Here is a 72,089-nt window from a genome sequence, read left to right as displayed (position 1 = left end):
GAGAGCCTACACCAACTCATGGCTATGAAATGCAAATCCAACCAAGAACCATGCTTCAATGCTTAAGCTTTCCATCTTCTCCACCTTCATTAATATGCTATCATGTATGCTAGAAAGAAGAGTGATGATAAGAGAGGAACTAATTCTTTCTCCTATGAAATATTTCTTCTTCCTCTTCCCTACCCTCATTCCCCACTATCTCTCCTCCACCTTCGAAGGTGTTTGAGGCCTTGGGACTGAGGCTTGGGATAGTTAATTCTTTTTGCAAATTTTATGTTATTCTCCTGATGCATGAAGATTTTCATCTTCATTGCATCACTTAGGTCACAAGGAACACAAAGATTATATTGCACCAAGTCTTTCTTTATGGGAGAAACTATAATACAAATGCTATTGGAGGGGGGACCGGCTCCACATAAATCCGGTCCTCAACTGTTGTCATGTTCTCTAAACTCTCTCTCTTGCAAAAGTATTGTTCATGTCAAGTTAACTAAATGCTATGCTTATGTTGCTACCATCAATTAAGTTCATCCTTTATGCTCACAAAGTAATTGCACAAAGTACTATCTCTAATTTTTGCTACTCTCAAAGTTCATAGGCCATTTCCATTACATGTCTAGTCTACCCATTAGAACTACTCCACGTATCTTAAAGAAATTTCCATCAGTAATATGAGCTGAAGCATTGGCCAAGAGCCAAAAGGAGGTATAAAGTCATCAAGGGGGATAAAAAAACATCAAAATGTAGAGACAAAAAAAGATTCAAAAGTTAGCCAATGCATATCAAACTAGTAGCTAGCAAGCACAACAATCGGTCGTCAAATATCCAACAAGCAAATACAAATTGAGAAGTAACACATTCCACATGATATCCAAACCCTAATATATTGGGGATATACTAGCAACATCAAAATTGCAATTAGATTGGGATCTTTCACAGTAAACTAAATTGAGAATAGCTCAAAACTACCAGAGATATATCATTAACAAATTAATATCCTTGTAAGAAGGACCATTAGAATTGTATCAATGTTATGGAATTGGACTATGAACATTGAGAATAACGGAATTTAGAGAATAGGAATTAGTATTTTTATGAGAATACTTTGAAAAAATAAAGAGAGAACTTGATTAGAGGTAGCAACATAACCATTATACTTAATGAGCTTAGCATGAACGATACTTTGCAAGAGAGATAATTAGATAACTTGACAACAGTTGAGGACCGGATTTATGTGGACCCGGTCCCATCTCCAAAAGGCTTTTGTATTATTGCTTCTCCCATAAAGAGAGACTTGGTACAATACAAGCTGTGTTCCTTAAAACCTAGACGGTGCAATGAAGATAGAGAGCTTCATGCACCACAATTATGCCCGTTGTAATGGAAATGGCCTATGAATTTTGAGATTAGCGGAATTAAGAAGTGAAAAGGTGTGAAAATGTGACAAAGATTTGTATGGGTTGAAGCAATCTCCTTGTGCTTGGTATAAGAAGGTTGACACTCATTTGGTCAAATGAGGCTTTCGTAATAACAGTCCAACAGAAATCACATTGTATGTGAAGCATGAGCGTGATGCACTTCTCATTGTGGTTCTTTATATAGATGATTTGTTGATCACTGGACCAAATGAGAGACATATTACTGAATTTAAGGCTGATTTGAATGCTACTTTTAATATGAAAGATTCGAGGCTGTTGCATCATTACTTGGGTATACAATTTAAGCAGTGTGATGGTGTCAAAAAAGTTACATAGAAACTTTGCTATTGAGGCGGTCCAGGGCGGGCAACAAGAAGAGCAACCTCTAGACACCCTTCAAGGCTCCCGTGCTGCTCAATGGGGCTGGGGCACAACACAACACAAACCAAAACAACAAACCCACAGCCAAATCCCAACTACACAAGGGGCACCACCTAGTTTAAGAGCGAACTAGGACGCAAAAGAGGAGAATTGTTAGAGCAACCCACAAACAAGCAAGGAATTTACACTAACCCTAACACCAATGGAACACTCTCACAAACACGAGAGAGAGAGAGAGAGAGAGAGAGAGAGAGATAGTGCTCGGGCTGCTTTGAAACGTATCGACAATGATCAAGCAAACACAACTATATATTTAAGAAAGAGAGAGAAAGGGGGAGGGGGTGCTTGTTGCATTAATACCTTCTTACAAATCTGTCATGACAAATCAAAGTGAGATTAGTATTTGTTCAACATAGCTTGCGTAAATTTCACCACAACACATCATAAGAAAAGCCATCCCAATCACTGTCTTAAGGCCAGGGGAGTCCTCTCCACCCTGTCACCCTCTTACAGTATGTGGGATTTATGGCTAGATTGATGACAACACCAGAGACAAGCTATCAAGAACTTAACAAAAAAACACCAAGACACTTACGCATCATTGTTGTCCATTACTTCACGTTGGAAGGGAGACAAAGTATCCAAGCTTAGTCCAAATCCACCCTCCTTGATTCAACAAATGTTGGGCTTACACTAGTAGGAGAAATGATAGATTTCCTACTCTCAATTGAATGATCACTCTCTCTCTTACAATGGCATAGAGTTCCCTTGCTAATCCCCTATTACAACACATGCACATGCATAAGACAATGAGCTTCCACTCAAGAGCTCCTTCTAGAGAGGTTGAGCTTGGCTTCTCAAGCTATAGCATAGTGCTCTTTCTTCTCCCGCCTTTTTTGTGCTACCTACACCCTCCTTTTATAGCAATTTTGAAGGCTAGGGTTACTCCTCTAACCATGGTTGGGTTAGATTTTCAGCAATTTATCTAATTTCTTTTGCTTGGAATTTTCAAGAAGTTGGTGGGGAAAGAGAGAGGAGAGAAATGGAGGTGATAGGACTTTTCATAGTGGGTTAGTGTTAGTAGAGTTAGTATTTATTTACAAATGGAATTGGATATTTACAATGGGAGTATCCATGTAGGATACAAATAAGGAAGAAAAACTCTTAAGAGGTAAGAAAAGGTGGATTTCTTACAAGGTTGATGGTCCAAGTGTCTTGAGTAGGGTCAATTTTGACGCTTGTTGACGGTCCACTAGCTTTGACGGTACATTTTTTCTCCACTCTTGACCTTCCTTGAGAGACAAGGTAATTGAAGCTGAGTAATCAACCACCATGATGCTGTCTTTTAAGAGAAGAGGCTGAATTTTGTGGTTTTTTTGATAGATATGGGTAAATTGGAGGAGGAAAAATGAGACTAGGTGGTCAATTTTGGAATGGAATTGTGTGTGGGAGGTATGAGTTCACCATGGTTTCTCTTATTCTTCAAGGTTGAGGAGAAGGTGAGTAGGGTGCAGAGAGGAGGGGTGAGAGAGGTGGGGATGATGAGTGGAGAAGTGTGTGTGAAAGAGGAAAATGATAAAGTGGAAGAGAGAGTGTGGCTGCATAACATGGGAAAATTGGGGTCCACTAATAAAATCATAGCTCACAGCTCGTAGCTCAAAAAAATATGAAAAACTTTGAGGCAAAAGCTCAGCCCACGAGCTACAACTTTTGTTTGTATCACCTTTTCAAATTCGGAGAGCAAGTGAACTTTAAAAATTCAGCAAAACCGACCGTTTTTTTCCACTGCACAAGGTCCTTGTGGGGTCCTTCTTTGGCTGATTCTTTTGAATAGCTCCAAGAGTGAGCCCTCCATAGTGCATGTATGCATGCCACCTACCCTTGACCTTATTTGATAGGTCTATAATTGAAGATATTGTTGAGATCATGATATAAGTGAATAGTACAACTAAGAAAATCAAATATTGAGGGGTCTAAAAAATATGTACATGTCAAATATAAATAATATAGATGGAAAATATAAAGGGGTCAAAAGAAATCTCTCTCATTATGAGGCTACCATAAAAAGATAAATATTTTTGGTGTTCTAATTTTTTAGAAAAAAAACAAAATAGATGTAGGAAGGGAAAAATCACAATAGTGAAAAAATATACACATAAATAAAACTAGTTTTTTTGGATTTTTGTTGGGGTGGAGTTACACCAAATATAAGAGAAGCTTACATGAAAATATTTCTATATGGAATAAAGAGTATGAAAAATGGTAAGAAAAAATTGTGGTAATGGTGAGGCAATGTACAGAGCATAAATAACACACACCTAGGTAGAAATATTTAAATAAATATCAAAATAATTATGAAAAAATCTTTTATTTAGGCCCTATATACAAAGGAATATTTACATACGCATGGGCCATAATATACTTATACTTTTTATTTATTTTTGGCTCAACTAGCCCAATGCCTAGCTAATTGAGGGTTTTTTATTTCAGTAAGGAGATATGGGAAAAGTCCTGTGACTCACGCACGCCTATGTACAGTGAAATGGTAGGGATAGCCACAGTGTTTGGGTGATTTTGGTAGGGTGAGGTAGCTCACTGTGGCAATTACAAAGAGATGAAAAACGGCTATCACTATATATGTTTGGACTTGAGGATTGCAAACCTATTGCCACTCCCATGGAAACAGGTTTGAAATTTAGTCTTCATGATGCTGGTGATCCTGCAGATGTCACTCTTTACAAAACTGCTATTGGATGCCTCATTTATGTATGCAACACGAGGCCGGATATTCAGCTTGCAGTCTCACTGGTCAGCAAATTTATGCATATCCCAGGGTCTAAGCATTGGCAGGATGTCAAGAGGAGTTTTCACTATTTGAGTGGCACTTTACATTTTGGCTTGTTTTATCCCAAGGAGGGATCATTGCCGCCACGATTACATGCTTTTCCGGACTCAAATTGGGGCTTGACACGCGAGTGTCCACAAATGGTTTTTGTTTCATGCTTGGCAGTTCATGTATATCATGGTTGAGCAAGAAGCAAGCTATTGTGGCCACTTCTAGTTGTGAGGCTCAGTACAGGGCAGTCTTCACAACTACGATTGAGTGTGTATCGATCAAACGCCTTATGGCTGATTTGGGTGTTGGACAGGACACTGCCAACATTATCTACACTGACAGTCAAAGTGCATTGGTAGTTGCGAGGAACCTAGTTTTTCATGCTCGTACAAAGCACATTGAGGTGCATTACCACTATGTCAAAGAGAAGCTCTGAGCATGAGAGATCAACTTGGCTTATGTGCCAACACAAGACAATCTTACAGATCTTTTCACAAGGGCATTTTCTCGTGAGAAGCTTGAAGCTTTTTGCAAAGCTTTGGGATTACTCCCCTTCGTGGATTGATCAATTCCTCAGGGCATGGCACTTCCCTTTACTCATGTACCAAATGTCATTCACCGCATCACTCCAGGGGAGATTTGTTACCATATACATGTGGTAATGATGTGTGCAAACACACTTAGGACCGTCGGGGCATTTTTTCCCTATTTAGGAGGTTTTTCCCCCCGTGCATTGTATATACGCCCATTCATTCTAGGGCTATCTATCTTTCCATTGCACACTAAGTAATACACTCTCTGTTGTGTGCCTTGAGCTTCCTTCATCTTCTCCAAACTGTGTGTTTTTTCCTGCAACCCTAATTCCAACCTCTTGTCGATCATGGTGACAGTCGGTTTTCAAAACCGCTGCCGCAAGAACCAACCCCAATCAGGAAGGAGCGTAATACAAGGAAACGATATAAAAAAAATGTTTTTAGCATGCACCACCACCCTTCCATGCTTGCAGGCGGTGGGCCGTCCCTCAGTTTTGCCACAATCCTCCATTATCACGGCGAGAGGACAACTTCTCTTTCTCCTGTTTGGCTCCAAAAACATCCTCTCTCTCTCTCTCTCTCTCTCTCTCTCTCTCTCTCCAAGCCCAATGGGCGCATAAAAACAAACTTTCTCTCTCGAGGGCCACCATGCTTGGGGGACAAGAAGTCTCCCTCTCTCTCTCTTTCATTATTCACACACCCTCTCGCCCATACTCTCTTTTACTCCCTCTCGCCGGCCATCATGCCACACTCCCTCTCTCCCCATCACTCTCTCTCACAATCACTCTCTCTCTCTCTCTCTCTCTCTCTCTCTCTCTCTCTTTCTCTCTCACACTCTCTCTCTCTCTCCTTCTCTCTCTCTCCCTCCCTCGTTCAGTCTCTCTCTCACCACCCCTTGATCTCCCCTAGCTCGCTCGTCTCCTCCTCGACTGCCATATAGCGAGAACCTTTCCGCCCTCTCTCTCTCTCTCTATGCAGACACACATACACTCACTCACACACACACTCACACACCTGCCCCTTATCCCCACCCACAGCCTCACATTTTCTCTCCCTGGACTGCCTCTCTCTCATCCCCTCTTGCTCGTTGACTCTCATTCTCTCCCCCGTTTCTATAATGCGGACCAACCAGCGAGAATCTTCCTCTCTCTCCCTATGTACCCACACCCACACACATACACTCACTCACACACACTCACACACCCTCTCTTTCCCCAACTCCCTCACCTTCTCCCTCCCCTCGCTCGCTCACGCTCACTCTCTCCCTCGTCTCTGTAACGTGGACCAACCAACGAGAAGTTTCTCCTCTCTCTCTCTCTCTCTCTCTCTCTCTATACACACACACACACACCCACACACCCTCAACCCCTCACCATTTTCCCCCCTCACGCACGCCATCACCATCTTCTCCCCTCACCCCCCCCCCCCCCCCCCCCCCCCCCCCCCCCCGTTCTCTGTATGCCTGCACGTAAGCAACACAAAAATTATATAATATTCCTTATGCTATCGTTCACACACACACACACTCTTATTGACACTCACACACACACACCTACATATACTTGCACAGCCCTCACATACATACCTCACACGCACTCACAACACCCACACCCTCACACAATTACAAATAACACACACACACATTTACACACTCACAAACATACACACTTATATATATACAAGCACACACGGCTACACACAGTCACATATTCAAACAATACATGCACACCATATGCACCCACAAAAAAAAGTCAAAAACGAAGGGATTCGACATCGACGCCCAACACCAAAGAGGAAGGACAGCCAAATCATGTGGTAGAAACATCAAATCAAGAAGTGGTGTCAAAGGCATGCCTCGGCCAGGTCCCAAAAAACTGGCGAACACACTACATCGACGCACCAACGAAGTCTGTCATTCATCGGCACCTTGTCCACGATGCATCTCAGTAGTAACATTAGTAGCTTATTATTAGTTTCCAATTTCAAGCCAAAAATCTTGTATAAGAACCCATTGTAAATTGCCATCTCTCTCTAGGTGATGGTCACAAAGGCCCACCTAAGAGATATCATTTTTAAAATTTTCCTAAGACAAAGAAAGGGTCAACCATCTAGGACCCAACTCCTTGCTTTGTCTCTCCTGATTAGGGCCCTAACCTAATCTGATTATCCTAAAATAGTGCAGCCTGCACCTATAAAAGGGCACTGAGAGGTCACTATCAGAGAGAGTATTTGGTAGCATTTTGGGACGAGAGTTTGGGAGAGCACTCTGGGAGAGTGGATGTAGCATTTGAGGTAGCACTTTGGGAAGTTAGCACTATGAAAAGGAAGTCATGTCTACACACTGATGCCAAGGGTTGCCACACACAGAAGAGCGAAATCTCCATGCATATGAAATTCTCCCTAGAGAACGCACTATAGGCCCTCCATCTCGCTCTAGCTCTCTCTCTCTCTCTCTCTCTCTCTCTCTCTCTCTCTATCACCATGCTCGCCATCTCGCTGAAGTTAAGGTTTATGTAAATATTGCATTGAATCAAGTTTCCCTCACATCCCGAGGGGTTTTATCACCTACGTTTCTCTCTCTCTTTCTCTCTCTCTCTCTCTCTCTCTCTCTCTCTCTGAGTGAAGTGTTTGTGCTATTTTAAATCACTGTTGTTCGTGTCCTAGCCACTCGAAGCTAGGTGGTGTCCCCTGTGCACTCCCCATGGCCAGCTCGGCGTGCATATGCTCCTGGTGTTTGAGGCCGTTGGGGTCCATGTCGTGCTTTGTGCTCATCATTTGGTTCCCCCACTAAGGAGGGCTTCTCAAAAACCTCCAGTTGACAATGCTGAAGAAAACGCACATCGTTGACCATGGATGAATGTCTGCATGAATTCTCCAAATGGAGAACGGAGTAGAAGGAGATTGAAGAAACACTGACCGCCTTCATTGAAATAATACTGCCAGGCTGTAGCGTCGTCAGTATCCAAGAGGTAAGCTCCCTATCTTGTGTTGCTCGTGCTAACTGCAAATTAAAAGCATCAGGTGTGGGAAGGCTACAAAATGCCATCACTGTTGTGGACCAAAGCACACGATCAATGAATGCCAGTAATGAAGGTAACAAAGAGGCAGAAATCATCTACATCGACGTCAACCGCGAGGAGGTCATCTACATCAAGGGAGGAAAAAGATCGGTAAGGCCTCTCTTTCCTAAGGAATCTGCAAGTAAAGGTATAGCCTCTACTCCTAAGTGGCCAAAAGGGGCTGCTCAAGCCAAAGGAAAGAAAGGGCTAGGCCAATCATTAAACACATGACCCCAAAGGAAGAAGCACCTGGGCACACGAGTGATTCAAGTTTGGGAAGCAGAGTTGTGCCTAGGTTGCCAAAACGGAGATCATCCGAGGCAAAGTGACGGAAGATCGCCTATCGATTCGCACGGCACATGCGAGTGCTGCCAGACCATTTCGACAACCCCAAAGCAGAAGTGGTAAGAAGTTTCTCATGCCCTAGGGAGGAGTGGTTTGGCTACTGTCCTCGCTACTTTGGAGGGCGGATAGAGGGTCTTTCTTCTCTCTCTATATAGCTTATCCTAAAGAAACTGCTCACCACGGGTGAGACCTAGTGGGCTGGACTCTCTCTCTCTCTATGTGTGTGTGTGTGTGTGTGTCTGCAGTCTACGTGCTCTCTCTCTCTCTCTCTCTCTCTTGCTCTTTCTCTTGCAAGAAGAAGGAAAATTACAGCAGGAACTTGTAGAGGGACCTTGTGGAGAATTGTCATAAGTGTGGAGACTAAAGGTCCAGGAGATTGGGATGGAGATGTTGCAACAGGAGATTGGCCAACAGGTTGTGTCTGAGTAGCAACCTCCACTCGACTGTCACCTTTTGTGGAATGTCGATTTCAGCAGTTTGGGAGAGCACGTTCCGCACCAACAACAACCTCCACACAATTGCCATGTTGGATGGCCGACCATTGCTTGTGGTGTCGGATGTTTTGAAGAGAGGATTGTGCACAACGAGCCACCTCCAAGTACACTGCAAGGTTCTGAGTACTTTCAGCAGCATGCGCAATACAATCCACTTCATGATGACATGACTCACAATTACCACAGGGATGACTCAGTCACAATTCGCCATGAAGGTAACCATCGGATGCGATAATATTGGTCTATGATGAAAAGAGAGAGCCGTAGGAGACAACGAGAAAGTGATGCATCAGGCTCAAGGTCAACAGAAGATGTGAATCAGGTTTGCATGAAAGTCTCAAAATGCTGGCAGGAAGCAACAAAAGGCATGACTTGCGATGCTAAGAAAACCGCCTTTCAATGTCTTCTAGGACTGCCAGCTTTAAGACGTTTGTATCATGCATCTAAGAAGTCAATACTATCCAATATTCAAGGCACAACTACTAAAGTCAAAGCATCCATGTCTGAAGAGGAGCTAAAGATAGCTGTCTGCATGATGTTGGTGAATAGTGAAGGACATCGATCAAGGTCTATTTGCAACTCCAAGATGGCCAAATTTACTAGATTGCATCGGCAAAACTTTGCGACAGCCAATTCAAGGTTAAAATAGGCTGAGGTTGGTGCATTCCTTTGCAATTATGTAGTCGACAAGTACCTCAAAGTTCCACCATCACACAAGCGACAAAAGACCTTGTTTTTTCCTTTTGTTGGCAGTCAGAGACAAGAGTGTCGCCAAACAAAAAAAATGTGTGTAGAAAACGGTTGGGCAGAAAATCTTACATAAAGCATCCAATACATTTGCTTGATGATTCACAGCTATGCTCCTAAAGTTTCATAGATATGAACTTTGGATGTAGAGACAAGTCATAGAGTTCCTTTCAAGGGTAGTCATGGAAGTACCATGATAGTACAAAAGGATCTTTAGGTACTCTGGATCTTTGTGTTGGAATTAGGGTTGTAGAGAAACACACACAGCTTGGAGAAGATGAAGGAGCTCAAGGCACACAATAGAGAGTGTGTTACTTAGTGTGCAGTGGAAAGATAGATAGCCCTAGAGTGATGAGCGTATATACAATGCACGGGGGAAAAAACCTCCTAAAGAGGGAAAAATGCCCCAACAGTCCTAGTGTGTTCACACACATCACTACCACATGTATATGGTAGCAAATGCCCCCTGGAGTGATGTGGTGAACAAGAGCTGGCACATGAGTAAAGGGAAGTGCCATGCCTTGAGGACAGGATCAGTCCACAAAGGGGAGTAAGCCCAAAGCTTTGTGGAAAGTTTCAAGCTTCTCACGAGACAATGCCTTTGTGAAAAGATCAGCAAGGTTGTCCTGTGTTGGCACATAAGCCAATCTGATCTCTCTTGCTGAGAGCCTCTCCCTGACATAGTGGTAATGCACCTCAATGTGCTTTGTGCGAGCATAAAAAACTGGGTTCCTCGCAACTGCCAATGCACTCTGACTGTCAGTGTGGATAGTGTTGGCAGTGTCTTGTCCAACACCCAAATCAGCCATAAGGCGTCTGAGCCATACACACTCAACCGTAGCTGTGAAGACTGCCCTGTACTCAGCCTCACAACTCGAAGTGGCCATAGTAGGTTGCTTCTTGCTCAACCATGATATACATGAATTGCCAAGCATGAAACAAAAACCACTTGTGGACACTCGCGTGTCAAAACAACCAGCCCAATCTAAGTCCGAAAAAGCAAGTAAGTCTGGCGGAAATGATCCACCCTTGGGATAAAACAAGACAGAATGTAAAGTGCCACTAAGGTAGCAAAAACTCCTCTTGACAGCCTACCAATGCTTAGACCTTGGGCTATGCATAAATCTGTTGACCTGTGAGACTGCAAACTGCATATCTAGCCTCGTGTTGCATACATAAATGAGGCAGCCAACAGCAGTTTGGTAAAGAGTGACATCAGCAGGATCGCCAACATCATGTAGAATCAACTTCAAACCTGTTTCCATGGGAGTGGCAATAGGTTTGCAATCCTCAAGTCCAAACTTACATAGCAATGTCTCTATGTAACTTTTCTGACACAAGGCAATACCACCATCACACTGCTTAAATTGTATACCCAAATAATGATGCAACAGCCCCAAATCTTTCATCTTGAAGGTAGCATTCAAATCAGCCTTAAATTAAAAAATATGTCTCTCATTTGGTCCAGTGATCAGCAAATCATCAACATAAAGAACCACAATGAGAAATACATCACCCTCACGCTTTACATACAATGTGCTTTCTGTTAGACTGTTATGAACGCCTTGTTTGACCAAATCAGTGTCAGCTTTCTCATACCAAGCACGAGGAGATTGCTTCAACCCATACAAAGCCTTGTTACATTTGCACACTTTGTCCTCTTGTCCTTTTATGACAAAACCGCGAGGCTGCGTTACATAAACTTCCTCAAATATGTCACCATTGAACAAAGTAGTAACAATGTCTGATTGATGTACATCCCAACCAAAATGAGCTACCAATGCACATAGAAAACGCACAGTAGTCATACGACAAGTGGGAGCAAAAGTCTCTTCATAATCTATGCCTTTTTGCTGTGCATAACCCTTTGCAACAAGTCGAGCCTTATGGCGATCAATTTCACCATCCGGCTTGCATTTCAACTTGTAAACCCACTTTGTACCAATGGCCTTTTTGCCAGGAGGAAAATCACATAAAGTCCATGTGTCATTTTCTATAAGTGCATCATATTTTGATTGCATGGCAGCCATCCAATTTTTGAATTCTGTCCTTCATCAAAAGTTAGAGGCTCCTCAACATCATGTAAGCTAGACACAACCAAAGCATAACAATCTGATGCATAAGATGCATGGCAAAAGCCTGAACGAGTACGACTAGAAAAAGGTGCATCCAATTTACTATCATGCAAAGTGTGCACCAGCCATTTTGGCATACCTCTAGCCTGCTCATTTTCAGCCCTTTCCTCATCAAGTACATCATCTACATCTGCATCAGTAATAGGCTGATCTAAAAAAATTTCAGAAACCCCCATAGGCTGTACATTTGCCTCATTGGAACTTACATTCGTATTTCCACCACTGAAAAGAGGCAACAAAGTGTCATAAATGTCCTGTGAGCTTACATTACTGTTTCTAGTACATGATAGCAAGGGCTGAACAGAATCATCCACAAACACTACATCTCGAGAAACCAGAATACGTTTTGTTTGCGGATGATACAACCTGTAACCTTTGCTTTCAACACTATAACCAACAAGAATACATTTGACAGCCTTATCATCCAATTTTCTGCGTGGCACTTGTGGCACCAAAGCATATGCCAAACAGCCAAAAACACGCATGTGCTCAATAGAAGGCTTTCTATCATGCCATGCTTCATATGGAGTAAAAGACTGGAAAGCTTTCGTAGGACACATGTTTAGTACATAAGTGGCACACATGATGGCCTCAAGCCAAAAAGAATGCGGTAAAGCTTGACTTTTGACCATACATTGTGCCATTTCCGTCAGTGACTTTTTTTTCCTCTCAACAATACCATTTTGCTGAGGTGTATAAGGCATTGTACATTGGTGTTTTATCCCACGACTAGCCAGAAATGCATTAAATTCATGAGACATATACTCCCCCCCTCGATCGGAACGGAGGGTGCCCATAGTACATTTTGAGACATTTTCAGCCATAGCCAGAAATTGTTTGAAGCACATAAAAACTTCGGACTTCGCTTTAAGCAGAAATACCCATGCATGCTTGGAGTAATCATCAATGAAAGTCACAAAGTACAGGTAATTGCCAAGGACGGAGTTTACATGGGCCCACAAACATCACTATGCACAAGTTGCAACCTGCATGTGGCCCGAACTGAACCATCCTTTGGAATTTTAGAACGCTGCATCTTACCCAAAATACAGCCTTCACAAACATGTTTGACAAGTGCTTCAAGAGGCGGCAAAGAAGCAACCATATTAGATTTCTGCAAACGCAGCAAACTGGCAAAAGTCAGATGACCAAAATGTGCATGCCAAAGTTTTGCATCTGAAATAGCCCTTGAATCTGCAACAGCATTTGCAAAATTTTGTCCACACTTGTCATACAAAGTGAGCTTATACAGCCCACGGCACAAAAGACAAGATGCAACAATTTCATCACCAAAACTGAGATCATGAACTGTATATCTGTCATCCACAAATTTGACTACCAGTCCAAGTCTAGCAAGTGCGGATACATACAAGAGATTCTTCTTGATCCCAGGTACATAAAGTGCATCAACAAGTGTGAAGGAATTGCCATTAGCAGCAGTGAGCAAAATCTTTCCAACTCCCTGAACTGGATAAGAGGTGTTGTTGGCACAAGTGACTAGATTCCCATGAGGGACAAACTCGAGAGAGGTAAACAATTCACGATGTGAGGTAATGTGCTTTGTAGCACCACTGTCGAAATACCACACATGTGAATCTGTAGCAACTGACAAGCATGCATCATGGATAGCATGTAAGTGCACTCTGCGCTAAAATCCCATTCTGCATCAACATCAGCAACACAGTCTCCTTTCACAGAAGACTCAACAATGGCTGCATTTGTAATGAAACCAGCACTTGCAGTGGAACCACCCTCTTTCTTCTTAGCCTCTTTGGCCTTCAACTTAGGACACGACTTGATCAAGTGATCATTGTCTTTACAATAATGGCAATGCATCTTCTTTTTGCCCTTATCACCAGAATTTCGAGAAGAATTGCTGCCAGCAAAAGCATTAGGAGCAAAATTTTTGCCACTCGTAGCAGAACCATAAGAAGTGGCTGCGTTGTTGCTACCACCCTTTCTTTGAGAAAGAATAAAAGCATGTTCAACTGGACCCTGTCTAGTCCTGTTTTTTCTAGAAAGTGACTCTTGCAACAGCAATGTGCATAATGCATCAAAATTGACAACTTCTGGATTTCCTTGGGTCATAAGTCTCCAAGTACTAGCAAAAGTCTGGTAAGAATCTGGGAAGGCATCAAGAACAGTCTACAGAAGGGAACTTTCTGAAATAACTTCACCTGCAGAAATAAGTTGCTCATTGATATCCTTGACACTAGCAAGGAAAGTGTCCATATCATCTTCCTCATGCATAATCTTTGACTCCAGCTCTTTACGCAGCAAAGCAATTTTAGCCTCATTGCGGCTTGCATAAAGACCTGCTAGAATATCCCAAGCCTGTTTTGCAGATTTTGTTGAACGGATGTGAGGAACAATGGTGTGCTTTATAGACAACGCAATCAATGCATGAGCCTGCGCATCCTTAACACTAGGTTGGTAATGGGACACTTTTATGTCCTAGGACACTTTTATGTCCTGTTAAGTGACCATTTTCCTTGAATTATGTCAAGAGTTTCAAAATGGATTTTAAGGTGCTATCTATCTAGAAAGTTGTCTCATGAGATGAAAAAAATTCAACATTTTTTTGGAATATCAATTCCATCTTTAACCTTGTCCTTGCAAAACATTTCACAACCTAAACTGTGTGAAAAAACGGGTCCTGTTTTTGGCTTTTTTCAATTTTTTGCAACTATACCACTCTAGAATTCATGTTTGTGAGGTCTATAATGCTAGAGAACTATATTTAGTAGTCCTCAACATGTCATGATGCTTCTAGGGATAAATAAATGTTAAAGTTGTAAGTTATGACCAAATTACAAAAATTATCAAATCCTGTTTTTTAGCCAATTTTAGCTCTTCTATGATTTTTTTGGTGGCTTTCATGATATCCAAATGCAGTTTTGATTTTCTATGTCGCATATTGTAACATAAAGCTAATATTCCTTGAGTTTTGGGGCACCTAATACCCTATTTTGCATAGTAGACGATGATGGTTGATTTTTTCAATTATAGAAGAAAACGAAACATTCTAGTATATCAAGTATAGCTTTTTCAATATTGTTAGTTTCTTGTGACAAGTACATACATTTTGTAGGTAGTAACCATATCTAGTCATAAGGATCAAATTTGGCTAGATATTGAATAGTTTCTATGGGATTCTACAACTCATAATGTTGAACCCAGTTTTTTCATGTTTGTTGTATTTAGCACTTCATCTTTGTCCCCAAGATTTCTCTTGGTGAGAGATGTATTATTCTTTTGACATGCTCCATGGCTCCTTATGAACCTAAAGGACAATAGGGAACTAAGAAAACATGCATATATTATTTGTATTGAGCGTGGCTATAGAAACTTTGATGATAGGTTTGCAGAATGGTAAAAATTCAACTCTTTTGTACCTATTTCTTTTGGCAAAACAAACAATAGTGAGTGAGAAGCAGTCATATGTTCTGATCACCAACCCATTGAATTTAACTAAGGAATTTATCTCAAGTCCTACAAAAATCCCTAATCTTATTTTTATGCAACAAAATGTAAGAAATGTCTGTTTTGATGAAAATGTACTAGTCCATCAACTTTGGAGGCTTGGTGTGACCAAAAGATGAGAAATTTTACAAGTTTCTTATTTTTTCCATGTGTAGTAGGCCTTGAACTATAACCTCATGAAAGGATTTTACAAAATGAGTGGATCTACTATGGTTTTGGAGGTTTTTTCAAAACCCTGAAAGGACACTTTTATGTCCTGTTAGGTTACCAACCTAGTGTTAACATCCCAACGAGCTTGTTCTGTCCTAGGAAAAACAATTACTCTAACAGCTGCAATCCTTGCAGCAAGACCTGCAACATCCTCAATATCACCTACATCCTCAGAACCAGGACGTACATCAATGCCCTGCACAATGTTCCAGACACCCTTTGACACAAGAACAAGTTGCATCATATAAGCCCACATAGGGTAGTTGTCCCCATCCAACCTGTCCTCGGCAGCAAACATCTTGAACACATCTGTGTTGTTGTTGTTAGCCATGGTAAATGCTGCACCTGATGTGAAAACGGCCCGAAAATAGGAGAAACGAAGCGGGAAAAAATTGTTCTATATAGAACAAATCGTAGAAGACTATAAGGCACCTTTTATGCAAAATACGGCACTGACAAAAATTCTACACAAAATGACAAAATAGCTTGTCCAGTAGTGCCCGTAGTGGAAATGGGGGCCGAAATGAGCCCAAATCAAAATTCTGAGCAGACCGAGCTCTTCAACCCCTCCCAAAATATTTGTCGACCTGTGAACGCTTGCCAAAGCTCACTGAAATTGGAGAAAGTGAGCAGGCGTATACTGGAGCAGCTGGCGACTAAGCCCGGGAGGACATGACCTGCTCTAATACCAATTGTTGGAATTAGGGTTGCAGAGAAACACACACAGCTTGGAGAAGATGAAGGAAGCTCAATAGAGAGTGTGTTACTTAGTGTGCAATGGAAAGATAGATAGCCCTAGAGTGATGGGCTTATATACAATGCACAGGGGAAAAAACCTCCTAAAGAGGGAAAAAATGTCCCGGCGTTCCTAGTGTGTTCACACGCATCACTACCACATGTATATGGTAACACTTTGAAAGAGTTTAGAATACCTCGCAAAGGTAGTCTTGAAAGTACCATGCGAGTCTAAATGGGTCCTCTAGGTACGTTGGAGGTAGAAAACGTTTGTAGAGTTCCTTTCAAAGGTAGTCATGGAAGTACCATGACAATAAAGAGGCTCTTTAGGTACTCTGGACCTATGAAAGAGTCAAGAATACCTTGAAAAGGTAGTCTTGAAAGTACCATAGAGTTCTTTTCAAAGGTAGTTATTTACCATGAGAGTGAAGAGGCTCTCTAGGAACTTTGGAGGCAGAGAAAATTCACATAGTTCCTTTCAAAGGTAGTCATGGAAGTACCATGATAGTATAAAGGCTCTTTAGGTACTCTAAATCTTTGAAAGAGTCTAGAATACCTCGCAAAGGTAGTCTTGAAAGTACCATGCGAGTTTAAATGGGCTCTCTAGGTACTTTGGAGGTAGAAAAAGAACATAGAGCTCCTTTCAAAGGTAGTCATGGAAGTACCATGACAGTAAAGAGGCTCTTTAGGTACTCTGGATCTCTGAAAGAGTCTAGAATACCTCACAATGGTAGTATTGAAAGTACCATAGAGTTCATTTCAAAGGTAGTCATGGAAGTACCATGATAATAAAGAGGTGCTCTAGGTACTTTGGAGGTAGAAAAAATCATTGAATACCTCATAGACCTTTTACTTTGAAAAACGTCTGAGCCTCTGATGGGTTTTATTTTGTCTTGCATAGGGTGAGCTTTACATGTGGTTCCAAATGTAATATCCACACATCAAGACCTCACTCAGATGTTTTGAGGGATTGAAACCTTGGTTTGTTCATAAGTTGAAGGACCGTTACACGTGCTGCTGTATTGCTCATATTCAGATGATATATCTCAAGGAAGCATTCAACCACATGAGACACACTAAGATAGGCATGCACGGCGATGGGTGTGGCTGCATGTGTGCTATATGCTTGCCAAAAGAGGATCCAAGTAAGTGTGAAGTTGCCACAAACACATACACTAGTCTAAGGACATTGATTGAAAGTGTGTTATGTGAAAAGCCAATGGACTCCGCATTTCATATGTTTCCTTGCTTGAAGGGAGAATGTCCTCAATGTGGCTCGAAGAGATAAATGCTTTGTCCAAACAAAACACTTGGAAGTGCAACCCAAATTTTTGTTAAGGTGTTTGAAGATGTTGCATCAACCCATTCTCAAGGCAAGAAGCACAAGGATCTTCTGGTGAAGGAAATGGGATGCAAGGATTTCACAACTTTTCTTCAAAAGCATCTGACCACTTACATCCGACACAATTTTATTGCTCAGTGGCAATCTCAGCAGTTCAAAGATTGCATTCATAGGTTTCGTAGAGATGTAGTGGTCTCTGTCATTGAATTTGCGGAAAATAACTCATTTAAGGAGCAAAATGAAATCCAGTCAATGCATTGGTACTCTTCACAAGTCACCATCTTGGTGCACATTACAGAGACGAGAAAGACCAAGTGTTAAAATATACACATTTTTACATTTCTGATGGCAAAGATCATGACACGCTCTTTGTGCAACATTGCTTGCAACTGCATAGTGTTTGGCTTCAAAATCAGGGATTCAACTTCTTAAAGCGGCACTGGGTGTGGTCAGATGGATGTGCTGCTCAATTCAAGTCATCTAGACCGTTCTTCTTCGTGTCAAGGTACGCCATGTTTTATTTCACCTCTGATGAAAAGTTTCCAGAAATGTGTTTCTGCCCAGCATTGAAGGTGGGTCATTGTTTTAGGTACTATGGTTTGACTGGTATTGAAATGTTGTGGAGTTTCTTTGCCTCGGGCCACAGCAAAGGAGAGCATGATGGGGTAGGGGCAGTTGTTAAGAGGGCTTTAACACATGAGCAGTTAAAGGCTGATGCATGGCACATGAAGTGTGCCAAGGATGTTGTTGGCTTCTTGAAGCATAAATTTAATGATGAAAGTGGTCACACAGGGGTGAATAGGATGTTTTGGGAGGTCCAAGCAACTGAGGTGCCAAGGGAGAAGAAGTGGAATTGCAAGCGAGTTGAAGGCTCACGATCAATACACTATGTCAATGGATACTCCAAGAGTGACAAGTGTGCACACCGTTGCAGACTTCTCTCTTGTTTTTGTGAATTTTGTATGTCCCAGCGTTGGAGGCGATGCTTGAACAACACACATGTTGAGAACTGGGAGTATCTAACCCTTGAGGCATTGGATGGTGACAATGCAGAAAGTGAATATTTTAGCGATGAGGAAGGATCAGATCAGCTGATGTATGGTAGGCACCATGATGCAATTAGTGATGCTCTATGCATCGGTGATGCCTTTGCCACCAATGCCAATGAAGATGGAGCTGACTTCTACCTTTTAAGGTGCTCACAGGAGAAATACAAAATAGCAAGAGCCTTGAGTGATTCTTGGGGAAACATACTCTCTGCAGGGAGCTATTTGGTTGAGGGGTACTATTACGAGCTAGTGGAAGGAGTCGAGCATATCTATTACATGCCTGCTAGTCAACCAAAAGTGCTTCTTGCATCACACTTGGTTAGATCAATTAAGATACCCTTGGAACCCTTAGAAGGAGAGCCCCGTAGGTTCAAACTCGCTGCAGAAGTATACGAAAATGTGTACAACAGTATGCCAATAGTGATATAGGTTGTTGCCAAAGTAACTTGTAGAAGTACCAGTAATTAGCTTCAAAGTACCATGCAACTATTCCACAGGTGGTTTTTGTAGGAGCCTATCATAGGTTTCAAAACCTCTTGCAAGCCAGTCCAAACAAGCACTTGTAAACGCTTTTGTCTACTTAACAAAAATAGCATTTCAATTCTGGAACACAAAGTACCTGTCTGTCAGCCTAAAGTACCTAACAGGTAGTTCACAAGCACTTCTATTAAAATATGTAGGAAACAAGCACTTCTAAAAGTTTATCTACCGGCCCCAAAGTACCATTAAGGTAGTCCTCAAGTGGTTTCTGTATGTTAAGATATGTAAGTAACAAGCACTTGTAAAACCTTTTGTATGCCATCCCAAAGTACCTTATAGGTTCTTTACAGGTCTGACAACCAAAAGTACCTTACAGGTAGTTCACAGGTGGAAACTGTATTAAACTATGTAGGAAACAAGGACTTGTAAAAGTTGTTGTATGCCAGCCCAAAGTACCTTATAGGTTCTTTACAGGTCTGACAACCAAAAGTACCTTACAGGTAGTTCACAGGTGGAAATTGTCTTAAACTATGTAGGAAACAAAGACTTGTAAAAGTTGTTGTATGCCAACCCAAATTACCTTATAGGTTCTTTACAGGTCTGACAACCTAAAGTACCTTACAGGTAGTTCACATGTGGAAACTGTATTAAACTATGTAGGAAACAAGGACTTGTAAAAGTTGTTGTATGCCATTCCAAAGTACCTTATAGGTAGTCCCTGGGTGGTTTCTGTACATAACAATCTGTTAAGTTTTGGTATGCCAACCCAAAGCACCTTACATTGTAATTGTCTTAAATTGGGAAACAATAACAGAATCAGAAAAATAACACTTCAATGCTTGGACACTTAAACAGTCTTAAACTACTTGAATCAGAAAAATAACACTTCAATGTTGGGACACAAAGACAACGCAACCAGTTAGAATATATTACATCTTCAACAATTTGACATCAAGTCATTACATGAGTTATAATGGCAATCAAAATGAAGCCAAAAAATTGGTTTCCACATGGAAAGTAGTATATAAATATACAAGGTTCTGGCACGGGTTTAGTTTAGTTACAAAAGGTACATAAAAGAAATGTCATCCTAAAAAATCAAGGGACGTCATCGACGCTTGCACTCTATGGACATGAGTTTTGGCCCACATAAGTACGCATCATACGATGTCTTCTCAAACCCTTTTGCAATTGCTGTGAATATATACTTGTCATCATCAATAGGTTTTGGTTTGCTGAATGTGTCCACCAATGCAAGGCGATCTGTAGCATGCTGTCACCCTTCTAGCCAGGCCTTTAGATCTTTTGACAAGTATTGGCTGGAGCGGTGCTCAATACCAGGCACTATGATGTAAGTACCACAGGGATTATAATGACATTTATAGGAACTGTTGTCAATTACAAGGACATTGTTGGTATCATACCGCTACAACTTCGCCAAAAAATTCTGCAATACTTTGAAAAATGCTGGTCTTCCACCACCAAAACAGTAACTGCCCACATCACATAACTGTTGTCCAACCCATCCACTAATATAAGTGTGAACCTGGGGAAAACATCTTTGAATTCTTGAGCCCACTCTACTGAGAATTTCATTGCTCCATATGTAGACATTAGCCCATGTCACAGCCCATGCAATAAAATCATGTGCATCTTTCGGAACAAACAGGTACCTACCATCTGCCTCCTCATGCTTGACAAATGATGTAGCTTCAATATCGGGGACAGACAAAGGGTCATACTTATTAGGTGTACATGTAAGACAAAGTACACCATTAAGATCTAATATGAGGACTAATCAGTTTGGATCATCATATGCAAAAGAGGAGATAGCTGGGGGAATGTACTTTGGGGGATCTCTGATGATGATGATTTCCTCTATGGGAAGCTTGAGGGTACCCTTTTCCTTTGGACACTCTGTAAAAGACAGTATTCAACATTGAAAAATAAACACGAGGCAATATTTGACATAAAAGCGACAAAAACATAGAGGCCGACAAAAAAGTTTCTTTTGCATTCAAAATCAAGAATCACATATTCTTGTATTAAAATTGAAGAGTCACAATTTCTTGCAAACTCGAGGCTTGGGGGGGTGGGAAACACTAGAAGGATTGCGGAGGGGAGTACTCTTTCTGGGAGTCTTCTTCACGGCAGGAGGTGATCTGGGTGCTTCCCTCTCTCCCATATCTCCATCTGCATTATGAGCATGGTGATTTGAACATGTGGACTCTGAAGGTCTATTCTTTTTGGAATATCCACCTATGTCATAAAACAACACATCAGCCCCATGCAGACATTGCATAGAAGCTGACAAGTCCAATACCATTACCACTTACCATCACTGTTTTTCTTGCGCTTCTTTGACACCTTCACAATGTCACTCAGAAAGATGGGAGAATCTAGATTCTCATCACCAGCTACCATGTGCTGCACTGCATTCACTCCCTCTTGCACTATTGCCTCCTCATCGTCAACCGTTGCATCTTCCTTTGGACCTCTTTTGCTTGGTGTGGCCCAACTGCTACTGTGCTTGCAGGGGGGTCTACCTTCACAACTGGAGTGCCCTGACTGGAGTACACACTATGGGATTCATGAATAGCTTGTAGCACAAACTTTGGCACGTCATCCTCTATCGGTGCCACACAAGGAATATGGCCAGAACCTGCAAGCACATCAGTGAAGTTCAGGCTTGTGCAATCAACAGATATTTGAAGGCAACCTGAAATGTTCTTGGATTTATATGAGATTGGGAGCAATGGTAACTAACTTGTATGCACGAGCATTGATTTAAGTGAATCTGGAATACTACTCTTGCAAGAGGCGTCCGCACATACCGTCTCTGATCCAAGCCAAGCAGCAAAACATAGAGCATGGTATGCATGACCACATGCTAGCATGTATACACAAACCACACGGGAAGCCATAAATGCAAGAGCATATGTAGCACATAGTCCTGGAACAGAGAATGTAGCCTGCAAGTGGCTCAAGTGTTTGCCAGCAGTCGGAAGCAGTAACATTGTGTCACCAGCCTTCACCTGCTCCAACATGCTCTCACAAAAGTTGATTTGTTGCACACACGTACTTGCTGATACTTCCAAGTCAGTCACTTTTTTCTGCATGACAAATGAAGAACAAAAGGCCCATAGGGATTAGATATGAGAACCACCATTACAACCCAAAGTACCATGACAAGTATCTTTAACAAAAAAACTACCATAAAAAAGTACTTTGGACACTCCAAAAAACCGCCAAGGCAATTAAAAATACCATGGCAGGTAGAAAAGTACATTGGACACTACCACCATAATAGAAAACTACCATTCCATTAAAAACATCAAGGCAAAAGCTACTACCATAACAGGAAAGACTGTTATGATAAAAAAAGCCACCATGACCAAAAACAAAGTACAATGACAGGTTTCTTGGACACTACACACTAATTAGCTATGACCGTACAACCACCTTAATAGAAAAAACTACCTTTACAAGTACCTTGGTCACAACCACCATAGCAACAAACTTCCTTAAAGAACAATCAACCATAGCAAAAGAACCATGAAAAAGTACCTTGGACACTGCCACCATAACAGAGATGGCTTTCCAAAAAACCTCTAAGGTAATGACATATACCATGGATAGTAGAAAAGTACCTTGAGCACTACAACAATAGCAAAAGAAAAGTACCATAGTAAGAAATACTGCCATGAAAAAAACACCACCATGATCAAACGAAGTACCATGACAGGCATTTTGGCCATTACATGATACCTGGAAAAATAGCCATGACCCTTGCACTTGTCATGGTAGAAAAAACTACCATGACAAGTACCACAATAATAGACAAACTTCCATGGAAAAACAAACACTCATAGCAAAAAAAACCACCATAGAAAAGTACTTGGTCAATGTCACCGTAGCAAAAAGAAATCCATGTAAAAAGAAACTACCATGCCAAGTACCTTGGGCACTATTACCATGATAGAACCCCACAATAGCAAAAACTACCATGTTAGGTAGGTTGGGCACTTAGCACCATAACAAAAATAACTGGCATGACAAAAACAACCATCTAAGTAGAAAAGAGTACCATGTCAAGTACCTAGGGCATTACCACATAAACAGAAATAACTGGCATGGCAAACAAAAACACCTACATAGAAGAGAGTACCATGTCAAGTACCTAGGGTATTACCACATAAACAAAAATGCTGCCTTCACTTGGTCGACACATACCTGGAGATGATCCACCTCATCTCTTATGTTCAAGCTGCTTGCATTGGCCCCAAGGGCTGTGAGTGCACTAGTTAGAGCAGCCATCTTGCCTTCAATTACCAAAAAATCAAGGTCAGTATCGACAACTCCCTTCATGCTGGACCGCAATATCTGGAGCTCTTGCAATTGCCCCTGAAGCACTGCCGCGGCTGAAGATGTCCCTTGTATCTTCCACATATTTTGGTTCCTGTCTTGTAGCTCTACTCTCACATTATCCAATGTTGTGTTCAAAACCTTTAATGCATCCAGAATTTGCTCCACCTGTGCTTTTACTTGCTGGCTTATAAAGGAGGCACTAAGTGGAGAAGTGCTGCCAAATAAGAGAGCATTTTGCCCACTTTTTTGACTTGCCCCAACATTGTCAAGACGAAGGGGCTGAAGTGATGTCCACTCATTATTCTCTAGCCAAATCTTTACTTTCTTGTCAATGCCACCCGGAAGCTTCTTGCAATGGTCCAAAACCTGTTCACCAAAAGCAGCCCATGCAACCTTTCAACCTGTAGGATCTTGCCGAGCAGCTAGGCATCGCTCGTACACAAACAACATTGCAAACTTGTGTGTGATCTCTTTGTTGGCTGGCATGCTTTGGTAGACTTTGTGAAACAGTAACCTGCATTTGTCTACAAACTCAGGTTGCATCATATGCATAAGGATTTTAGAGCCCTTCTCCCTTTTCTTCATGAAGACCGACAACCAATCTTGATATGTGACATCAGCCTCACCGAGGTGCTGGTAGAGCTTGCCCTCCAAGCTTAATCCATACTCCTCATGCAACTCCTCTCGTGCGTAGAGAAATCGAGTTTGCTTGGGGTATTGAATCCTCCAAGAAGATCTTGCTACAAACCACATTTGACATAGTAAACAAACATTGAAAAGAACATTTCTACAATTGAAGAGACAGAGTTGATATGTACCAATGCTTTTGTTGTCGATAGTTTCAGACTTTATGCCCAATGTTGTGGAGCTCCTAGGCTTGCTACTGGATGAAAGAATTCTAGCTGAACCACCATCAGTTGTTGCCATGGTGCACTTTCATGGTGGAGTCTTCATATTATTCTACGAAAAAACAAACACGATCCATGATTCACAATGTCCTCAAACAAACAGATTGCTCAGCTACAACAAAAGAGAGAGAGAGAGAGAGAGAGAGAGAGAGAGAGAGAGAGAGAGAGAGAGAGAGAGACAGAGAGAGAAGAGAGAGAGTGTGTGGGGGGGGGGGGGGGGGGGGGGGGGATTACAGTACTCGGTGAAGATTGAGGTTGCACAGAGAGGGTAGGCGTCCGTACTTCTTCCTCGCCCTATTCACGCTGGGTGCATGAAGATGGAGTAGCGCGTGGGTAGCTTCCTGCTGTGTAGAATGGCATGCAAGAGAAGTCAAAGTCACCCTCTAGCCGCAAACAATGTTCAAAAAATGATGGCATTCTTGAAGTGGCGGCATTTTCCATTTCTTACAGTTTTCCACGTCCCAGATAAATTATCTGAAGGGAACAAATAAAACTTGAGAAGTACTTCAAAAACCACCTAGAAAAGCCCTTCAAATTGACCACCATTTGATGCTTTCACCCTTTTGTGGTTTCCAACAAGGATGATGATACCTCACGGCTACAAATGTTTCCTCTACTGATGAAAGTAGAGGCCAAGTCTTGTTACAATGCTTTGTCCCAAGCTACCAAGAATGCATGGGATGCACTACGTGTTGCCTTTGTGAAGAGGTTTGGTGGAGGCACAACCTCAAAAAAGTTATGGAAGCTGCTGGCAGAGTTAAAGCATGGAAGTCGTCTAGAGTATGCCACTTACGAATCCAAGTTTGTGGATTTGTGGGAGCGATGGGTTGCCTCACTGGAGGAAGGTGAAGGAGCGCCTAATTTTTTGAAGAATGACCGTTTCATTGTTTGAGTGTGGTCGTCACCGCTTAAAGAGAAGGTGAAGGGGAGGTTCTCTGCAACGTATGAGTCGACAATGTAAGTAGACCGCCTTAAAGACAAGAAGCTACACATGCAAGCAAGAGTCAATGAGTTAAAGGAATCAAGCTCAGTTCGACTAACCCCAGTGACTACAATAGCCGCTCATAGAACCCAGCCACAAGAGGCATTAGAAGAGCAGCAAGACCTATTGAACTGCATCACTACTCAGCTTGAAATTTTATCCATGCATCTGGTGCAGCAAGGGCATGCACCTGTCAGAAATCTAGATTAAGGGAGAGGACAATGAAGGAAAAACCAAGAATACCACTGCTACAATTGTGGGAAAGACGGCCATGGCATGTATTACTGGCCACATCCGAGAAGGTAGAACTTCAATAGAGGAGGAATATAGAATAAGATCTCCCCACCAATGGCAAGACCACCACCACCCAGGTAACCAGGGCCAATTCCACCAATCCAAATCCTTCCACCACTTGTACAACCTCTTATTCCACCGCTCTCTACACCACCTACTAGAAACCAAGCAGTGAGTGTCATTGGCCTGGAAGCTAAAGGGAAGGAAAAGAAAGAAGAATCGGTCCGAGAGAAGAACAAAGGAAAAGGAAAGTTAGAAGAAGTGGATGCCATGGGAGTGAAGTGTGCTAGGCGCAAAGAAGCCTCTCAAAGGGAGGAGAAGATGAAAGGAAAAGGAAAATCTAGCAAACATGCATCTAAGCCTCGACGAAAGATCTTCATTGTGGATTTTTCACTGGGTGAGTATGCTAAACCATATGACCTAGTTTAGGATGTATTGATGCAGGGTCCAAAGATAACCTGGCCCCAATTACTCCATCTTTCACCAAGGATGAGGAGGCAATGGACGAAGATGGTAAGTACAAGAAAATCAAGACCAAGGATAGTTGGGGCTATCTCTTGGAGGAATCTTGACGACATCCTACCAATCATGGATGACCACATCAAGGGGCAACAAATCTCAAAAATCTACATAGATGGTGGCACATAGATATGTGTCATGAGTGAGAAAATGATGCACCATCTAGGCCTAGAGGTAAGTAGGCGGGCACCATGCCGAGCTAAAATGGCAAATAATGTCAGAGTGAAGTGCGTAGGCATAGTGAAGGCATTCAACACAAAAGTGGAGGTAGACATTTTTTTCATGCCACACAAAGGGGAGGGCTACCCTATCATTCTTGGAATACCCTAGCTCATGTCTATGGAAGCTAAGCAAGACTGGAGCACCAGAATGATTCAAATGAAGGATGCTAAAGGGAAGTCCATATTCTACAACATGAAAACTGGGAAGCAACGTAACATGATCTTGGAGGCATTGAAAGGTGAGTTTACCAGTGAATCTTCAACCACCTCAAGAGGAGAGACAACAACAATTGAAGAGAGCAACAATAGCATCGAAGTAATGGGGGTCATCCTCAAAGACCCAAAAAGATTGACACAATCTGAAACACCATCGAAAAACCAAGAGGGACCATCAGGTACGCAACCTTGGTGGATACAAGTAAGTCACATCGGATGCTCTCCAGTGAGTTAGCCGGTGAAGAGAGGAAATAATATGTCTCTATGGTAGGTAACTTCACCACATTGTTCATTGATGGTTATGACAGGATCACAGGCATCACAGTGTTACAACACTATATAAGACTCAAGGAAGGAAGTAAGCCCGTAGTGCAAAAGCTCAGAAGGCTTGCAGTAATTCAACAAGAAGCATTTCTCAAAGAGGTAATGAATTTTCTATAGACAGGTTTCATTTACCCCATCGAAGACTCAGAATGGGTCTCTTTAGTGGTAGTCACACCAAAGAATAATGGTAAGTGGAGAGTTTGTGTAGACTACAAACCTCTCAGCACAGCCACAAAGAGGGATCACTTTTCCCTCCCATTCCAAGATGAAATTCTCATTGAGGTAGCAAGTCATGAGCGCTACACAATATGTGATGGCTACTCATGCTACTTTTAGATTAGCATTACAGAAGAAGACAAAAAAAAAACAACTTTCATAACACCATGGGGATGTTTTTCCTACAGACTGATGCCTTTTGGCCTTAGCAATTCTCCGGCCACATTCCAATGCCATGCAACTTTTTTCCTCCAGCCATACTTTGGTAAGTCAATACGAGTCTTCGTAGATGATTTTTGCATCTACAGTTCATGCTTCCTCCATTTGAGCAAGGTCTATGATGGCTTGGCTAGGATGAAAGCCTTGGGTGGCCAGCTTAACGTGGATAAGTGTCACATTGGTGAAAGCAAGTTCACTCTTCTTGGCCATGTAATTTCAGCAAAAGGGATTGAGGCTGACCCTAGCAAGATTCAAGCTTTAGTATGTCTATCATACCCACCACAACTAAGCAATTGGTCTCTTTCCTTCAGAAGGTAAGGTATTTAAGCAAGTTCATTCACTTTCTCTCTCAGGTGGTTCTCCCTCTACAACAAGTCACCCATATAGATGTCTTCTCATGGAGTGAAGAAAATGAGCAACAATTTATCAAAGTGAAACAAATCCTGGCTACTTTTCCCACCATTGCACCACCTAGATGGGACGAGCCATTTTATGTGAACCCCAATGTAGGAAGTGATACACTTGGAGCCGTACTAATGCAAAGGACCCCCAATCCTCTTTCATGTGTCCTATCTACTTCTCTAGTCATGTCATGACCCCATCAAAAAAAGGATTCACCGCAATAGAGAACATGGTGCTTGCATTGATGTTTTCCACTACAAAGTTCTCCTCTTCTCTATTGCCTAGACCCTTTGTAATTCTAACAATGGAAGAGGTCTTTTTGTATGTGATGCAACACATGGATTTATCATCTAGAACTTTTTAGATTACAAGAGTTTGATTACACCATGCAGGTAGAAAACTCCACCAGGGCTAGTCTAGCAGGTATTCTTACTCATCGTCACTATGAGAAGAAGCTAAAGATCAACACAGAAGGTAAAGAAGTAATACCAATGGTAGAAATTCCTAAGCTAGAAAGAGCTCATTCTCTTTTCTTTGATGGAGCATACAAAAGAACAGTGGACTAGTCTGCAGTCGGCATCATCATTTTCAATGAGGAAAAGGAAAAGGTATTCTCTATTGGGCAGCTGTTACACTCCCACTCCAACAATGAAGCAGAGTACATGGATTTAATTTTTGGATTAGAACAATGTGTTTTGCAAGGGATTCAACGCCTAAATGTGTTTGGTGATGCTATGCTTTTGATAAAGCAGATAAATGGCACTTGGATTTATAAAAATCAGGTTTGACTTGGCCAAGTACACCAAGTTAAGGATCTTTCAAGAAAGTTTGAAGCAGTGTAGTTATTTCATGTCCCTAGGGAAAAAAATCAAGAGGCAGATGCTCTAGCCAAGGAAAGAATACAAGATGTTCCCATAGGAGCAATCAAACTGAAACTACCCCTCTTTCAAGGAAGAAATGCAATGCCTGATATCACCAGCTTCTTAGATACAAGAGAGTGTCTTGAAGGGTACACCAAGGGCCAGAGACAATGGCTTGTTAGAAAGGCTACAAGATGCCACCTTGTAAACAACAACCTATATTTCAAGGGCAAAGACCAGACTCTCAGGCAAGTGCAAATCTCCAGTGAAATCACGGAGGTAATCTAAAGTTTCCATGATGGTGTCTGCGGCGGCCATTTTGCTCTAGATATCACCAGTTGGAAGAGTCTACAAGCATGATTCTCTTGGCCCAGTCTAAACAAGGATGTGCATCATATATGTAAAACATGCAAGGCTTGTCAAGTGTCGGCCAGTGATCGTACAATAACCTATGAGCCACAGACTCCTATCATCTCATATGGTCCATTTGAAAAGTGGGAAATAGATGGATTGGATATAGGGAAGGCTAAACAACCGACCTTATCGCAAATGGAGCTCCGTCCGTAAGTTCGATGGATCCCCCATATGTTGTTTCGCTAGGGGTCTCAGTGCAATCTGAGCCTACAAGTGATAGATTTACTTTCCCAAGTCTAGCTCATCTTTCCCTAGATGACACCACGGCTACCATGCCTACCCCAATGATAGGCATGACAAGAAACACGCCATGGACCTCATTTGTTAGTAAAGCACCGCTACATGGTAGCACAATGCCAACAACAGTACCTACAAGTGTGTACCAATCCTACGCACCTATGGGTCCACGTACTCATGTAGTCCCTACCTCTCTCACTGTTTCTACTACCTATGCTCCACAACCACAATACCCAAGTTCTTATTTCCATGGGATATACCAGCGGCTAGCATTAGCATGTCACATCCGACGTTTGCTATGCCTAGGGCCACACATACGAACTTTGGGCCGCCACATGGCACAACACCATACCAACCATGGAAACCAAGGGCTTCCTATACACCAAGCCCAATTCCAATACCTACTCCACATGTAGTCTCTGGAGCACCTTCACTCACGGTGCCTGCTCACTTAGGTGACTTGGCAACATTTGCTTAGGCTATCGATCGATCTATTGCTGAGAATATGCGTAACACGCCTGCTAGAGAGCCTAGAAGTAAGGAAGTACAAATAGCCAAGCTCACACAAAAATTTAGTGGAGACGAGGATGTGCGAAAGCATATCAAAGTGTTTGAAAAAATATGTGATTCTCTAGGAGAGCACAATGACCTGCATAAGAGTAATGCTTTAAGCCTAACCTTAAGTGGGAAGGCATGGGATTGGTATAGAACCCTAAGGGTGGAAGACAAAACGATTTATCCTACTCTTAGGGGACTGTTTTTGAAAGAATACATATGAGAGGGAGTGCTTTGGGGTGTAGCCTCTCAGCTCCAGAAAGCCCAACGAGAGGAAGGAGAGTCGGTGAGAGACTTTATTAGTCGCTTAAAGCATTTGAATTCTCGTTGTAATCCAAATGAGCACTTCAATAATAATTAATTGCTTGATAGATTCAGTAGGGGATTACGACACGAGGATATCTACAATGGCCTAGTCATTAGAGGTATCACGACTTGGGAAGCACTCACCACCAATGCGATCCAATTGGAGGAAAATTTAATGATTCAAGGAGAAAGAGTGTCTTTTGAGCCTAAATATTTTAGCTCACAAGCATCGGGGCATCAAACAATGACCCTAAAGCCTATTGCTAAGGAGCCAAAGATATCTGAGATGACTTTAGCAGATCTCACCAAGGCTATTCAAGAGAATCTTAGAGACATCGTGCTCCAAAAAAAAATCACATGTATCCAAGAAGGGAGCACCAACGGTGCTCAATATGCTATGGTCCGCATAGTAGCAGTGAATGCCCTACTTTTAGAGTGAAATTCAATGGGAATTGCAATGCCTGTGGCAGGTATGGTCATCAAGCTAAGGATTGCATAGTATTTAAGCACACGATGGCCAATAGACCAACCTTAGCATGGACAGACACACCCGAGTGCCTGCATTGATGCCGGTCCCACCTCTTGAACAAACGTCACAACACATGGTCCATAGGACCCAAAATGTTGTTCAAACAACACCCTTACCACCTCCAGTGCTAGGACCGCAACCACCACATCCGAGAATCACTTTTGTGAATCAAGTGGGTTGTGAGTCATCTATTTCTTGTTTGGAAGTCTGTGAGGAAGATATAGACCCTAATATTGCTATGGGATGGATGCGCTTGAAGAAAGTCCACAATACTACATGGAGGACTATTGGGGACAAGTCAAACCCATATATCAAGTAGCTTCTCTTGCTTCAAGAGACCAAAATATCAATTACACTGCCAAGAGACCACCTCTTCAATGCTATGAGTGTGGAGGTCCACATCGTGTAGCCGAGTGTCCTATTAGGCTACAAAAGAACGCCACACTAATGCAAACCAATCAAGTGAGCATGTCTACAATGCCAATACTCATGTGTAATCGATGTGGCATAGATAATTTGATTTCCCAATGTCCAAATAATCCAAATGCACCGAAGATCACGCCATTAAACTTGACTGAGGTTACCGAGGAACCATCACAAAGTACACATGTGGTACCAGTAAATGTACTCACACGATCAATGCTCCGAAAACAAAAGTATATTCTTGAAGAAAGAGATACGGCATCAATTGCCCAATCTCAGAAGAAGAAGAAAACACAAAGAAAGAGATCGCAAAAAGCAGCGAATTCAGAACCTAGCTCAAAGACCAACATAGGAACTGGTGACGACCCTGTATATATGAACGGCGCTGAAGAGAATTCTGATTCAGGTGAAACCATGGAGATCAAAACGACCACTAAGAAAGAAACCAACAAGGAAGATCGTCATGAGCCACAATGGCCAGGATCCAAGAAAAAGATAGGAACTTATCCAAACCCTACAGAGGAGATCGAGCGAGTCAAGCAATTAAGGAGTTTGGTAGAAGATACCCAAAGGGATATAGAGCCAACACCTAGGCAGATCGAGATTACTGACACAATGTTCCCTACGCAACAACAACCTCAGAAAGTCCATAGACCCTTAGCCATACCTAGTGTCATCCAAGAAGAAAGTGACTTAAAGTCATGTAAACGTGGGCGTACTCACTTCTTGTTGGAAAGAATGTTTATAGAGGGACTACCTGACCCTATCAAAGAAATGGAGATCCCATCTTCCCCACATCAAGGGACTGAAGCGCAAAAGCTGTCGTTAAATATTGCCAAATTGATGGATTTCATGGCTTTCGAAGTCAGAACCACCATCATGTCCAAACTATATGGAGACCCTGAGCTATTCTTAGCTCTTCGAGCTTTCCTCAATGGAGAATGGAAGGTCGGGCTACCACAATTTGCACAGATGGATGGAGCTAGGGAGATGCCAATAGAGGAGGAGCACTTAGATCCACAACCCAACTTAGATGAGAACCCTCTTGTAGAAATACCTCTTAACAAGTTGGGACAATACTTTGAGGGAGATGAATCCAATGCAACCATACCAATCACTACCAAGGGATTAATTGTGAAGGGAATCCTTGATGGTGGCGCTAGGGTTAGCATTGTGACTAAAAATTGATGGGAAACTATGGGAAGACCTCACCTTGCGACCACAATCGTAGAGATGGCCAATGGGTCTGCTGTTAAACCTATTGGGATGCTAGAAGATCTCAATATCAAGGTCTTTGGACATAAAATACAAATTAACTTCATTGTTATGGATTTCTCCAAGCACACTATGGAATCTAAGATGATCTTAGGATGTCCTTTCATGAGGGAAGCAAAAATGGTGCATGAGTGGTCTAAAAACCATGTCTACTTGCAGTTCCAAGATTCTATCATTTGAGTGGATCTTGTAACTGGTCGAGCACATCCTCTAGGAAACAGGTTTATAATTGATCATAGATCTGACACCACAATTCACTCGGCCCCATTGAAATATTGCTACACGTGCAAAGCGGACACTGATGTTAGGGAAGATTCTCCTTATATGGATGCACTACCTGGGATGACTGAGTCGGAAAATGTGGATTGGGTCCACCTAGCAGCAACCATAGACACTTAGGGAAATAGGGGGACGACCTGGGTAACACCTGAGGGGGATGAAATGTCACCACTCATACCCTTAAATATGCTAGAAGCAATGCATATAGCTGCTGATGACATACAAGATGAAGGTTTGACTGGCATTGGGACCAGTAGCATCTCACAAGACTATAGCCCACACGATTTGGGGTTGGAATCATCAATCAAAATTGACTCTGAGGATGAAGAATTTGAGTTAAATTTTAGTGCAAATGTGGGGACAAACCATTCAGGGCCTAGTGGTACCCTAGATGATAATCTATCCAAGGGAGCTGAAGACCCAAGTAGTGATTCATCTAGTGACTCTTCACTAGAGATCAGCCATAATCAAAAATTAGACAAGAAGAGTAAGAGATATAAGAGGCAACGATATCGAGAAAATGCGTGTGCTAGAATAAATGAAAAGAAATCTACCACAGAATGGCTTAATTATATAGGAGCATGTGATGCTCATCGGAAGTTGGTAGATAACTGGGGTGAATACCTTCAAAGTGTTACGTGGTGTAGTCCACAACCCATTAACATCGCACAACTAGAGGCTACAGAGAAGACAAAGTTGAGCTGTACCGTAAGGAGACGACAAAATTGAGAGTTAGCTCAACAACAAAAGGAATCGGAAGTGAAATTACAGTCCACAGAACAAGAGGACCCACAGACTTACACCCTGCACCTGAACATTTCAAAAGCTATACCACACAGGAACGTAAGGTTGTGTATACAAAGGCTAAAAAAAAACCTATCGATGGACGCAATGGAATCTATGACGGTCCAGCGATAGTTAAGGAAATAGAGTTAGCAGACCCAGGAGAAGAGTCCAAACCTGTCTTCATTGCCCAAGATCTGACAGAGACTGAGGAGTGTGTACTTAAAGAACTTCTCAAGAATTCAGGGATAAATTTGCTTGGACATATCATGATATGAAAGGTGTTCCATCTTGCTTGGTGCAACACACAATCCCCATGAATAGCATGGCTAAACCAATTCAGCAACGACCCTACCCAATGAATCCTAAATATGCAAAGATCGTTCAAGAAGAGATTGAAAACCTTGTGGAATGCGGATTCATATACCCTATTGAGCACTCAGAATGGGTGTCTCCAATAGTGATTGTGCCAAAAAAGAATGGGAAACTCAGAGTGTGTGTAGATCTCAAGAAGGTCAATGCCGCCACTAGGACCATTACCCCTTGCCATATTCAGAACATGTGCTTGAAAGAGTTGCAAGGAAGGAAGCTTATAGCTTTTTAGATGGGTACTCTGGCTACAATCAAATCACAATTGCGCTAGCAGACCAAGCTAAAACAGCCTTTATAACCAAATTTGGAGTGTTTGCATTTCGTGTTATGGCTTTTGGTTTAACCAATGCCCCTGCTACCTTTCAAAGATTAATAAACACTACTTTTAGAGAATATTTGAGGGAGTTTTTTGAAGCTTTCTTAGATAACCTTTGTGTTTATTCCTCTTGGAAAGAACATCTATCATGCTTACGAAAAGTGTTTGAGAAGTGCAGATTGTATCGCATCTCCGTAAATCCTTTCAAATGCCAATTTTGGGCTAAACATGGAGTCATTTTAGGGCATATAGTGTTCAAAAATGGGATTTCCACAGATGAGAGAAAAATTAAAGCCATTGCTGAATTGCCACCACCTACAAACTATAAGGGAGTTCAAAGGTTCATGGGCCATGTTGGTTATTAACGACGGTTTATTTTAAACTTTGCCGAGATAGCTTGTCCTTTGTACAAGCTTCTTATTGAGTTCCACTGGACCGCGGAGTGTGACCATGCTTATGAGTCATTGAAAAAGACCTTGACTAGCACTATTATTCTATGAGTGCCCGATTGGAATGTAATTTTCCATGTGCATATTGATGCATCAAACTTTGCTATTGGGTGTGTTCTAGCTCAACTAAGAGAACATAAATTGGACTACCCCATCAGCTTTTCAAGTCGTCAATTGAATGACGTCAAGAGAAGCTACATCACTTCAGAGCGAGAAGGTTTAGGTATGATTTCTGCAGTGAAGAAATTTCTCTACTACCTTCTGGCCAACAAGTTTTTTTTCTATGTTGATCATCAAGCCTTGTTGTATCTCGTAAATAAACCTTGTTCCACGGGAAGAATTACACGATGGTTGCTAATTCTCCTTGAGTTTGATTTTACCATTGTGGTGAGACCTGGTAAAAGACATGTCATGGCGGATCATTTGTCTTGCATACCCAATGGTGAAGCCCCTACTAGAGTCGATGATGAATTACCCGATACTTCTCTATTCCTAGTCGAAACTATACCTGAGTGGAGTGAGAAGATTGTGAACTTCCTAATTAATGGTTTTCCACCCAAAGAGCTTCGTAAGGACATAGCTCAAAAATTGTTAAAAGAATGTGAACCTTACTCTCTCATTGAAGGAACTCTCTACAGGATAGGGAAGGACAATATTCTTAGACATTGTGCCCGTGAGGATGATTATTTGTACATACTGCAAGAAGCCCACATGGGTATAGCCGGAGGAAATTTCTCTAGGGAACTAACAGCTAGAAAGGTGTTGCAATCAGGCTATTGGTGTCCTACCTTATTCAAGGATGCATCACTTTTTGCAAAAGGATGTGATAAATGCCAACGTTACAAGATCATGCAACGAAAGGATAGAATGCCCTTACATCCTGTTAAAGTGACTCAACCATTTGAAAAATGGGGTTTGGACTTTGTAGGCCCAATTAGTCCGGCAGTTCGTAGCACTCAATCTTGATATATTATCGCTGCCACTGACTATGTAACAAAGTGAGCGGAAGCTAGGGCAACATGTAAGGCTGATGCGAGGTCAACTTCCAAGTTTCTCTTTGAGAACATTATTACAAGATTTGGTTGTCCCTTTGAGATTGTGAGTGACAATGGTACTCATTTTATAAATGGAGTAATCAAAGAACTCACTACCAACTTCATGATAGCTCACCATAAGTCCACACCTTATTATCCACAAGCAAACGGCCAAGCTGAGAGCACCAACAAAACCTTAATCTCTATCTTGACCAAAACGATGGAAGCTCATCGCACAGATTGGAATTTTAAGCTAGCTTCAGATTTATGGGCTTATCATACTGCATAAAAGTTGCCATTAATTGCACACCGTTTAAGATGGTCTATGGCCAAGAAGCGGTTATGCCATGGGAGTTTGTCGTTCCTAGTCTTCGAGTAGCTTCTCAAGAAGGTTGGGATGGTAACCCCTTAGTTGAGCGATTATATATCCTTGAAAGGATAGATGAAGAGAGGCAATTAGCTGTGAAAAATTCACTTGTGGGGAAAGATAGGAGGAAGAAATGGTTTGACCGTCATCCCATGCGGGAAAAGGACCATATAGAGTATGTGAGATCACCCCACAAGGAACCATTCGTGTGGAGACTCTTGATGGAGTTGAAACCATTGGATTCTTGAATGGGAGCAAATTTAAAAGGTACTATGATCCTCTAAGTCAGGAAAAGCTACGTGCCATCCATCAAAAAAAGGAAGCCAAGGCACAAACAGAATTGAAAAAGATACAAGCTCAAGCTGAGGTGAAAGAGCGCCAACAACGCATAAGATGCCAACGAGAGTCTAACCTTGGAGTTACACATGCATTCCACGTTGAAACAGAGGATGATTGGTTGGACTCTGACACGCCTCTATGATACCCTATTGAGTTAAATAGTACCTATGGAAAAGTGCTATATAACGCCTTATTGGACACGGGTGCTAAGTATAATTTGTTGCCATATGGAGTTTGGTGTCAGTTAGGGAAGCCACCTCTATCTGAGAGTATTATCCAAGTCAAGGGTGTCAACAAGAAAAAAACTTCGGTTTTTGGAATCTGGCACGCTTCTGTCAGTTATGACAATGGGGTTGTAGCTCAAGACTTTTTGGTCATGCCTACTGGAACTATGGAGGGTAATATAAACCTAGGACGCACATGGATGATAGCCACCAAATGCACTATTGATTGGGGGACTGGGGGTGTCACAACACAAAAACCAACTCTTAGCCCTACCACTCAAGCCATAGTCCCTGAGATATTGCCTCTTAAGGAAATAAAACCCAAGACATTGCAGGTCAAGGAGGTTGAACCATACGTCCCCATAGCCCAAGTCTCTAGAAGCTTGAGACACACAAGACCCATCCTAATATAACAAAGAAAACATACAAGTGGGTCCGTAAAGCTTCTTTAGTGACCATGGATGATGCTAAAAAACAGAAGCCTCGTAAGAAACGTCCCACTAGCTTCAAGAAAAGTAAAAAAATGTTGCGATGGATTCCTAAAAAACTATTGGAAGCCTAAGGATACTATGAAGGAAATGATCAAACCTGGGTGCCCAAACGTAAATTGTACTCTTACCTGTCACCTGGCCAATGTAAGGCCAATCATGTGGCTCCAAAGCAAATTGAAAATCACAGAAATGAAAAAATCACAGAATTCTATACACCCGCTCCAGAGCTAGTTTGGATACCAAAGAAAGAACGATTTGTTCCACCTAGCTCAGGAACATGGAAGTCAAATGAAGCTTCTTGCTCGTCATGTAGTTCCTATACGAAAATAGAAGCTTCGATACAACCTTTACCTACCATTGTACATATCCATACAAACAAGGAAGAGTTTGCACCTCCCGTTGTAAGTTCACCACCTACAACAACGTTGCAAATAAAATCATGGGAGAGTACCTTACCACCCTTGCAACTAGAAGAAACACATAGGGTCAAAAACTATTGGTAAAAGCCTTCACTCATAACAACTTGGAACACTTGGTTTCAAAAGGTGACGACATCATTCCAAAAGGTATGATCTACCCAAGAAAGGGGAGAGTGTTTGCTGACATCCATCATTCACTTGCTTCCCTCTCAACCTTCCTCCCTCACCTCTCAATCTCCAATCCTAGGGAATGTATATATAAAGCCTTATACTAGTTCTAGCAAACAAACAAAAAAAAGATAAAAAAAATAAAAGAGCAAGAGCGACTAGCAACGAGAGAGCACCCTATCAAATCCTACACATAAGTCCAAATTCACCATGTCACATCAAGCAGCACACAAAAACAAAACAACTCATGTTTTAAAGACCTAACCAAATCTATCTGTATTCTCAGAGATGGCTAGTTCACCAGAGGTGTGTGCTTCTATTTTTGATGAAAGGTACCCCTTTTCTTTTTCTCAAGTGTTTCATATCTACTACCTTGTACTTTCTTGCAAATGGGATTTAGTAGAGAGACTTGCACGTGAGAGAAATTTTGAGGAGTTAGAATGGTTGATATGTCTAGGTGGATAACTAGTGATCCCTACCTGGTAGCAAATGTTTCTCCAATGGCACATGCTTATTCTTTTGCACAAGATGTGTATATATGCATTGCGAGGTTCTTGATTAACACGCTTGCACAAGAGGATAATGAAGAAGAAATAATAGAGACCGAGGAAGACTATGGCCTCACAGAAAATGATTTTTTTTATCTAGATGAGGAGGATATATAGAGGCCTAGCCTTAGGGTGGCCACCCGGTTGATATAATATCCTCTTTCCTTGATTCTAAAAGGGATGACAGATAGGTAGGTTAGGGGTCTGGATTGTGTTTTGAGTTTGTTTTCTAGGACTTTTAATTTTTTCACACTAACATGCCTCCTAGAGGTATAGTGCTTGTTTTTTGGATGTATTAGGTAGGACTTGTATGGATTTCCATCCACATGGCTGAGGACATCTGCTTCGGCGAAATCACAAACTCCATACCTCCATATGTACTACTTTCTATGATTCATGTTGGTGGATATGTATAATTGCTAATAATCATTTTTCATGGTTTGTTTGAGTGCAATAGTTATGTTTGTTATCTATCATTATAGACGTATAAATTTGTCTTTGCTTAAGTTGATGGAACTAGAGGTTAATCTTATGGATGAGCCTTGAGATTAGGAGACCGTGACTTTAGGTTAAGTCATTTACTTGACCACTAGGCCTAGCTAATAAAATTATCTGAGTATTTGAGACCTTAGGAATGTTTAAGGCATAGAGAAACTTGCTCACTTAAACAACAAAAAACACTAGTGAGAATACCAAGGAAATGGAAGCAAAAAACATAAGTGCCACAAATGAAAAATCTTATACTGGAAGAGAAATCCTGGCTTGATTTGGTACTTCACTCACATGTATTGTCTATGGTACTAGAGCCCTAGAGGTTCCCAGTGTGGGCGCTTTTCTTTGAGAAGCAAAAAGGCCTGGCCATACAAAATAAGTACACACGTCAAATGATTGTGAACCAAAGTAAAAAAGAAAAAAGAAAAAAAAATGAATGACGTTTAAAAGACTTCCATCGAGCTTACAGTTAACATTTCAAGCTTTTGTTTGTAGTTGTGAGAGCTAGTTGGCTAATCAAAGCTGAACAACACAATTAGGGAATCTTGCATTTAGATAATCTTCTTAGCTTAGCTAGTACTAGAGTAGTTGTTTTAACCTTAGCCATAGCTAACTAATTGATAGACTCGTCCATAAGCCCAAAACTCTTGATTAATTAATTTACTCAAAGTGCAATTTATTTGTCCTTAATGGCAGTCTAACATTTCATAAATCTTACATTTACTCATTTCCACATGTACTTTACATTCCTCTCATGATTTATGGCCATATAATTCCTCTTGCATAAAACAGTGACTTTGCCTTGCAGATTCAAATCCAGATGCTCTACAACATGGACATAACGGGCTTTCCCTCAATAGCTTTCAAGGACAGAATCTACATCAGGAAGGGGGGCATGTTAACCCTCGCGGCTCACGGACACCCTATCACCTACGACACATGCCGTATTATTTACTTGGTAGAGTCATGTACCGGGCTTGTCAGTCGAATAAGAAAAGGATAGAGTGATCGCCAATGAGAGGTACACTCTGACTGGAACATTCAAGGGTTAGTTGGCTAAGCATGGGCGCCCAAGTGTGAATGGGGTGAGCTCATATAAAAGTCAACTAAACCTAAAATTCACTCATTCTTTCATTTGTGCAATAGAAGAGTGCTCTTGCTCAATCTCCATCTCCATCTTCTTCTTCTTCACCTCCTTGTGTGTGTGTGTGTGTGTGTGTGTGTGTGTGTGTGTGTGTGTGAGAGAGAGAGAGAGAGAGAGAGAGAGTTTGATTGAGCATTTCAAAGACAACATGGCGGCGGCGAAGCGATTGAGCACAACACGGCGATGGCTCCTTCTTCCTCGCACCGAGGAATCCTCCACGAAGGCGAGCGTAGAGCGGTGAGTGACACACCCTTGCTCTCTTGAGCTTGCTAGATTAGTCTAATTGCGTGCTTGGAGCCAATTGTGGCTCGCACACAGTGTATCGGCAAGTTCCTTGCATTGACACATGTGATAGACGTGCACACTATCTGACATGATGGATATTGGCAATCCATGGAGTTTGAAAATATTTGATATGAAGAGAGATACCATTTGGTGTGCCTTAATAGTCTTTTTGATAGGAATAAAGTGTGTTTGCTTGCTAAACAACCTGTCGACTATTATCCATATTCTTGTATTCCCATGGATAGACTTGGGTAATCCAAAGATAAAATCCATGGATATACTCTCCCATGGTGAATTTGGGATCGCAATGGTTGGAGTTATCCAGGTTGCTTCCCTCTATCATACTTGGTCTTTTGGCATACCACACATTTTGAAACATACTCTTGTATGTCCACTTTCATGGTAGGCCAATATAAATACGTCTCTACTCCTCAGAGAGTAGGTTGAATGCCTCTATGCCCCGCATAGGGAGGAGTGTGGGATTCATAGATGACTTTCTCACAAAGGGAGTGGGTAACACATAGCCTATTGTCGTGGAAGAGATAACCGTTTTGCTGATATTCAGCTCAGACTGACTGTATACAAAAATTCCAGATTTTCTGTTGTCGCATTGTGTGCGAGTTTGATGCACTTTGGAAGCAGGGCAGGTGCTTCAAGTTAGGTGCATAAATTCTGAGCTGAAGATGTAATTTCAGCTTGTGCAGAGCTTGTGGTTTGAGGGTTTTTTGGTAGATTTGGGCAATGAAGTACGGAGGCGTTTACACACCATCGAAGCGGTCTCTTGAGAGACGTAGTTATTTTTTGGAGCACATAGGTGGAGCTTCTTTCACTGGTTTTCACAAGATACTTTGGTAGTGATTTTGTACTTGGATTCATGGTCTTTGCGGATGGTTTGCATATGGTTATGGTGCATGGTTGATGCCCATTATACATGCACTTTGGTGAGCACTTTCAAGTGCCGGTGAGCTCTCTTGAGAGCATTGTTTTCGCATTGAGCAAGTTTTTGGATTGCAACTCTTTTGGCGCTTGCTTATGCGCGGTCACTCCGTTGATGTACGTTGAGTGCGTATTGCCATTGTATGTGACAATGTGGAGCCATTTTGGCATTTCTACTCATTGGCATTGAGTAGTGTTATGATTTATGGTAGAGATTGTACTTGAGTTTTTGCTCAGTTTTCAGGGGAAACTCTGCCGGATTTTTCCCAGATTCTCGCCATAGTTTGTGATCGAGTGTTTACTCTCGCATTGATAGGTTTTGTCAGTTTGGACACAGTTTGGTGTTCTTGTATCCACTCTCGCAAGAGTGAGGAGTTGTGTATCCTTCTTTGCTTGAGACAGTGGTTTGCTCTCGGGTGGGAGAGTCTTGTGATCTCCAGCATTGTTTGCCATAGTTTTGGCATGGAGATGCTTCAGGTTAGAGGCGGTTCTCGTTCACAATCGCGACTGACATGTTGGCACTGTGGCCATGATGGGCATATTAGGCGTCGTTGCTTCAGGCGTATGAGGCAACGGAAGAGGCAGATGCATGGTGCTACTATGAGGACACATCCTAGAGTGTGTGCATCTGACGGGCATGTCACTTTTGAGTCTAGCTTGCCTTCAGACTACTTTGTGTCTTGGGATGACACATTGTCTACGCGTTTTCTACTAGACAAGCATGCAATTTTTCACGTGACGCAACGTCGTGATTTGCTTTTCTCTTTCTCTAGTGGGAGACTTGGTTGTGTGCAGTTTGTTGATGGTTCAGCATATGACATAGAGGGTGCTGGAGATGTATACATGTCTTTACCTAGCAGTGCATTGCTTATGCTACGAGATGTACGTTATGTACCAGGACTCAGTTAGAGTCTCATTTCAATGCGTCAGCTGCAGAGTAATGGACATTGTGTACTGCTTAGAGAGCAGTCATTTCAGATGCATAGGGGATTACTGGTGATAGCCAGAGGTGCTAGGAGTGGTCTGGTATACCCTTTGCATATTTCTGACACACGAGGCGGTGTATTCTCTGTGTATTTGCAGCCATGTTTGGAGCGAGAGACGAGGCGTGTCTCTTTTGTGGATGTGCTGCATGGAGATCAGGTTGTGCATTTGTCTTGTGGTGACGTTCACACAGACAGTGGTATCTCTAGGAATGCACAGCTTTGTCAGTCATCAGTTGAGGTGACATTAGTTGAGCTAGAGACCGATGCATTATTCTATGATGTGTCTGATACGTTTGAGGGTGACAGTGTCCTTCAGATAGCTGTGTGTGATTGCAATGGTGCTGATTTTTTGGTTTTGCAGTCATTCTCAGCAGATATGCCTTTGCCAGAGGATGCTGACATGGTGATGCATAGTCAGGTGGTTCTTGATAAGGATGCATATGGCACTGAGGTTGCTGTCAGAGATAGGTTGGCACACATAGTGCATGTTTTGTCGGCTTTCGGGTCTCTCATGTCTGACCTTTTGGTTTTGAAACCTGATCTTGCTTATGTGGTTGGTGCATTTGCACTGGGAGTTGCCAGTCGTGCGATGACTGACACTGGCATTGTGCATTGTGGAGCCATGCAGGTCGTCACTCGATACCTGCATCATGAGTGTCATTGTAGCTCTAGTCCTAGTGGTATGCATGTTGCATCTACACTAGAGTGGTTACAGAGTGAGCTAGTGGGCATAGGTTGAGAGTCGTCTTCTCTCACTTCTTGTATATACTAGTTGTAGGCTAGTCTTCTCGCCACTTATCGGCACATAGCCTTTAGTGGGAGAATGTTAGGTAAAGGCGGTGTGCCTCATCGTGCTTTGCCCACGTCCGTCAGCCAGCGTTCAGCTGCCCACATTTATCTCCTTATTCTTTATATATACAAACAATAAGGAGCTCTCACTCACATTCTCACATGGTGCTCACACAGTGACATTTGGGAGCTCCACCCACATCCTGTGTCCTGCTCTCTGTCTCCCTCTCTCTCCTTCTCACTCTCCGCACACGCACCGCATCCGCGCACTCACAATTTGTTTGTCAAAAAGCTTGGTTTAGATCATGAATTACTTGAGACTTTGGTGGTTGGTTCCTAGAATAAATGGAGTCCCCACAATAGATAGTGCTTCTATGTGTCTAGGGCATGTAGAATAGCTAAAAACTCTTTATCATAAATTGCTAAGACCCATTCATCCTTATTGAGCCTTCAACTCTCATATGCTATGGAACCCTTCTTGAAGAAAGAATACTCCAAGAAAATCACCACAAGCATCACATTGGACCTCAAATGGCTTTGAGAGACCCGGAAGCTTGAGGAGTGGTTGGGAGGTAAGCTTCTCTTTGAGCATGTCAAAAGAATTTCTCTCCTTAGCAGTCCATGAATACTTAACGTTCTTCTTTGTTAAGTCATGTACTAGTCTTGCTATTTAAGAAAACTTAGCTATGAAGCGTCTATAGTATGCACACATGGCAAAAATCTTCTTAGCTCATGTAGATTCCTTGGATTAGGCCATGTTTTTATTATCTCTAACTTCGATGGATCCATCCGGATACCATCTTGAGAGATAATATGACATAAGTATTAAATCTCTTGAAGGAAAATTTCATTTTTCTTTCGGTTAAGAAAAAGCTTGTTCTCCCTCAATGCTTGAAAAATCACTTGGAGATGTTGCTTGTGTTCCTCCAAGGACTTGGAGTAGATGATGATATCATCAAAGAACACTCCATTGAATTTGTGTAGGATCTAAATATTTTCTCCATTAGATGATTGAACGTGGCTGTTACATTAGTCAAGCCAAAAGGCATGACTAGATATTCATAAATGCTAAACGTTGTACAAAACACAATCTTTAGGATATCTTCATCCACTATCCTTATTTAGTGGTAACCACTTTTAAAGTCAATCCTACTAAAGTAGGTAGAGCCTTGTACCTTTTCAAATAGATCTTCTGCCCCAAGAATGGGAAATCTATTTTTGATAGTGATATGGTTTAGTGCTCAATAGTCCACACACATACGATATGTACCATCTTTCTTTTACACTAAAAAGACTGGAGAACAAAAGGGAGAGGAGCTAGGGCTCACCATCCCTTTGTCAACCAATTCTTGTACCTGCTTCATGATCTCCTCTTGTTGAGTTGGGAAACTTGATAAGGAGGCTTGCTAGGTGGTGAGCTTACTGGGAAAATGTCAATTCGATGGTGATCATCCTCTTCTTTCGGAGGTAATTCCATAGGGATATCATCGATGAATACATCTTGGAATCCTTTTACAAAATTAGACAAATCTAACTCTTCTTAATTCTTACCATTTATGTTTGATGAAACAATAGGACCTGTTAGGGATTCTTTGACAAAAATTATGTACGCAGAAATTGAGCTCTTCATTGATTTATGAAAAACAAGAGGATTTACAAGTGGTATGGTACGACTAGGCTCCCTAGCATCTATATACATGTTCTTTCCCCTTATAGGTGAAGTAGATTCTCCTTCCAAGGAACTTAATGTTGGTAGCCATGTAGTTAAACAATGGTGCCCCTAGGATAGCATCCTCATGTTGGAGAGGAGAGATGAAAAAGTATTCTTTGTTGACATAGCTTTGGACATGGAGCCGGTTTAGGGTTTCCCAATCAAGGGAGTAACAGAGGCTCATTGTCCCTTGAAAGCAATGTTGTCCATTACAACATCTCCCATCTTGAAAGTTTAAATGCCCAACTTGGTGGCCAACTCTGTTGATATGATGTTGTGAGTAGAGCCAGGGTCAAACAAGATGAAGGCGCCATCATGCTCCCTTAGCATAGGAGAGAGGTGCACCTTTGCAATGAGCATCCTCTTTCAGAGCTTCGATGGTGGAAGCTCTAGGAGTCTCATTGCGAGTATTTCTCTTGGGACAAGAATGATAGCCATGTCCTTGCTCCCCACACTTAAAACATATATGGTCCTTGCAAAAAGCTTCAATCTCTTCACAAGAGAGTTTGTTTTCACCTTTGTAAACTCCCTTCTCCTTGGACCGATTGTTGTTGTTGTTGTTGTTTTTGGAATCACCTTGGGATGAATTTTGGGCATTGGTTTTTCCATTTGCATCATTTTTGTCTTTTTTTTCCATGGGCTTACCATTTCGTCTAGCCCCTTGTTGGAAATTGATGCACGAAGCAACCATGGTGTGATGGATTACTTTGATGATAGAACCACACCGTTGAGAGTTAGCGTATTTGGCCATCTCTTTAGGTAACCCTGCACATAATTGTTTCTTTTGCTCGGCAAAGTCTATCTTTTGGAAGAAAGTAGCCTTGTCCCAAAACTTGTCTACATATTTGTGGATAGACTCATGGGAGAGAAGATTCAAACTGCGCCATTCAATAAGCACTTTGTACTTTGCATAGCTTGCAAGGAATTGCCTCATGATGGAAACTTGTAGAGTTTTCCATGTCTTTGGGGCTTTGCCGTTGCCACAAAGGCTAGCCCACCATTTCCGAGATGATTTTTGAAAGCGCATAGCTACATGGTGTATCTTGGAGGACTCCGTGAAGCCCTCACCTCCAAAGGTTGTATCAAATTGATGGATAAAGAACAATACTTTGTCAATGGCACCAAAGGTGCCATCATAGGTGAGAAAAGAGATACTCTTTCCCCCCCCTTTGAACTTCTTGAGCTTTTTTGACCTTCACCATGTCAGGTATGATTTACGATGTCCTCCCCTCTTGTATTCTCTAGGAGAACACGCATAGATTTCATCAAGGAGAAGAACTGTGGGTTGGACATTTCCTGTTGCGAGGAGTTAGCCATTGTCTAGACCGTTGTCTTCGTGGAGCCACATCTTCAGAGGAACTTAAAGTCTTATTACTTTCTTGCTCTTTGGATTCCTCCTCTCGTATGGGAGTCTTATATGGGAGAGAGTCTTCTTTTGGGGGTCTCTTCAAGAGGCCTTCTAAGCTCTCTCTCCTCTTGGAGAGGAAAGGAAAACCCATAAACGCGAAGTTGTTGAGTAACTTCAGCTTGAAAAGCAGGGTTACCCATAGCTTGCTGCAACCTAGTGACAAGATAATTGACAAACATGGGGCATCATCATTAGCACCTTCACGTGAAAAATCAAAGTTATCCATTTTCATTCTACTCTCTTGGTTATTGTGTGCCATATTAACAAAATTTGTGTACTTACTTAGTGTATGCTTCGACAATTCAAAACCTTAGTTGCCACTCCTCTTAGCCTTTGAAAACCGGCACTTAAGTATCTACACCCATGGATCGAAGTGGTTAATTATAGAGAGTAGTGGAGTGGGTCTAATATTGCAGAATTGTTGAGGGCTAGCTCCTTTTGACTTCTTATGACTCAATAATGGTAAAGTCATAGGCAATTCTAAAAAGACCCCATTGTTAAGTCCAAATCTCCTGAGGTCCGCACCATATCCTACATGGTGGGCTCAAAAAATTTGATAATAGATCCCAATCCCACTTACCCTAATATAATTAACAAATCGACCATTTATAGGCTACTTAAGGACCTCTCTTCTTAAGCAAGAAAAGAAAAACCAAATGCTGTGATACCAATGTAATGGAAATGGCCTGTGAACTTTGGGAGTAGTGGAAATTAGAGATAGCACTTTTGTGGAATTACTTTGTGAGCATAGAGGGTGAACTTAATTGATGGTAGAAACATAAACATAGAATTTAATTAACTTGACATGAATAATACTTTTGTAAGAGAGAGAGTTTAGATAAGATGGCAACAATTGAGGACCGGATTTATGTGGAGCCGGTCCCCCCTCCAATAGCATTTGTATTATAGTTTTTCCCATCAAGAGAGACTTGGTACAATACAATCTTTCTGTTCCTTGTGACCTACGTGATGCAATGAAGATGGAAAGCTTCATGCATCACGAGCATAACATAAACTTTGCAAAAATAATTAACTATCCCAAGCCTCAGTCCCAAGGTCTCAAACACCTTCGAAGGTGGATGAGAGCTAGTGGGGAATGAGGGTAGGGAAGAGGAAGAAGAAACATTTCAAAGGAGAAAGAATTAGTTCCTCACTTATCATCACTCTTCTTTCTAGCATACATAATAACATAGTAATGAAGATGGAAGGCTTAAGCATTGAAGCATGTCTCTTGGTTAAATTTGCATTCCATAGCCAAGAGTGGTGGTGTATAGCCCCCCCAAGCATGCCCCTAGCTTCCTTGGTTGACCCCCCCCTTGTAGCTCATTCTTGAAGCTTATTAGACCCGTGCAAGACTGATCAATCACATGTAGGATGCATCACAAGCAACAAGGGTAATTTTGGGACAAGTGTCCCCCTATCCCCTTTGACAAAGAGGACTTGATAAATGCAAAAATAGCTAATTAAATCCACTAAATTATTATTGGATCCCTTGGAAGACCAACGAATAGGCTTTAGGCACACGATGAGGGCAACATGAGGAGGAGCTTGACAAGTGTCCTTTTTGCTTTTTTTGTACCAAGCTTGCCTTGTGTGAGGGTGTGTGTGTTCTCTCTCATCCCCCTAGCTTTAGGGCTCGCCCCCTCTCTTGTAGGGATGGGATTTGAGCAGGCATAACAAAGAACCTCAAGCGTGGATAGTGTTCCCACAAGAACCTCATGCTCCCTAGTCGGAACACCTCGAGCATATTAGTCATCAAGCACTGAAGCGGTCTGGGGCGGGCAACAAGAAGAGTGGCCTCCAAGAACTCTTCTAGGCTCCCATGTTGCTCAATTGGGTTGGGGTTGGGAAAAAAACAACAAACACACACACAAACCCGCAACCTAACCCTACACAAATTTGGGGCACCACCTAGTTTGGATGCAAACTAGGACGCGTAGAGAGAGAGAGAGAGAGAGAGAGAGATAGTGCTCGGGCTGCTTTGAAACGTATCGGCAATGATCAAGCAAACACAACTATATATTTAAGAAAGAGAGAGAAAGAGGGAGGGGGTGCTTGTTGCATTAATACCTTCTTACAAATCTGTCATGACAAATCAAAGTGAGATTAGTATTTGTTCAACATAGCTTGTGTAAATTTCACCACAACACATCACAAGAAAAGCCACCCCAATCACTGTCTTAAGGCCAGGGGAGTCCTCTCCACCCTGTCGCCCTCTTACAGTATGTGGGATTTATGGCTAAATTGATGACAACACTAGAGACAAGCTATCAAGAACTTAACAAGAAAACACCAAGACACTTACGCATCATTGTTGTCCATTACTTCATGTTGGAAGGGAGACAAAGTATCCAAGCTTAGTCCAAATCCACCCTCCTTGATTCAGCAAATGTTGGGCTTACACTAGTAGGAGAAATGATAGATTTCCTACTCTCAATTGAATGATCACTCTCTCTCTTACAATGGCATAGAGTTCCCTTGCTAATCCCCTATTACAACACATGCACATGCATAAGACAATGAGCTTCCACTCGAGAGCTCCTTCTAGAGAGGTTGAGCTTGGCTTCTCAAGCTATAGCATACTGCTTTTGCTTATGGCTCCCCCCTTTGTGCTAGCTACACCCTCCTTTTATAGCAATTTTGAAGGCTAGGGTTACTCCTCTAACCATGGTTGGGTTAGATTTTCAGCAATTTATCTAATTTCTTTTGCTTGGAATTATCAAGAAGTTGGTGGGGAAAGAGAGAGGAGAGAAATGGAGGTGATAGGACTTTTCATAGTGGGCTAGTGTTAGTAGAGTTAGTATTAATTTACAAATGGAATTGGATATTTACAATGGGAGTATCCATGTAGGATACAAATAAGGAAGAAAAAACTCTTAAGAGGTAAGAAAAGGTGGATTTCTTACAAGGGTGATGCTCCAAGTGTCTTGAGTAGGGCCAATTTTGACGCTTGTTGACGGTCCACTAGCTTTGACGGTACATTTTTTCTCCTCTCTTGACCTTCCTTGAGAGACAAGGTAATTGAAGCTGAGTAATCAACCACCATGATGCTGTCTTTTAAGAGAAGAGGCTGAATTTTGTGGTTTTTTTGATAGATATGGGTAATTTGGAGGAGGAAAAATGAGACTAGGTGGTCAATTTTGGAATGGAATTGTGTGTAGGAGGTATGAGTTCACCATGGTTTCTCTTATTCTTCAAGGTTGAGGAGAAGGTGAGTAGGGTGCAGAGAGGAGTGGTGAGAGAGGTGGGGATGATGAGTAGAGAAGTGTGTGTGAAAGAGGAAAATGATAAAGTGGAAGAGAGAGTGTGGTTGCATAGCATGGGAAAACTGGGTTCCACTAATAAAATCATAGCTCACAGCTTGTAGCTCAAAAAAATATGAAAAACTTTGAGGCAAAAGTTCAGCCCACGAGCTACAACTTTTGTTTGTATCACCTTTTCAAATTCGGAGAGCAAGTGAACTTTAAAAATTCAGCAAAACCGACCGTTTTTTTCCACTGCACAAGGTCTTTGTGGGGTCCTTCTTTGGATGATTCTTTTGAATACCTCCAAGAGTGAGCCCTCCATAGTGCATGTATGCATGCCACCTACCCTTGAACTTATTTGGTAGGTCTATAATTGAAGATATTGTTGAGATCATGATATAAGTGAATAGTACAACTAAGAAAATCAAATATTGAGGGGTCTAAAAAATATGTACATGTCAAATATAAATAATATAGGTGGAAAAATATAAAGAGGTCAAAATAAATCTCTCTCATTATAAGTCTACCATAAAAAGATGAATATTTTTGGTGGTCTAATTTATGAGAGTAATAGAGAATATATGTAGGAAGGAAAAAATCACAATAGTGAAAAAAATATACAAATAAATAGAACTAGTTTTTTTGGATTTTTGTTGGGATGGAGTTACACCAAATATAAGAAAAGCTTACATGAAAATATTTCTATATGGAATAAAGAATATGAAAAATGGTAAGAAAAATTGTGGTAATGGTGAGGCAATGTACAGAGCATAAATATCACACACCTAGGTAGAAATATTAAAATAAATACCAAAATAATTATGAAAAAATCTTTTATTTAGGCCCTATATACAAAGAAATATTTACATACTCATGGGCCATAATATACTTATAGTTTTTATTTTTTTGGCTCAACTAGCCCAATGGCTAGCTAATTGAGGGTTTTTTAAGAAGATATGGGAAAAGTCCCGTGACTCACACACGCCTATGTACAGTGAAATGGTAGGGATAGCCACAGTGTTTGGGTGATTTTGGTAGGGTGAGGTAACTCACTGTGGCAATTACAAAGAGCCGAAAAATGGCTATCATTAGCCCTCCCCCTGGATGATGGTATATTCATGTACCATCATAGAGCATTTTTTCCAAAGAGAGTGCTTCAGAGTCCTTGACGAGATCTTCATTGTTTGGCCCCTCAGAATTTTTGCTAGAGTTACACTCATGCTTCATGTAACAATACTTACATGAGACAGCGGCCTTTGGACAGATCTTTGGTAGATCTTTTGGTAGAAGGCGACTCAAATAGGGCTTCAAGCGATACCCATTTACCTTCCTGGAGTGCTCTTTACCATTCAGGTCCATAAGCTGATAGTAACTAGAATTGAAAGCCTTCTTGACTATGTATGGCCCTTGCCATCTAGTTTCAAACTTGGCATCAAAACGATTGTCAAGTCGATTGTCATACCTTAGCACGAGCTCTCCTTCATTGATGCGTTTGTCCTTCAGTTTCTTGTCAAGCTTCTCCTTTGTCTGTGTGGCTTTCCTCTTATAGCACTCGTATGCTGCTTCTCTTTTCCACTCAAGCTCAGCTAAGGTAAGAAGTCGATCCATCCATGCTTCTTGATCATCTTGTGTTGATTTGCCATGAAGTCGCATTGTTGGAATGTTTAGTTCGAAATGGTGTGAACTCCGTGGCTTCCCTATATGTGGTTCGATATGCCCACAAGGCACCATCCAAGAAGTCATCCCATAATTTTGTCTTGTTCTGCACCATCTTTCTAATGATTCCTACAATGACACCATTAGCCTTCTCCACCAATCCATTTGACTGTGGGTAGTATGGTGTGCTATGACGATGTAGAATGTGAAGTTCTTCACAAACTTCTGTGAGCAAGCCCTTCCTAAACCCTGGACCATTATTAGAAACAATCTCCAAAGGTGTGCCAAATCTGCAACAAATGTGACTGTACACAAACTTGCTAACTGTCCTCTCATTCACTCTTGCCACACTTTGAGCTTCCACCCACCTAGTCATGTAGTCTACAGCCACTAGAATGTAGAGTTTACCATTTTTTGTCCTAGGCAGAGGACCCATAGCATCAATGCCCCACTTTTAAAAGGGTCCATTTGCAAGCACTATTTGCCTCGGGCCTTGCACCAATCTTCTATTTCCATTTATCTGACAATTGTGACAGCTTTTACACCAATGTTGAACATCCACATGCAAGCTTGGCCAAACATACCCCGCAAGCAAAATCTTCTTCACAGTTGATTCTTGGGCAAAATGACCACCACATGCCTCTTCATGCAAACCTTTTAGAATGGCTGGAATTTCCTCGATAGTTGGTACTCTTCTGCACACTTGATCCTTCCCTCTTTGATAGAGGGAGCCTTCTAGGAAGAGATATGCGCTTTCCTTCTTCATGAGTCTCCTCTTCTGAGCTTTTGTGAAGTCTGGTGGAAACTCACCCTCCAAAATGTAGCCAATGATGGGAGACAATGACTCCAATCCCTGGTACCTCGGTTGCTTCACAGTAGCCGTCACCATGATGACCTGCACTTCTTTCTCAACACATGTAACTACTTGCTGTGCAAGTAAATAGGCATCTTCATTCTGTTTCCTAGGAATATGATATAGTTGCACTTCTTCAAATTGATTAAACAATCTATGAATGGCATGAACTTTTGTCCGTAAGCTTTCATTCTTGCATGCCCAAATGCCTAAAATCTGTTTAACAATGAGAAGTGCATCTCCCTTTACCATGAGGCGTTGTATCCCTTGGCCAATGCACATCTTCAAACCATGAATTAGTGTGTCGTATTCTGCTTCATTGTTTCTAGCTGAACTTGGTAGATTGAACTTCTCTTTCATGACCACCTCTCCACTTGGGTTGAGCAATACTAGCCCTCCCCCTGCTTTCCCTGTGGCTCGACGAAAAGCTCCATCAAAGAACAAGGTAAAAGCATTAGGAATACTTTTTGGTGGTGGCAATGGTAGGGTCTTTACTTGAGGCACCTTAATTTCCTTCTCATGTACCCTATAAGTGAGAATCCCTACCAATTGTGCACGCACACTATCTTCTACCTTGAAAGAGTATTGGAACTCTTGCAACTCCATAATCCACTTTGAGATCCTAGTACTAAGATTCATTTGAGATGACACCCAAGGGAACAAATTTTCTACAGTGAGAATTACAAAAGGTTTTGGTAGCAGGTAGGATCTAAACTTTCTCACCGTAAACATGAGAGAAAGCATCATGAGTTCTGCTTTTGTGTAGTCTCTCTCCAAAGCAACACAGCACCAATTGTTTCCCTTCCAACACTAGAGCTAACAAAGAATGTGTACTCCCAACAAGGAGGCATGAGTGTTGGTAGCTCTGACAAAATGACTTTAATGTTACAAAAATACTCTTCAAGCTCATCAGACCATGCAAATTCTACTTGTTGTGTCAACTTTTGCAAAGGATGAAGCAACTCCGAGGCTAAGTGAATGAAGCGTGACATATACTTCACCTTCTGAATGAAAGAGATGACCTCCTTAAGACTCTTCGGTGATGGGAGCTCAATAAGAGGCTTTTCCTTTGAAGGATCCACCTCAATGCCTTTATAGGAAACCTTGTGACCGAGCAAGATCACTTCATCCTCACCTATGTGGCACTTGTCGGGGTTGAGTTGACCTCCCATGTCATAGAGCTTCTTTAAACCTTCTTCTACCCTTTGTAGATGCAATGATTTTGAGCTATAAATGCAAAAATCATCAATAAAAACCCTAATGGACTTTCCAAAGAATGCTTGAAACACAATGTTCATGAAGCGTTGGAAAGTTGCAGGAGCATTTGTCAGGCCAAATGGCATGACTCTAAAAGCATAACAACCCCAAGGAGTGATAAAGGTTGTTTTCAATTGATCCTCCAATGCGATACCTATTTGAAAGTAACCCGAGTAACCATCGCACGCAGTGTACTTCTCATGACCAGCTACCTCATTTAGTATCTCATCCTGGAATGGGAGGGGAAAGTGATCTCTTTTTGTTGCCTCATTGAGGGGACGGTAATCCACACACACCCTCCACTTGCCATTTTTCTTAGGAGTGACAAAAACGGGAGAGACCCACTCTGAATTCTCCACTGGATAAATGAAACCTGCTGTTAGAAGCTTTCTTACCTCCTTGAGTAGAGCCTGCTCCTTAATGACTCCTAGCCTTCGTAGCTTTTGAGCCTTAGGTGTGGCCTCTGGCTTCAACTCAATCTTGTGTTGAATAACATCTACTCCACGCACATCGGTGTAGTCTTTAGCAAAAAGCCTCGGAAATTTCCTTAGCACACATTTGAACTCCTCTCTTTCATCCTTTGTAAGTGTTGTAGACAACATACCTTCTAACATTCCTTCATCTTCCACCTTTTGGTTCTCTTGGGAACCTACCTCTTCCAAACCTCGAGAAGAGGTCTCCTGGTTGTTTGTCTTCAACCTTACCCCCATGACTTCAATGGAGGACTCCTCTTCAGTAATGCTGCCGCTACTTTCTTCTTCTGAAGTGTTTTCAGTCCAATCTTCTTCCGTCTCACTTCGAGATGATTCTTCATGGAGCTCCTCTTGGCGTTGCTCCTTCATGTCAAAGACAACCTTCTTGTCATTGTCATTCCTGCAAATTAGCTTTCCACTCTCCCAATCCTGCAAAGCTCGCATTTTCATTAGCCATGGTCTTCCTAGGATAAATGGGTAACCATTTCCCTTGGTAGACATGACACAGAAATCCACTGCCTTCTTAATGCCAAAGGCCTCCACAAAAACATTTTTACAAATGCCTACGCACCTAGCCTTGCTATTGTTTGCCATTTTCACTTTGATTTCAGGTGTCTCATGGATGTGCATGCCTAGTCTTTGCATGAGCCCTTCTGTCATGATGCAAATTTGTGCACCCCCATCCACTAGACCTTTCCTAACCAATCTTCCTTTTATGTAACAATCTAGCACAGGTGTAATATCCTCGTTCATTTCAGCATGTGCAATTTTTACAACAGGAAAACTCTCTTTTACCTTTCTCCTAGTGCTAGCTGCCTTTGTTAAATCCCTCCTAACTTGTGGGCATAATGCAAGAAACTGAGGCCATGAGATATCAGGACCCTTAGCTCGCATGTCTTCCAACAGGTTGTATGGAGCCATACCATGTCCAAGAGGGAAGTCTTGGAGGTTGATATGACGTCGAGTCCTCTTGGTTTCCTTGGTTTCCTTTGCCTTCTTGCCTTGTCCATGGTCACTCTGTGATGTGACTCCTTCTTTCTCTTTACCTTTTCCTCGGCCACGCTTAATGCCATTGGCTTCCATGTCAACCTCATTTGAGTTTGTCACCTCTACCACATGCACATTTGGATCTGGCAAAGGTGGAACTCCTTCTACCCCTTGTGGAGGTGGTCTTGGTCCATTTGGTCTTTGTAGAAGCCTTGGTTGTTGACCAGTTCCTTCACCTGCATTCATCACTGGGTAATTCAAGTTAGGTCTCCCTGGCTCCCCACGGGGCCAAGGACAATTATACATCCCATGTCCAGACTCTCCGCAATTCCAACATTGCAAGACTCTCCTAGGTCGTGGATCTCGCTCTTCAGACTTCTTTGCTTGTCCCTTTGGACCTACAGCTTGTGCAAGGTGAATTGACAGGCTGCTTAAAGATTCGTTTAACTTCTCAATTACTTCCGCCGTTACCTCAGGAAGCTCCCTAGATGTTGATGCTTGTGACTTACCTTTGGGTCTAAGACCTTCTATTGGAACCTCTCCCCTTAAGCACTTGAGTTTCCTATACTTCTCAACAGCCCTAGTTTCAGCTGCATCAAAAGTAGCAGGTCCACCCGCCTCAACTTTTATCTTAAGGTCAGAAAAGAGTCCGGCTATGAACCTCTCCTTCTTTAAAAATTCTGCACCATCACCAGGGTTAGCAACATTTCGTATCCATAGAGCCCAAAGACGTAGAAACTCTTGCTTGTATAAGTAGTAGTCATCTAAGTCTTTTTGCTTATGAGAAACAATGTCTTGCCATAGTTTTTGAGTGTTTTGGGGATCAAAGAAGTATCTCTTAAAACGATTCAAAACTTCTGTGTAATTCCCCTTAGTTTCCTCAGGCAAAGAGTCAAACCAAGTACTAGCATCTTTCTAAGGACCACCTCAAACATTTCTACACGTTCTTGATCGGTTACTATCCTCTTGATACGGCAAGACATCTTGAAATTTGCTAAAAATAATTCTGCATCCTCTCCAGGCTCTCCAAAGAAAAGAGGATATCCAGACATTTGGCGTTGGCTCTCCATTGAATTGATTTCAAAGTGACGCGTTTTTGTTTTTTTATTTCTTTAAAAGATTTACACAATAATATTTTCTAAATTGCAATCTATTCTACAACAAAATAAAAATATTCACATCAAATGACCTATGATAATCAATAAGAGGTAGAATGATAGGGTTTGGTGACGCGAGAATTTCTCCTGCTCTTTGGGCACCAAACATGAATACCATACGTTGTTGAAAATGGATTTTTCTACTAATTGCAATGTTTACTCTAATCTTTGAAGTGAAATGAAAGGGAAAAACCTGTATTCCTGGGCCATTATCCATGGTCTATGCATGACTTAATTCTTAAAACAAAACAAAAATATAGACGTCCAAACTAAGGTCGTACCTAATGAGAGGCAAAATAAAAGGATTTACTGATGCGTTTATCTCTACCAACCTAAGAGGACCTAAATTTCTACGAATGACACGTTGAAATTGCAACTTAGTACTAACAATTATGTGTACCTTTTGCCTTGCAATGGGAATGAAGGGATCATACAAATTCTCGTGATTCATGCAAGCTACTTGATTATGCTAAAGGTTGAGCCTTCACAAAACATACACAAGCCTGTCCTCCGTGGGGGCACCAATTTGAAGCGGTCTGGGGCGGGCAACAAGAAGAGTGGCCTCCAAGCACTCTTCTAGGCTCCCATGCTGCTCAATTGGGTTGGGGTTGGGAAAAAAACAACAAACACACACACAAACCCGCAACCTAACCCTACACAAATTTGGGGCACCACCTAGTTTGGATGCGAACTAGGACGCGTAGAGAGAGAGAGAGAGAGAGAGAGAGAGAGATAGTGCTCCGGCTGCTTTGAAACGTATCGGCAATGATCAAGCAAACACAACTATATATTTAAGAAAGAGAGAGAAAGAGGGAGGGGGTGCTTGTTGCATTAATACCTTCTTACAAATCTGTCATGAAAAATCAAAGTGAGATTAGTATTTGTTAAACATAGCTTGCGTAAATTTCACCACAACACATCACAAGAAAAGCCACCCCAATCACTGTCTTAAGGCCAGGGGAGTCCTCTCCACCCTGTCGCCCTCTTACAGTATGTGGGATTTATGGCTAAATTGATGACAACACTAGAGACAAGCTATTAAGAACTTAACAAAAAAACACCAAGACACTTACACATCATTGTTGTCCATTACTTCACGTTGGAAGGGAGACAAAGTATCCAAGCTTAGTTCAAATCCACCCTCCTTGATTCAGCAAATGTTGGGCTTACACTAGTAGGAGAAATGATAGATTTCCTACTCTCAATTGAATGATCACTCTCTCTCTTACAATGGCATAGAGTTCCCTTGCTAATCCCCTATTACAACACATGCACATGCATAAGACAATGAGCTTCCACTCAAGAGCTCCTTCTAGAGAGGTTGAGCTTGGCTTCTCAAGCTATAGCATACTGCTTTTGCTTATGGCTCCCCCCTTTGTGCTAGCTACACCCTCCTTTTATAGCAATTTTGAAGGCTAGGGTTACTCCTCTAACCATGGTTGGGTTAGATTTTCAGCAATTTATCTAATTTCTTTTGCTTGGAATTATCAAGAAGTTGGTGGGGAAAGAGAGAGGAGAGAAATGGAGGTGATAGGACTTTTCATAGTGGGCTAGTGTTAGTAGAGTTAGCATTAATTTACAAATGGAATTGGATATTTACAATGGGAGTATCCATGTAGGATACAAATAAGGAAGAAAAAACTCTTAAGAGGTAAGAAAAGGTGGATTTCTTACAAGGTTGATGGTCCAAGTGTCTTGAGTAGGGCCAATTTTGACGCTTGTTGACGGTCCACTAGCTTTGACGGTACATTTTTTCTCCTCTCTTGACCTTCCTTGAGAGACAAGGTAATTGAAGCTGAGTAATCAACCACCATGATGCTGTCTTTTAAGAGAAGAGGCTGAATTTTGTGGTTTTTTTGATAGATATGGGTAATTTGGAGGAGGAAAAATGAGACTAGGTGGTCAATTTTGGAATGGAATTGTGTGTGGGAGGTATGAGTTCACCATGGTTTCTCTTATTCTTCAAGGTTGAGGAGAAGGTGAGTAGGGTGCAGAGAGGAGTGGTGAGAGAGGTGGGGATGATGAGTAGAGAAGTGTGTGTGAAAGAGGAAAATGATAAAGTGGAAGAGAGAGTGTGGCTGCATAGCATGGGAAAACTGGGTTCCACTAATAAAATCATAGCTCACAGCTTGTAGCTCAAAAAAATATGAAAAAATTTGAGGCAAAAGTTCAGCCCACGAGCTACAACTTTTGTTTGTATCACCTTTTCAAATTCGGAGAGCAAGTGAACTTTAAAAATTCAGTAAAACCGACCGTTTTTTTCCACTGCACAAGGTCTTTGTGGGGTCCTTCTTTGGATGATTCTTTTGAATACCTCCAAGAGTGAGCCCTCCATAGTGCATGTATGTATGCCACCTACCCTTGACCTTATTTGGTAGGTCTATAATTGAAGATATTGTTGAGATCATGATATAAGTGAATAGTACAACTAAGAAAATCAAATATTGAGGGGTCTAAAAAATATGTACATGTCAAATATAAATAATATAGGTGGAAAAATATAAAGGGGTCAAAATAAATCTCTCTCATTATAAGTCTACCATAAAAAGATGAATATTTTTGGTGGTCTAATTTATGAGAGTAATAGATAATATATGTAGGAAGGAAAAAATCACAATAGTGAAAAAAATATACACATAAATAGAACTAGTTTTTTTGGATTTTTGTTGGGATGGAGTTACACCAAATATAAGAGAAGCTTACATGAAAATATTTCTATATGGAATAAAGAATATGAAAAATGGTAAGAAAATTTGTGGTAATGGTGAGGCAATGTACAAAGCATAAATATCACACACCTAGGTAGAAATATTAAAATAAATACCAAAATAATTATGAAAAACTCTTTTATTTAGGCCCTATATACAAAGAAATATTTACATACACATGGGCCATAATATACTTATATTTTTTATTTATTTTTTATTTTTTTGGCTCAACTAGCCCAATGGCTAGCTAATTGAGGGTTTTTTAAGAAGATATGGGAAAAGTCCCGTGACTCACACATGCCTATGTACAGTGAAATGGTAGGGATAGCCACAGTGTTTGGGTGATTTTGGTAGGGTGAGGTAACTCACTGTGGCAATTACAAAGAGCCGAAAAATGGCTATCAGCACAAAGCACCTTAGTCTTCAAGCAGGGTTAGCACCTCAAGCATCTTAGTTAGCAAGTACGACAAGCACCTCAAGCTTGGGCCGGGTCTCCAACTCAAGCTCAGCCCTAGCTTATCTAAAATCAAAGGACTTTCTAGCATTAACCTTTGGAGGTCTTTAATGAATCTAATCGTATGGTCTCTAAGCTCCAATAGCTACCCTTGGTCTTTGACATACGATATCTCATTTTGTAAATGCAAAAACAATTAATTAAATCCACTAAATTATCATTGGACCACTTGGACGGCCAGCCAATAGGCTTTAGGCACACCACGAGGGCAACATGAGGAGGAGCTTGACAAGTGAGGGTGTGTGTGTTCTCTCTCATCCTCCTAGCTTTAGGGCTCGCCTCCTCTCTTGTAGGGATGGAATTTGACTTTTTGGACACCTTATCCCCCAAGCACCTTAGTCAACAAGCATGGCAAAGCACCTCAAGCGTGGATAATGTTCCCACAAGCACCTCAGGCTCCCTAGTTGGCAAGCACCTCAAGAATCTTAATCATCAAGCATGATACGCACCTCAAGCATCTTAGTCATCAAGCATGACAAGAACCTCAAGCATCTTAGTCAACAAGCACGACAAGCACGCTTGGACCGGGTTCCCACCTCAAGCTCAGTCCTAGTTTACCTAAAATCAAAGGAATTTTTACACTAACCTTTGGAGGTCTTTAATGAAGCTAATCCTAAGGTCTTTAACACTAGTTCTGTAACTGGACACTTAAGTGTCTTGAAACACTAAAGTATCCTTTTTTCCTACCAAGTTTTGGTAATTTATTTGTCAAGTTAGAAAGAAGTTTTTTACACCTTGCTTCTACCATAGGTTGGTTATGAGGGAAAGAAAAAAATGGATTTTTCTCCATGTCAAAATACAATCCATATGGAGAGAATTATGGTAAGTTCTAAGTCATAAATTTTAGTAAAATTTCAAGTTGTTTTGCAAAAAAATAATAAATTCTTATATCTTTTTATAGAGATGGCCATTTTTATGTTTATAAAAGCCAAGTGTTAGCACCTACTGTTACAAAACAATGGAATGCACTTCAAAAACAAGTTTTCAAGTCACACGCAAGTTATAGACATACTTTTATACTTAAACATGTGCTGAATAAGAGCATAATTTTGGTCTTCCAAAGGTCCCCTCATGAAATTGGTACTATTCTAGTGCAGTTTGGCAACTATAAATGACTTTATATGTTTAAACCAAGAAACTACGTGTTTTTGGGATCCCTAACTCAATCAAATCTCATTGCTTGAACTCTTTCTTGATTTTTTAATCATGGAAAAACTCTTGAAAATCTTGAGTTCTCATAATAACACTGAAACCAAGGTTTTAGGCACTCCAATTGTGTATGTACCACGTACTTTGATACATTTAGTTGATCTACATATAAAGTTTAATGTTGTTTGATTTTTTGAATGCTTATGTCTCAAGAATGAAAATATCAAAGTTTTCTCTTATGCAGTTTTGAATATTTAAAATGATCCAATAATTGCTGCATACCAAAGCCCTTCGACTTGCCACCTCGAGTTTTCAATGGAAAGGGAAAGCAATGTATCACTTTGTAAAACTCACAAATACATCAGAAACATATTTTTCTTTGTATACAATGATATGCTTGAAATGGCCATATCAAACACATGGAACTTTCCATTATTTTCTATACTCCAAAGTCTTTCTTTTTTGCAAATGAAACTCTCAATTGTCTATAGCAAAATTTTGGAAAAGTCACCTAAAATTTACTACAAGGTCGTTTCATTTTTTCTTGAGCTTATAAAGTCAATCTCTTCAAAGCATCAATCGCAGTCTTATGAGGGTCAACTTGATGAGTATAGTTCTTGATCATGGTAGATTGTAAACTGCAAGGTTATATTTTTAAAAGACCATATAGCTAACATATTTAAGTATATCAGAGGGTTTTCTTAAATAAACCGTCTAATACAAGTAGCATTTAATTTAAATTTGTAAAAAAATGACATTTAAGTGTCATGTTTTGGTACCAAACTAGTGTTAAGCTCCATCCTTGCTCTTTGTGGACCCCTTTACCATCGGCCCCGTGTTCAGATAGATCTGAAATCACACGTCTATATTCTAACCCTTTTTCTTGTTTATTCTCACACAGTAAATGATCAATTTAATATGAGAAAATCATTTGGGTTGGTTAAGTATTAGATTTTATGACAAGACTTGCAATACTTTTTCTTCTTTTTGGATTAGTTACATCATGTTCAATAGTCTTATATGTCATGGAAGTTATTTTGGATGACTGCTGCCTAATTTCTTGGAAAGAATGATGTTCTCTGGCTAGTGTTTGATTAGGACAATCAGGTTTCACCTTACTTTTGGTTGCCATCTTATTGATGTCGGTCATCCTACTGACAATTGGTTGCCATAACTGGGGAGGCTATATCTAGATCCTAGTTATTTTGATAATTGCTAAAACTTTTCTCTCCGATAAACTTTTGTAGCATTCTTTGATTGTTTCAGACTGTAGTGCTTCGACATATACTTGAAACATAAACCTAGCCTACTATGCTACTGGTCTTGAGTTGTGCCTGACCTTGGTATGACCTGGTAAGACCTGGTAGCATGGTCCATACTCTCAGCTGGTTAGCGGTGTTTATTGGATTTCGTACTGTAGTCCTTGCTCTCAAATCTGACTGAGTATATGATTAGTTATTTGGATTCTGCCTCTTGCTGGATTTTTACTAATTCTGACTCTTGAAACAAGGATTTTTCTCGACCTAGATTTTGACCGGTTTCTCTCATCTAATAGTTTGTTGCACATCATTATTGGCTCTAAGGAGACTTTTTTTATAATGTTTTGATACTATTTGGCTACCAATCTACTCGTTTTGGATTGATGGGATTGACACTAATCTCTTATTAACTACCCAAAAATGGGAGATAGTTGGGTAATGGTTAAATTTTTGGCACTTTGACAAAAAACGTGATTGCTACCTGTGGTCTGCCAGCTCGGATTTGGTTCTAATGATTCAAATATGGTCGACTCAAGTTTTAGTTCATCAGTTTACAATACGTTGCTTTAGCTTTCCTTAGTTATAATTATTAGACATAGTCTATCTATTAATTCTCCTAAGTTGACTTTAGATATACTCTCTCCATCTTAGAAGTTTTTGTCCCAATATTTGAATGGCTCAACTTTGGTCCATACATTATGTTGTAGTTACAAATCAAAGCATTGCATACAATTTTTGGTCCATACATTATGTTGTAGGTTAAAACAAAGCATTGCAAACGGTTTTTGGTTAACTTATGGATGGTTTGATTTTTTTTTTACAATAAATGCTTACTAAAAAGAATAGTTTTTAAGATCATATGGTACAATTTTGGCAGGATTTCTTTATAGAAAATGTAGGAAAAACCAAAAATTTGTTAAAAACTTTAATATTTAGGATAGTAAATAGTCCAATAGTTTTTAAGTTTGAGATGGATAACAACTGATAGGTTCTTTGAAGCCTGCCATACGTAGCCAAGTCTAACATATTTGTTGTCTTGACTATATGGATGCAGGTGAGAATTCCTTCTTGACTTAAAAAGGTTTAGCATGCTGTATTCAGACTCTGAAGACCCCTAATGTCTCAATGGGGATGACCTTAACAATCCTACTACTTTTGTATAAAATCATTAGAATGGTACCTCATTCTTATTAAGTTCTGCATTAATGAGTCGTAAACTAAGTCATTTCTTTATAAATCCTTGTTCAGCTATCTAAAGCCGATTGTCTTTTGAACCTTCTGTTCTTTTGTGTATATGTATCTAGTTTAATACAGCAACAACCACAACAACAAACACACACACACACACACACATACGAGCTTCTGCCTCGCTCCCCTTCATGCCTCATGATGGTCTCCAGCCTCCACGTTTGCCAATGCCCTTAAGTAATGGAAGCTGGATTTCTCACATGTTTATCCTTTAAATCCTTAGGAGGCTGTTCACAAGCCATGACCCCATAGCTTGCGGTGTAGTGTGCACATGCCCTTAGCGATAGGATACGTCACGACACCCTTCACAATCTCACATGAGCATTGGCACGAGGGCATCAACGACCCACGTCTATTTCAGGGATCGAGTGCGATCTATCATGTGATTTGCTTTTTGCAAATTTGGAAGAATAGGTAAATTCGGGTACGCAAAATATGTAAATTTGACCCCCCCCCCCCTCCCCCCCCCCCTCACGTTCCTCTTCTCCCCTGGATTCAGACTCGGGATGTCACCTTTGCAAGCCTATCATATTAACCACCTCACGTGCGCGCACTTGTTGAAAGCATTGAGAGACGTGTTTGTTCGATGATGAAGCTCCCGCATTGTAAATTTGTGCAGATTGGAAAATTCAAAGGGCATGGCAAGATCAATGGCCCACGATGCCCCTGCTCCCTAAAAAAAAAAAGGGCCATTGATCCCCTCTTGCCCATGCCCGTGTAAGATAGGCCCGGTGCAGACGGACAAGCGGCGTGCGCCAAAGAGAGCAACATTTCCGGACCCACCCAAAACTTGGCAAAAGGAAAACACGAAAACTATAGATGAGCCTGGCCATAGTGTTGAAGCCCCCCAAAAATGACGGGCACACAGGAATGCAGTGTGTATCCAGCTTGAAAAGCATACGAACGCACTTGAAATGACGCCCTCCTCTTCTATGTCTGTTGCTCTCTCGCTCTCCTCTTCTGTGTCTGTTGCGCTTTTCTTTGCTCCTAATGAATTTGATTGGAAAGAAGACAAGGCGTTGCCCAGGTACTCTGAAGCAATTCTAAATGACCTCGTAGCAAACAAAGTCCTGCCGCTCCTGCAGCTCCTATGTATGCAGAACTGAGCTCTTCATTGATTTATAAAAAACAAGAGGATTGACAAGTGGTATGGTACGACCAGGCTCCCTACCATCTATATACATGTTCTTTACCCCTATAAGTGAAGTAGATTCTCCTTTCAAGGAACTTCATGTTGGTAGCCATGCGGTTAAACAATGGTGCCCTTAGGATAGCATCCTCATGTTGGAGAGGAGAGATGAAAAAGTCTTCTTTGTTGACATAGCTTTGGACATGGAGCCTCAACTTCTCAATCAAGGGAGTAACAGAGGCTCGTTGTCCCTTGAAAGCAATGTTGTCCATTACAACATCTCCCATCTTGAAAGCTTAAATGCCCAACTTGGTGTCCAACTCTATTGATATGATGTTGTGAGTAGAGCCAGGGTCAAACAAGATGAAGGCATCATGCTCCCTTACCTTCCCCAAGCATAGGAGAGAGGTGCACCTTTGCAATGAGCATCCTCTTTCGGAGCTTTGATGGTGGAAGCTCTAAGAGTCTCATTGCGAGTATTTCTCTTGGGACAAGAATGATAGCTCCCCACACTTAAAACATTTATGGTCCTTGCAAAAAGCTTCAAGATCTTCACGAGAAAGTTTGTTTTCACCTTTGTAAACTCCCTTCTCCTTGGACCGATTGTTGTTGTTGTTTTTGGAATTACCTTGGGAAGAATTTTGGCCATTGGTTTAACCGTTTACATAATTTTTGTCTTTGTTTTCCATGGGCTTGACATTCCGTCTAGCCCCTAGTTGGAAATTGATGCGCGAAGCAACCATGGTGTGATGGATTACTTTGATGATAGAACCACGCCGTTGAGAGTTGACGTATTTGGCCATCTCTTCAGGTAACCCTACACAAAATTGTTGCTTTTGCTCAGCGAAGTCTATCTTTTGGAAGACAGTAGCCTTGAGATGTAAATCCCAAAACTTGTGTACATATTTGTGGATAGACTGATGAGAGAGAAGCTTCAAACTGCACCATTCAATAAGCACTTTGTAATTTTCATCGCTTGCATGGAATTGCTTCATGATTGAAATTCGTAGAGTTTTCCATGTCTTTGAGGCTTCGCCGTTGCCACGAAGGCAAGCCCACCATTGACGAGACGATTTCTGGAAGTGCATAGCTACATGGTGTATTTTGGAGGACTCCATGAAGCCCTCGTCTCCAAAGGCCGCATCAAATTTCTGGATGAACTTCTTGAGCTTTTGTGACCTTCGCCATGTAGGGCATGATTTACGATGTCCTCCTCTCCTGTATTCTCTAGGAGAATAGTCATAGCTTTTATCGAAAGAGAAGGAAGGTGAAGAAGAAGGAGAAGAGGGTGACCTCTTTCTTGTGCTTTTCTTCCTTTGTTTCCTCTCTTCCCTTTTGGAGTGACAAGGAGAAGGACTATGTGTTGGACGTTTCCTCTTGGGAGGAGTTGGCCATCGTCTAGACCGTCGTCTTTGTGGAGCCACATCTTCAGACGAACTTAAAGTTTCATTACTTTCTTGCTCTTTGGATTGCTCCTCTCATATGGGAGAGAGTCTTCTTTTGGGGGTCTCTTCAAGGGGCCTCCTAAGCTCTCTCTCCTCTTGGAGAGGAAAGGAAATCCCATAAACGCGAAGTTGTTGAGTAACTTCAACTTGCAAAGCAGGGTTTCCCATAGCTTGCTGCAACCTAGTAACAAGATAATTGACAAACATGGGGGCATCATCATTAGCACCTTCATGTGAAAAATCAAAGGCATCAATGTTCATTCTAATCTCTTGGTTATTGTCATCCATATCAACAAAATTTGTGTACTTACTTAGTGTATTCTTTGGAAATTCAAAACCTTACTTCCCACTCCTCTTAACCTTTGAAAATCGGCACTTAAGTATCTTCACCCATGGCTCGAAGTGGTTAATTATAGAGAGTAGTGGAGTGGGTCTGATATTGCAGAATTGTCGAGGGCTAGCTCCTTTCGGACTTCTTATGGCTCAATAATAGTAAAGCCGTAGGCAAGTCTAAAAAGACCCCATTTTTAAGTCCAAATCTCCTGAGGTGTGCACCATATCTTACATAGTGGGCTCAACAAAATTGATAATAGATCCGAGTCCCACTTACCTTAATATAATTTATAAAAAAATCAACCATTTATAGGCTACTTAAGGACCTCTCTTCTTAAGCAAGAAAAGAAAAACCAAATGCTCTGATACCAATGTAATGGAAATGGCCTATGAAATTTGAGGGTAAGGTAAATTAGAGATAACACTTTTGTGGAATTACTTTGTGAGCATAGAGGGTGAACTTAATTGATGGTAGCAACATAAACATAGCATCTATACTATATATAATTGAGCTTAAAAGTTTGAAGGAAGGAGAGGGCATCCATGTGTCACTCTCTCCTTAGTTTAAGGAACCTCAAGAAACATTTGGTTTGAAATGTAAAAGTGAAGGGTAAGTAGCAAGTAGCAAGTATTTGAAAAGTAAGTAGCAAAGTGAAGGGTTAGGGGTTAGTAGCAAGTACTCTTATGGGAGAATGAAAATACTTAATGTTGACTTCTCATTTCTATCAAAAGTCACAATGCTTAGTATGCTTAGTACTATATATATATTTATATTAGTTAAACTCTTTAGCAAGACCATGGAGTTTCACTCTAGCATTCAATTTTGAAGGGTGATTACTTTTGTTTTTGTAAAAGGTGGCTCTACTTAGTAGCTTGAGAAAATAACGAACAATGAGCTGTGCTACACGTCGATAAGTTGGTCCGTCTTGAACGTGTGTGTGTATATTTGAGAGAGAGAGAGAGAGAGAGAGAGAGAGAGAGAGAGAGAGAGAGCCAATCCCATTCAGTCCTGGTGAGGAGTGTGTGTGTCTATTTCTACTCAAAAGAGAGAGAGAGTGCCATTGATTAACCTTGGTGCTTGACGGAGCATGCCCCCCCACCCCCCCCCAAAAAAAAAACTCGATTGCCTCTTGGCTGCTACACTGCTCACCGCAACGGTCATGCAAGGCGGGTCTTCGATTCAATGTTTGGGAAAAATGTGTCTCAGCTTAATATCATGTCATTTTCAATTTCAAAAAATGCCGGTTGAGGGCAAGGGGAAAAGGAGAAATTCCACCCAAAAATAGAGAAAAATAGTGTAAAAATTTACAAAATAAACCTAATTTTCTAAATTTCCTCTTGGAAAATTAAAGGGAAGCAAAATTTTATGTTTAAAAAGATGATCTTTCCATAATACTGATGTGATTGCATTGGAGGATAAACATTGCCAGTCGAGAGTATTGGCCTTGGTCTTGGAGTTAGAAATCCTTTGCTCATTTGGATCCTCCTTGGTGCTGCATACCTAATGTGGGCCCTTTGCCTCGCCTTAGAAATGATGATTGCGATCTCTTTTTGTAGGGCTACCACCGTGCATGTGCCTCCATTACAGGACTGCCTTAATGTCATTTTGCTTACATTTAGAGCCTGGTCACTTTGAAACGGCTAAATATCCTTCCAATTTTGTTTGCAAGTCAAGAAAACTGGTGGCTTCAAAGATAAATGCTTGATTTGACTGGGTGATGAGACAGATCTTGAGCAAGTTCCTGCTAACCGAGAGGGCCTCAAAAGTCAACCATGTAAAAGGCTATACCCGTTTTGAGGCTCTTAACTATCACGACTAGATAGGTAGAGAGAGAAGAGCCGGCTTGTGACGGGGCAAAAAGCAGGCTCGCTGGTACACGCGACCAGGCGCTTGTCTTATCACATGCTTCATTTTAATACTACAAACTAGACTTGCAACCTGAGAGAAAGAGAGAGAGAGAGAGAGAGAGAGAGAGAGAGAGAGAGAGAGAGAGAGAAGAAGAAGAAGAAGTAGATCATAGGAGACCTAAAAATTTAAGCCGATGAACGTTGATTCTTGAACTCAAGGGCTTGCATGCTCACATACTTATACAAGGAGAGGGGGACATAACTTTTAATATCATAGAAACAATCACAGTGACCTCAAAGGTTAACGAGAGAGAGAGAGAGAGAGAGAGAGAGAGAGAGAGAGAGAGAGAGAGAGAGAGAGAGAGAGAGAGAGAGAGATCATCCTTAAAAGTCAAATTGACCAATGTGACCGAGTACAACATGTAACATGCTTGAAGACTATGGATATAAGGGTGGCCACTGACAAGTTGAATCCATGAGGTGGCTAGGAGAGAAAGGTATGTAGGACATGGTATGGGCTAAAATATAGGTAAAGCAAGTTTGATGTGATCAAAAGCTGAGCACTCATGTAGGGTATGATGATCGTACTCTCAAATTGCTAAGGGATATAATTCACGTACAAAAATAGACTCTCCTCCATGTTGTGCCTCAGTTCTTTGCCTCACATTTAAGGGAGTGGGATCTAAGCCAAATGGCTGCTATGAAATAAAATATGGGTATAGCTCCTATGAAATAAAATATGGGTAAGGGCAAGCATTTGAAGAATTGGATACAGTATGCTCTCTCAAAGAAGAACATGCATGTGTGTGTGTGTGTGCGTATTTTGCAGCACACCCTTCCTTTTAGCATGATGCCCAAAACTCTTACAAAGAGAAACGATTGAGTGAAATTTTTTGCTTTCATTGTCCTCACATTTTAAGGTGCCAATGGTGCCCAAATGTACACAAACAGACAGTATGCGCCTAATATTATGGTCAATTGCAAGAGACCTCAACATCCATGCCACGAGTCTTGGTAGATGCAAGTGTACATGCTAGCTAGATTGAGTGCAATCCAACACACTGCTCACCAAATCAGTTGTGCATACCAATAGCAAAGTTTCTTCTACTACTATGTGGTGTATGTTGGCATGTTGGGTCATGGTTGGTACATGCATCCTAAGTGCCAACAAATAGCAGTTGATGACATAGTTGACTATGATGCCTCAAATGCAAGACCGAAACTACATGAGAGAAGCATAGCAGAGTTGTTATCATGACCAATGCCTTGATTGGTAAGGATGGTGAGAGGGGATGGTAATGGATCTAAAGAATTCATTGTTCAATGCAAACACTATATCAAAAGAAGGATATAAGCTCTCTATTAGTCTATTTAGAGGGCCACTACCACTCACCAAGGTCCCATATCAATTGTGTGAGGGGGACGTCTCTAGCCTAATCGCAAATTCGTTGCCTCCTTAGAGAGAAAAATAGGATGTTAAGACAAGACATCATGCGAAGGGAGCCCATTACTTAATTCATTCCCAAGAGACCTCAAATTGACCTTTGAACTTAACACACATACACGTAGATAGAGAGAAAGAAGGGGTGGCGGGGGGGGGGGGGGACAAACTTTCCATGATTAAGAGGAGTATGTTGGAGCTTAGCATGACCAACTAGAAGGAGATTTTTCCTTGGTCAATCCACAAGAATGTGGAGTAACTACACCTAATTAGTTGTTCGATCTTACACTCAAAAAGGTAGACATAGTGCTAATCCAAAAGATAGATTTGTGCTTGGTTGATGTGAATGTGCAGGGCACTTATACCTTGTGTGTTATCATACATTGTTATCTAGAAAGTACTTATAGTGGTGGTCGATGCACAACTGTATTAAAGAGCTATAAAAGGTCACAGGAGAATCATACGAATTTGCCCACATTTGCCCCTTATGTGAAGGGAAGGAGAACATTGCTTCAATTGACGTACATGTAGCCGCGGCAACGCGTGGGTCACATATTAGTTTAGTTAACTTGGCATAAACAATACTGTTGCAAGAGAGAGAGTTTAGAGAACATGACAACAATTGAGGACCGGATTTATGTGGAGCCGGTCCCCCCTCCAATAGCATTTGTATTATAGTTTCTCCCATCAAGAGAGACTTGGTACAATACAATCTTTGTGTTCCTTGTGACCTAGATGATGCAGTGAAGATGGAAAGCTTCATGCATCATGAGCATAACATAAACTTTGCAAAAAGCGTTAACTATCCCAAGCCTCATTCCCAAGGTCTCAAACACCTTCGAAGGTGGATGAGAGCTAGTGGGGAATGAGGGTAGGGAAGAAAAAGAAGAAATATTTCATAGGATAAAGAATTACTTCCTCACTTATCATCACTCTTCTTTCTAGCCTACATAATAGCATAGTAATGAAGATGGAGAAGATGGACACCTTAAGCATTGAATCATGGCTCTTGGTTGGATTTGCATTCCATAGCCAAGAGCGTTAGTGTAGGCTCACAATTTCTCTTCTAGCTTGGAGAAGGAGATGGAGCTCTTGCACTTTGCACTTCACACAATGAGTGGGTGTGTGAGTGTGTGTGTGGGAGAGTATACCCCCCCAAGCATGCCCCTAGCTTCCTTGGTTGACCCCCCTCCCTTGTAGTTCATGCTTAAAGCTTATTGGACCCATGCAAGACTGATCAATCACATGTAAAATGCATCACAATCAATAAGGGTAGCCTTGGGACAAGTGTCCCCCTTTCCTCTTTGAGAGAGAGGACTTGATAAATGCCAAAAAAATTAATTAAATCCACTAAATTATCATTGGACCCCATGGAAGGCCAACCAATAGGCTCTAGGCACACTATGAGGGCAACATGAGGAGGAGCTTGACAAGTGTCCCTTTTGCTTTCTTTGTACCAAGCTTGCCTTGTGTGAGGGTGTGTGTGTTCTCTCTCATCCCCCTAGCTTTAGGGCTCGCTCCATCTCTTGTAGGGGTGGCATTTGACTTTTTGGACACCTTACCCCAAAGCACCTTAGTCAGCAAAAATGAAAAAGCACCTCAAGCGTGGATAGTGTTCCCACAAGCACCTCATGCTCCCTAGTCCGCAAGCACCTCAAGAATATCAGTAATCAAGCATGAAGCACCTTAGTCTTCAAGCAGGACAAGCACCTCAAGCATCTTAGTCACCAAGCACAAGAAGCACCTCAAGCTTGGGCCGGGTTCCCACCTCAAGCTCAGTTCTAGCTTACCTAAAATCAAAGGACTTTCTAACACAAACCTTTGGAGGTCTTTAATGAAGCTAATCCTATGGTCTTTAAGCTCCATTAGCTATCCTTGGTCTTTGACATACAATCTCTCATTTGATAAATGAAAAAACAATTAATTAAATCCACTAAATTATCATTGGACCCCTTGGAAGGCCAACCAATAGGCTTTAGGCACCCCACGAGGGCAACATGAGGAGGAGCTTGACAAGCGTCCCTTTTGCTTCTTTGTACCAAGCTTGACTTGTGTGAGGGTGTGTGTGTTCTCTCTCATCCCCCTAGCTATGAGGCTCGCCCCTTCTCTTGTAGAGATGGGATTTGACTTTTTGGACACCTTACCCCCAAGCATCTTAGTCAGCAAGCATGACAAAGCACCTCAAGCTTCGGTAGTGTTCCCACAAGCACCTCAAGCTCCCTAGTCAGAAAGCACTTCAATCATCTTAGTCATCAAGCACGATAAGCACCTCAAGCACCTTAGTCATCAAGTACGACAAGCACCTGAAGCATCTTAGTCAACAAGCACACTTGGGCCAGGTTCCCACCTCAAGCTCAGCCCTAGCCTACCTAAAATCAAAAGAATTTTTAACACCGCTAACCTTTGGAGGTCTTTAATGAAGCTAATCCTAAGGTCTTTAAGATCCATTAGCTATTCTTGCTCTTTGTGGACTCCTTTACCATTGGCCCTCGTGTTGAGATAGATCTAAAAGAACACATCTATATTCTAACCCTTGTTCCTGTTTATTGTCCCACATTAAATGATCAGTTTAATATGAGAAAATCATTTGGGTTGGTTAGATATTAGATTTTATGGCAGGACCTGCAATACTTTTTCTTCTTTTTGGATTAGCTACATCATGTTTGATAAGCTTATTTGTCATGGAAATTATTTTGGATGACTGTTGGCCTAATGTTATGGCAAGAATGATGTTCTCTGGCTAGTGTTTGATTAGGAAAATCAGGTATCACATTACTTTTGGTTGCCATCTTACTCATGTCGGTCATCCTACTGACAATTGGTTTCCATAATCGAGGAGGCTATATCTAGATCCTAGTAATTTTGGTAATTGTTGAACTTTTTTGCTCCAATAAACTTTTGTAGAATTCTTTGACTGCTTCAGACTGTAGTGCTTGGACATATGCTTGAAACATAAACCTAGCCTACTATGCTATTGTTCTTGAGTTGTGCTTGACCTTGGTATGAGCTGCTAAGACCTAGTAGCATGGTCCATACTCTTAGCTAGTTAGTGTTGTTTATTGGATTTCGTATTGTAGTCCTAACTCTCAAATATGACTGAGTATATGATTATTTATTTGGATTCTGGCTCTTGATGGCTTTTTACTAATTCTGACTCTTGAAACAAGGATTTTTCCCGACCTAGATTTTGACGGGTTTCTCTCATCTGGTAGTTTGTTGCGCATCAACATTGGCTTTGAGGATACGTTTTTGATAATGTTTTGATACTATTTGGCTACCAATCTACTCGTTTTGGATTGATGGATTGACACTAATCTCTCTTTAACTACCCA

The sequence above is a fragment of the Adiantum capillus-veneris genome, chromosome 23 (assembly GCF_014529385.1).
Source record: "Adiantum capillus-veneris isolate H3 chromosome 23, ASM1452938v2, whole genome shotgun sequence".
NCBI classification, from domain to species: Eukaryota; Viridiplantae; Streptophyta; class Polypodiopsida; order Polypodiales; family Pteridaceae; genus Adiantum; species Adiantum capillus-veneris.
This window is presented reverse-complemented; position numbering follows the sequence as displayed.